Here is a 56,308-nt window from a genome sequence, read left to right on the forward strand (position 1 = left end):
ATAAGTAGTGTTGCCAACATGTCTATAGCTGATGATGGTACGGAACCCTTCGTGCGCGAGGCACTTGGCCAGTTATTATTTTTATATTTCTTTTTACGACCATGGATCAAACTGTGCAATAATAATAATAATAATAATATTGGTCTACGAGGTTGGTCGAGGTTGATTGGGCTGGTAAAAATGCTACTAAACAGACGAACTAAATTTTTTTTGAAAATGAATGCAATTCATGAGTACATTCAATTTTTACATTATGAATTATGATTGAGAATGCATTTATTTCACAAACAAATATGAATGGAAATTGAATGTAATTATGCATTTTTTTTCTAATCACATGGAAATTATATTATATTTTTAATACCAAAAAATGAAAATGTTACTATGATACATTTATATTTACAGTATAATTAACATAGACTTAAGAAAATACTTTTTATACTTACTTTATTATTTAATTTTATTATATAGATATTTATTGTAAAACAAAAGACTGTTTTACATTTTACATTTTATTAATTTTATATGTTATTGTTATTTCTTACAATGTTACTATGATACATTTATCTTATCAGTATAGTTAATGTGGACTAAAGACAAGTCTTTCTATACTTACTTTATTATATTATTTAATATTTATTCATTATTGTGAAACAAAAGATGTTTCTCATTCATCGCATTAGTAATTTGTATAACCTGTTAATATATATCGTTCTAAATTATAATTATAATTGTTATTATTTTTAATATTTTATTTATTTATTTATATATAATATTGTTAATGCAGTTAATGTTTAAAATGTTTGTTATTTCAATTTGCTGTACCTACCTCGTTTATTGATATGGTTCATGTATATATAAAATGCCTTGTTAAACACAAAAAATAAATTAATATATTATGTTTTATTCACATAAAATAAAACATATTTTTACATGAATGTGGTTAAGAATAAATTCTTTTTGAAAAATTGAATGTTGAATGCTAATACATTCAATTTTAAGCTCTATGAATGTGAATGTGAATGCATTTATTTTTAGAATTTATTTTTTGAATTTATTCCAAACCCTGTACATTCGTAATAAAAATAATAAAAAACGTTCAATGTCGTATACGACATTAGATAGTGCCGCTCAAGAATTGACCGCTTGGACGGCAAATGACAAGCCGTATTTTTAAGGCCTGACTCCCACGGCGCGTGGCGCGACTCGTGGCTCGTGGCTCGTGGCTCGTGGCTCGTGTTGGCTTATAGTAGCAGTGGACGGCGTATGCGGTACGTTAGAGACCACGGTGACGCGGCGGCAGCAGTCTCATATTATAATAATTATCAAACTGTACAATAATAAATAAAACTGGCTGGTAAAAACGCAACTGAAACAGACGAACTAAGCCGAAAAATTTGGTACTGGAGTACCGGGGACTCATGGTCTAACCGTTACTTTTCTTCAGTTTCGGCGGCTGTTGCGACGACGCGCGGCAGCAGTCGCTACTCGCTTGACGGCGATCGCGATCATAGCATACCTGTTACATTCTGTGACATGGAAAATATCGTCGCCTGCTACAATGTTTCTGCAATTATATGAGCCAACTGAGTACAAATAAGCCGTCGAGCGTCGTTTTTAGCAAGTTTATCATCCGAAAAAACTCTCATGACGATCTCAACCTTAGGTGCGATAAAAATAGAATTGTATACCAATATTAAAAATCATGGAAATTACTGATGAAATAAATTTTCCATAAAAATTAATGTAAATAGAATTCAATAGGTAGATTAATTACTAATATTGATTTATGATTATAGTATATTATAATCAATGTTACTACTAATGTGTACGTTGTACGTACAATTTTGAGTAATAACTAATGGTATATTGATATTTAGATATAATCATAATAATAAAATAAAATAAATAATGCTAACATAATGAATTGCATTTATTGATTTTTATTTTAATAGATAATACCAATATGTTACTATTTAGATACTTAAAAAGCCCTCTTTGTATTTGTTTAATTGCAATGAACATAAAATATGAATGTGCATTTAATACACTCGTATGTCATAAATCATAGAACCACATTACAAGGTTATATAAAACATATTAAAAGTTCTTTAGGTTATACCTACTTTGTATTACATTATGTTAAAAATATTTAAATATTACCTAAGTAAATAAAATAAAGACATTTTATTAATTAATTATTAAATTTTTTTTTTTTTTGATTTTTTAGAAATATAGCATATTATACCCATAATATTTTAGATTCTGAGTGGAACGATGAATGTATTGATTTTACAATGTGTGTTTTTTTTAAAAAATTTTTTTTGTGTCTGTGTACACGATAAGTATTCAAAATAATGCTTCGATTTTCAATTGCAATATCTGAATAATGTTGGTGCATTGGGGTGATCTAAATTTAAAATTCCTAGTAGTTTTCAAATCCACCGTGAAAATCAAAAGAAAAATTAAGGAAAAACGGGAATTTTGTTGTAACATTAAACTAATGACCCTAGATACATGCAATTTTCACTGGTTGTTTATATTTCCATTTTCTATACATGATAAAATTTTCAAAATATTTTTGATTTGTTTTGAACTGTTTAGGGACATTTTCAGGTTCCAATTTTATTAGTTTTTTTTCCATGAATGTCAATAAAACTGTCTTTCTTGAGAAAAAGTACTTGGAAATTTAATACAAGGCTCCTAATATATTGTTACAATGAGATTTGAAAAATATTAAAAATCCTTAGTCACAGTTTTATTTTATTAGCATTTAAAGTTCAAAAATTGACAAGATATGGAAAAATGACGAAAATTAGCAAATTATTTTGAGGTAAGAATTCGTGAAAATATTAAGTATACTATTATATATCTATGATAGTATCACGGTTTGTTGTTGATGTATAACGCGTTAAAAGTACCTAATGGATATTGTGATATGATTAATTTGGAATTTATTATTGATACCAATTATATGTCAAATTTTTTTTAATACCATAGATAACTATAAAATATGTCTTATACCTAGACTGAAATACCGTCTCCGCTCAGAATCGTTTTTCTTATACAGTGATATTATATCATTAAATTCAAATTTAATACTATCCATTATACAGTGACCCACTTGTAACCTATTGTACAGCAGAGTGACATCCACTTACCCACCTTTTTTCATCATACATTTAATGAAAATTTGACAAACTTAACTATTAGGTACTTGAAATTTAATTTAATTAATTTTGTACGTTAAACTCATTGAATATTATTACGCTCAATTACAAAATATTATTATTAATACTACACATTCATACTGCATTAATTTAGAAAATGGCGTGAATGCGTAACGATCATTAAACAATTTAGCTTTGATTATAGTCATCGGTCGGGCACTCTGACGAGTTTTAGTAGCAATAGTATAACAGTTTTCGGTATTTGTCTACAAACGCTTCGCCTAGTATTAACAGCGCATGCACATAATATGCACAATAGGTATATTGCCATATTATTGCAATTCCACACCGATCGTTTTTTAAGGAGTTCGCACAAGGACGTGTGCGTCGTGTAATATTATGTGGCAACCAGAAAGACGTTTATAACTAAAATATTTTGTAGTAAGAAGTGCATAATATATAATATATTATTAGATAGAAAAATTTAAACCACACACACACACATACACACACACACACACACACACACACACACACACATATATTAATTAAGGATTTAAGCATGTTCAAGTATATAATATGAAATTGGAATTATTTTTTATATTATGTATAAATATATTATTATGTTAACTTTAAATTATTTCCACTAAAATTATTAGTTGGGTATATATCTTAGGTACTACCTAAGTGTCAGCGCTATCGAATATTTCGTTTGAAATATAAACAATGTACAGCCTTATTATGTATATAATATGTATTTTTTATTATAAATAAAAAACCCGCGGTGACAAAGGCAATTGGGACCGTATATTTTGTTCACCGATATTTGCATAATAACAAACTTGTAACTATATTTTAGAGTCTTATGTTAAATTCCATATAATTAAAATACAAAATAAGTAGGTGCCTATGACAAGCAATACAATTTAAGTAGTCTAAGAACTAAAAAGTCAAAAACACTACTCACTACCGAACATAAAAATATAAATAACAATCTAAAGACACAGATACACCGTTTTAGTCATGTATATTAATACTATAAAAAATAACAGCAATTGAATAAAGTCATAATTCACAATATTATGTATTTAAAGTTACCATTTTATGTATCAATTGTAACTAGTTTTTTTTTTTTAATATACAAATCAATACTACCCAGTTTAATTCTATCTTATATATGTCCCAAATTAGTTATATAATGTATATATATACTTATGTCTTATATATATAATACATGCATTATTGATTATTAGGATAGAACTTATATTTAAAATATTACTTCGAATAATAATTCAATAAAAATGTAACGCTGTCTTAAATCAGTTAAATCTAAGTGAAAAAAACACCACCACCATTATAAATTAGTTATTACGTTTAATTGATATGACAAAACATTTTAGATCTATTATGTTAGATCATAAATTCATCGTTACTGCAATCGATTTTTGGTTTGCTCTGCTTCATCATATTTTTCTTTGATGTGTACTAACCAGGCACGAATTGATGCATTAATCTGCTCTTCGTCACATTTTAATGATTGCATTACGGCATCTAAAGAAATAAAAATTAATTAAAATTAAACGTTTTATTAATTATTATAATATAAGACATTAGACAATCGTCATATTAAGCTACATCCATATATTATTTTCTCGGCAAAATTCTCATCAAAATACAGGTAGTTTGGAAATTCTTTATTTCAAGTGCGTACGTTATACACGTGTATAATTGTAATATGTAACGTAAAAACTAATGTACGCCATGATGGTGAAAAACTGAAAAATTAAATATTTTTTTGGAATGAAAAGTATTTTAGTTACTCTTGGTATACATAGTTATTAATTTTGATAGGTAAGTTTTTGATAAGTTCTCATATAACTCATTAAGATCCTGATTTTTTTTAATACTTATACAACATATACCTAACTATATTAGTTATTTCCTTATTTATAATTACTCTTTAAAACTACCATATTTAACACCGTACAATACTATTTTATGCTTATTAGAATATTAGAAAGTGATGTTTAGAAAAATAGACCAACAATTTAACATGACATCATGACGTAGAATAAGTGTATAACTATTAATATTATAGACGGACTTGGGTAACTCAAAATTGGAGGAACCGGCCAAAAAGTTCAAGTTAACAAAGTTCGACTGCGCATAACAAGATCTTATCATTAAATCAATATAGTAACTAGTAAAAATATATCAAAGAATAGGTACCTATAATTAGTTTGTATATGTTTTTGTTTTTAAGATTGATATTATTAGTGACTTGCAGTGTAGGACGTTTAAAGTACGAAGTTGCAGTGAGCGATATTTTGACTGCTACGTTCCTTGTGAACAATTTTGTCATGATATTAACTATCACAGATTTTAAATCAGCACCAGAAGATGATAAAAGTTTAGTTTTCTGAAACAATATAAAATTATAATGAACCAATATACAAGTATTGAAGTATCGCATAAAAGCATATTTGTGAATTTATCGTTTCTAACATTTAAAAAATCAATGAATATTTTGTAATTTATAAGTACGGAATTTAATTGTTCACGAATGATGATTCCTTTATTACATCGCAATATCCTGTTATATATCTATAATGTATACATTGTACACTGTGTACAGTGAGTATTAAGTACACAGTCGAGGTAAAAAAAATATATTAATATTTTATTGAAATAAGTACCTAGTATAAATAGATATTCCTTATAATCAAAGTAGTGACGTATCTAGGTATGTCAAATAACTATACTATTTACGGGTAGCATGAATAACTAATTAATGTAATGTTCAATTAAATGTAATGGGCCATTAAATCATGTTTAAGGTACGATTAGCTCACAATTGATTCAATGAATGTTTAATGATTGTTCATGCCAGTGGCGTATTTAGGAATTGTTTAAGGGCGGGGGTAATATTGAATCACGAACATGGATGTGAGGGGGGGCTTTGTATCGAGATAAATAATTGAAATATATTATTATTGTATTATATTGTAATCATTAGATATGTAGATGGCAATAAATAATAATAATTATAAAATTAATAAATTGGTTAACTAGATCTTATTAATAACTACCTATATATTGTAAGTTGGTTATGTCTAAAGTAGTGCCTAAAGTAAGAATATAATAATATCATTAAATAGTAGTATTGTTATAAATATATTAACATAATATATACAGCTTTACTTACTAAAAGCTTATAGTATTGTTTTTCAATTAATAACTTTTCCAATTCAATTACATCATCCAATGTCTTTAGAGGAAAGTATAAAGTAAAATGGTTTTCAAATTCTGACGCCACCTTGCAGTCTATCAACTTTTCTGCTAAAGTTTTTCGGTTTTGTTTTTCTATTAAACTGATAATTTTGTCTTGATTAATCAATGATCTTGTAACTCTTGAATTCATACCCGTAATGACGTTTTCAATATTGATAATTTTTTGATCTATAATGAATAATAGAAATTAAATGTAGGTCGGTTATCACACAAGAAAACAACGTTATCAGCATTATAATATAGAAATAATACTTGAAATAAACACTAATATTATATTGACTTATAAGTAAATTTTAATTTGAGATATTTATCTACTAAAATGTCCAAGTATTTTTAAACAAATAATAATTTTTTTCTTCTCCTCAACATATTTAATTGTATCCAATATTTTTAATTAATCTTAGATTCTGAGCGTAGTAAGTATTGGTTTTGTATTGATATGTGTTTGTAACTTTTTGAAACAAGGACATTTCAAACATTCAATTTGGTGAATGGTAGTTCAGGAAAAAAAATTAGATTTAGTTCATATACCTAGGTACCTATTTTAAAAATACCTGTTCTTTTCAATATAGTAAGGAAAAGCAACCATAGTAGATACTTAGAATGTTCATAAAATATTTGTTATAGTACCTAATTACTTTCTATAACTGTCAAATAATTTTTAACTTTTTGAACTCTTTATAAATATTTTAGATGTTTGCCTTTTTTCGGTTCATTTCGACAAAATATTTTTCTAAATCAAAAAGCTTGAACATTTAATACGAGATCCTTCATAATTTTTTCCTCAACAACTATTTAAAAATATCAAAAAAAGACAAAAATACATTGCTATTTCTTTTTTTATAAGTTTTTGAATTACGAATGTTGACATATTTGGAAAAATCGCGAAAATTTGAAAACGATTTTCTAGTTAAAAATGTATACAATTTTAAATTTGAATATTTAAAGCAGAAGTTACTCTTACATATTATGTAAAAAAATGTCAAAAATACATGCACACAATTATTATTATATTTATTTAAAACTCAAATTTAACGATTTTTTCCTTCAACGATTTTAGTTAGGTATTTGTTTTATAATATTCAAAAAATATTAATTGTCTAAGTTAAATCTTTTTGCCATTATGTATATTTTTATTTTCTATAGATACTCAATGAAATTTTAAAAATATTTATACTAATTTATAAACTATTTATTATAAGCTATTTAATAAAATATAGTATTTATACCAGTATTTGTACAACACCATTCGACGGTTACTTTCATGTTAAAAGCTAAGCACTGTGCAATAATACCTACATGATATATTTATGCGAATTAACTGTAAGTGTACACTGATTGCTGCGCATGCTACATATTAAACCTATCACGTATAATTAATAGTAGAATAAATTTAGAATTCTAAAAAAATTAGCAAATAGAAATATACTTATTGATAATATTATATTATATTAGTCTGATAAATCGTCTCCGCTCAGAATCGTTTTCGGCATGCAATTATTTATCATTGGAAATATAATTTAAGACAATTTAAATTACCGTGACTCAATAACGAGGTACCTTTGAAACTTACTATATAGGTATGCAGAGCGTATACTTTCCCATTTTAGATTGGAGCGATGAATGTATTGATTTTGCAAAGAACTGTGTTTTTTTATTTTTTATTTATTTTTTATTTTTGTTTCTGTCATCACCGTTTGGGGCAGTAAAACTGCTTCGATTTTCATCAAAAGTATCTTACTCGATGGGAAAGTGAATCTAGTTAGTATATTTGGGAGGTCAAAATTTCCCAATAATTTTTAAAAGCGCAGAGAAATACAAAATAAAAATTAAGGAAAAACAAGAATTTTCACGCAAAATAAGTTTTTACAAAATTAATTTTGGTTTTCGTGTAACTATAAAACAAATGACTATAGATACATGCAACTTTCACAGGTTATTTATATTATTATTTTCTATACACTTTCAAAATATTTTAATTTGTTTTGAACTGTTTACAGACATTTTCAGTTTCCAATTTTTTTAGTTTTTATTTTCTATTAATGTCAATAAAATGTTATTTGTTAGGTAAAAAAGCTTGACAATTTAATTCAATGCTCCTAATATAGTCTTACAATATCAGTTGTAAAATATTGAAAATACATAGTCACAATTTTTTTTATAAGTATTTAAATTTCAAATTTTGTAAAAATACGTAAAAATCACGAAAATGTGCAAATATTTGGAGTTAGAAATTCATAAAAAATTATCTTTATAAATCTAAGATTTGAAAATTTAATATCAGATTCCTCATAAGTTTGTCTAACTTTTAAAAAAAAAAATCTCTACTGGAAAGTCAAAATTCATTTCTATGAGCGTTTGAAGTTCAAATTTTTAAAGCATAATATTTCACATGTTACGATTTTTTATTTTTTGTAAATCAAAAACCAATAACCATAGACACTTGACATTTAAACCCATATAACTAACCCTAACCTAACCATGTAATTATTTTATCTACTTGATAAAATCTATTTTACTAGTTTTGAGCTGTTTAAGAACATTTTCAATTTTAATTTTTTAGTTTTTTCCTATAAATGTTAATACAATTTTATTTGTTGTGTCAAAAAGCATGAAAACTGAATACAAGGCTAATGATTTATTTTTACAATAGCATTTGAAAAATATTAAAAATACATAGGCCAAATTTTTTTTAAAAGCATTTAAAGTTAAAATTTTAAATTGTTGTAGTTAAAAATGTATAAAATGTTCAACTTTAATTGCTATGGATTGAACATTTAAAAACAAGGCTCCATGTAAGTAGTATATTCTGTAACTAAAATATCTGAGAAATATAAGCCACATTTATTTTTTATATTTATTTCATCTTCAAATTTGGACAAAATTAGATATTTAAACGAAGAAGAACGATGTTAGTTTTGTGTTAATTTTAAAAATATTATTCGTGGGTACTTGAAACTTATAAAGTATTATAAAAGTAATTATAAAATATTATGATGATAAAAAAAAATAATAACAATAATAATTACCGTATTAATGGTAACAATAAAATTATAATATAAAATATCTTTGGGAGCCATCTCTGCTCAGAATCGTTTTTCGTATACAATAATTGTATACAAAAAACTAAACTTTTTTTATATTATTTAATTTAAATTTAACACCTTCCATTACAGTGACCCACTTGTAACCTACTGTACATTAGAGCGACACCCACTTGCCCCCTTTTTTGAAGTTCTTGACAAATAAAAGTTACTATTTACTATTTAGCTTAACACACTTTTTCCTATACATTAACGAAGTCAAAAAAATATTTTGATTTTTAATAAATAATAATGTATGCAAACATTGCAATTTTTTTTCCGCGAGGTGTATAGTGTTACTAAATACTCAGTTATTTTACACTTCAAAAGTTAAAAACCTTAATGTTAAGAATTAGTATAAACTTAAACTAATATTTTTATAAATATTTAATTTAGATACTTACAAAGAATATTATTTGGATCGAAAACATTTGATGGTGGTACAGACATACTTAGCTGTGGCATTAGATTGATCTCTATATAATTAACAGATATAAGTCATGTTTACATAATTAATTAAAATATTAAATATACTATAACTGTATACTATAATAATAAACTATTCATTTAATATAAATACAAAATAATTATACCAGTAACTGGTGTATCGTTATGATGCATAATGGTCATCATTAGCCATTCGTGTACCTATTGCTAAACATATATTTTGTGGTCGTATGCCTTTTTTTTACGTATACCTATAGGTGACATTGGTAAATAGTAAATACAAACAACATTATCGTATTAAAATACAATTTTTATCCCTTCTCTCGAAATTAATATTTTCTCTGCTGCCTAAATATATTATAAGCTACGTAAAGTACCTAACCTATAGTTTTATCATTAACCAAGGTCAGGTTTGGATATTTTTTGAAGTACCTACTTAACAAAAGGTAAAAACGATGAAAATTTATCGTTATTAAGTATGGCTTTTACAGACAACTCAAATTGGGTTAATTTAAATTATCTGATGCTAAAAATCTAATTTTATATTTCAATACATAATTTTTTGATATAGTATAATAATACAAAAGCAATAAGCATATCTTTATGATATATATGTATTAAATGTGTAAATAATAATAGTTTGTAATTATTGAGTTTATATGGATTTTCAAATTTTATTTGGTTTTTGGTTCTCAATTTTTTTTTTTTTTTAATGATCAACTTCTATCTACAGTAGATAATAAGATGCAAATAATTACAAAGTATTTTGTTTACGCCACTGAAAATACTATACCTAATATAGGTATTCGGGGCTAAACGGCCGTATATCTACACGTATCGTCTTAATTTACCTATACATTGGTACTAAAAATTTAGAGGTGTGAGTATTATACACCCCCTCCCACCAATACAGCACTGTGAAATTAACTGTCATAATTGTTACACCAAAGTACTTGCCATGAACGAAAATTCTAATGTATTCTTAAATAATGACGAAGCTGTTGAATTTAGTAAGAACTATCATTGATACGTAGTTTAAAATAATATAATGTTGTGTGCTTATCAACTTTATATGTTTATACAATGAAAAGAAATACAATTACTTTGATACGAAGTGATTTGAGTGGAAGAAGCTGGTTTATTGTCATCGACCATACCACGTGATAAGCTTTCAGAAATTACGGTGTCTTTTAGCGGAGTTTTAACGGTAATTGGTTTTAATTTCGCCGTACCTGAGGAAGGAGTAATACATTTTGAAAGCTTGGATACTGGAGCATCACTCTTTTTTTTTGAACAAGCTAAAATGTATAAATACCACATTATATATTATACTCTTGATATTGAATAAAATATATGAATAAAATATATTAATTACAGTCCATCGTTATGGTTGAACTTTGAGTGGAGGTAGTTGGTACATTTTTGTTAATGTTACTGGCCGAAAGTTCCTTAGTACCGTCGATAGTATTGCTATTAAATGTGATTGAATCGGTTGGCGATTTTTTATTCAACGAATCAAGTAGAGGCGTCGGAAATTTCAAAGGTTTGGATGCTGGCTCACTGCTACTCTTTTTTTTTTCAACATTTGGCGAGTTTAATTTTTTTGGTGAAGGATAGTTTTTTTTGGCATATCCATTGCACGGGTTCTTAGCGTCAGTTTCACTAATGGAACTGTAATATTTGAACCATTCTAATTTACCCATTGCTTTTCCAAACACATCTAGAAAATGAAAATAATTATTATCTATGAAAATTTAAATTTAATTACAACTACTAACTATGACTGTACTATCTGTAATAGATATTACAGTCGAGTCTCGATAACTTAATAGGTGAAATCTCAAAGAGAATCAAAATAAATGCGACTTATGTAGTTTTAGATTTATATACCTCAAACACAACTTAAAACCACTTCAAGGGGCAAGACAAAATTTTGAATTATACAGTTCGAGACTCGATTATATTAAGTCATACGTATAAAATATGTACTTAATATTTAACATAACTTACTTAATGTATTTTAAAACATTGTTTCAAAATAAAATACTGTTTAACTATAATAACAATAATACTTGAATACGAAAAATTATGATATGTCATTATTTCATATAATTATATCTACAGGTTATCAACTTATAATCTTACATAGTGTGTCTTAGACCCTAATGTTTTCATGAATATTTTACCGGCTATTATTGGAACCATTAACTATTTAAACTTACAGTAAGTTATGCAACAACATAACTGTTTAAATATTTAATGAAAAAATCAACTTTCAAAATATTTTCATTAGCTACATACCTATATTTACATATATTTATATACCTAAATATCGCCAATCTTGATTCTTATTTTTAGTTTAAGTCAAATTTGTATAAGTTCAAGTAGTTATAATAGATGCATGTCTATACGTGTACCTATCTTTTAGTCAAAAATAATTTTTATAAAATTAATATTAACTAAAAAAATTTTTTTTAATTCAATATCATCATCCCTATATTGTCGCAGTATAATTTGTTAATTATATAATATTATTTATTATTTATAAATTAATTTAGAAAGTTTTGAAATATTTACCTTCAGAACCATATATTTTGTTTACATAGAGAGGTAACCAATTATATTTCTCATTATGATATCCTGGGCGGACCATGGTGTTTAATAATTTTAAATAATCGTTTCTGTTTTTAACTCCCATTGGATAAAAGAAACTGTTATCATTAATTCTCCAGTTTTTACTAACTATTTCCAAGCCCTCGCGGAATTGTAAGATAACAAAGTTTCTGAAAAATTAAACTCCAGTATTATATTATGACATTTATATTACCTATATCTCGATAAAAAATAATGAATATAAATATTATTAATAAAACATTATACTTATTAATTATTATAATATTATAGATATCAATATCGTTTTGCTTTTAATACATTCATGACTTACATAATATATATTTTAGTTTAATTAATACAAAAATAATAAAGTATTTATGAGGTCGAAGTTACAATATTAGTACAAGTATTTTTGAGTTTTGGTGAAAAAGATACGTTTCTGTAACTGTTTTCATTGATATATTCTAAATACATTTTTAGTAACATGGTATAACAACTTACTGTTAAATAGTGTTAATATAAGTATATTTTAGGTAAATTAGTAGACTTTGAACTAAAGAAAAAAAATCACAAATTTGAATATAATACACTAAATAACTGCATAAGAGTCACATTAGAAACAGTTGATGTAAATATGTTGTTAATAATTTAATTACTTGAAAAGTTAAAATATAAAACTATAAAACTATAAATGACAGGTTTTATATTATTTTTTGATCATTAATTTAGTTCAGTTATTACACATATTATAGTGTAAAGACACAATACATACATACATGTGTACATCTTTAACTATATTATAATCGATGTCTTATATACGTATTACATCTGGAAATAAATAGGTGAACAGTGGTACTTATTATGCAAGTCAGGAGTGGTGTTGAGACGGTAAGCATAATGAAAATGAAGGGTGCAATTAATTTTTTTGTTATACAGTTAATTTTTATTAATTGATCGTTTGACTTAAAGTTTTAAAATATGATTCAGACAACCAGATACCAAGACACCTAACCATGTAATTATTTTATAATATCCAAAAGTAAAGTATGTAGGTACATAAAATGACAATATTGTCTTACCTCAAATTCTCCATTTCTATGAAAATAATAGATACCTAAGTGTAAAACGTCGTCTGTCGATAGCGGACAAGCTAATACTACTTATAAGCAAACGGACCGTTATAGTATTTATTGTTTTTGTTTTATGAATAAATGCATAATATCCTACTCATATAGTGATATACCATATACGGCGGCTCATCTGCCATCAAAATGCAATGTAAAATATACCTCTACGAAGTGAACTGCATACATTATTATTATAATAAATATTACAAGACTGATACAGCTATATTAATAGTCTTCTTGTCGAACCTCCAACATTATCGATATTTTATTCATTATTTTTACATAATAACAATCGTCATAATATCACATGACAATATTACCGAGTTATGAAAAAAAGGGTACCTACTTGTTTGTACCTCTACCGCACAGCATAAATTTAAATGTATCACCCCACCACCGGTTGACCATCAGTTGTACTATGGTATATTATAATTTATATCTGTTAATAATTTAATAATTTTAAATTAATTATTTCATATTATAACATTTTAAATATTAAGTTTTGTGTAGTTTTTTGTAGTTTTTATGTTCAATAAAAATATTATGGACTATAGGTACATAGATGGACTTCCCAATCAATGAGTAACTATAGTATAATATTATGATGCTTTCGCCTCAGTGTCAGTAATTATTTCATAAATTGTAAGCTACTGTTACTTTTGATTAGTTGTCATAATATATAATAAGGATTTGATTTACATTATAATATTATGTATAGTAATAATGACTAATTATTAGTATTACTATTGTATATATAATTCTTTTTTAAAAGAACGTCGATAAAAGTCGAAATTATTTTTATTGCCCTATAACTCATAAGGTGATGACAGACCACACACATCATGGTAAAATCAATACATCATTGCTCCGCTCACTACCCAGAATCTAGAACATAATATTAAATAGTAAATTGTTTGTTAAATGTAAATTATAAATATATTTGTCCTTTCTTTAGGACTTAATAATCACTGATAAATATTAACTGTAAGTGGGACAGTTTCATTCAAAAAAGTACTTTTACCTGACTTGGTGCACATTCATGTCTGCCGATAAATAATTGTATATGACGAGGCGATGCGATAACAAATAGGAAAAAAGTTCTGATGTGATTTTTAACTTTTAAGTATATAAAGAAAACGTTAAAAGTCAATATTAATTATTATTATAGTGACTCTTTTGTAAACCCACCAGAATTCATAATTCATTATAAACACAAATTACTTACCTACCAATACAAGTATAATGGAAATACATTTTAAATTAAATTTTGATTTCGTTTACTTATTATATATCTGTATTTTTTGAGAAGAAACCCGTAAAAAAGTGTAATGAGTTTCAAATGTAATAAAATAACTGCCAAAACGAAACTAAATTAAAACGCATATTGCCAGAAATGATTTCAATACAAAAAATGTAATAGTTTTTCTGTTTTTAAAAACAGTTTTTCTTATTTATTATGATTATAATTAAATATTGTAGAACTTATTTGATTCGCATTTACAATTTATTTATAAATAATCATGAATATATTATAATATAATTTTAGAATCCTAACAATTATGTAAGTATGATATTTATTTATTTGATAAATATATAGTAGGTACCTATATACACAATATTATCCATTTTAATGATATGAATGATATGGTATTCATTAATTATTACATAATTTTTAATTTTTATAATAGTAGTACCTATATTATATTTCTACGTAAATTGTTTACAATTATAAAATTAAATTTTCGACTTTTCACAATGTTATTGCAATTAAATTCTGTTTCTATATACAAACCATATAGTTCATATTATATAGGTAGTTTGTTACAGAAATAACAAAATAATTACTGTTAATTGCCATGCTCCTTTGTTTGAAAATGTATGTCATTCAAATACTATAAGGCAGAAGTCTACATAATACTTGTTTGTAGTTATCAGGGCCGACCTTAGGGGGGCATGCTATGGGGTCCTGTTCCTGTGCCTCGCTATATTTTTACTGACATTCGGAGCGTTTTAAGATGATTGGAAATGGACAGGTTTTAAGGAGTTAAAAATAGGCAATTTGCAAATTGTATTCAAGCGGGTCTTGTAAATGTGTGCGTAGTAAGTGATCATTAGTGTGCGTGTAAATTTAATTTTACTTTCAAATAGATTTTTTTTATTTGATAAATATAAACAAACTTATTAGGAATAATGTGTTAAATTTTCAAATATTATAGATTTAAAAAGAAAATTTTTTATGAATTTTTCACTCTAATTAATTTGCATATTTTCATGATTTTTACGTATTTTGTCAAATTTTAAACTTAAATGCTAATAAAAAAAATAGTGAGTATGTATTTTTAATATTTTTTTAATATTTGCAACTGTCATTGTACCAATATATAATATTTTAAGAACCTTGTATTAAATTTTAAAGCTTTTGACCCAACGAATACAATTTAAATTACATTTAAATAAAAAAAAATAATAAAATTGAAAACTGAAAATGTCCGTAAGCCGCTTAAAACGAGTCAAAATATTTTGAAAATTGTAGTGTGTATAAAAAATGCTAATATTAAAATTCAGTCAAAATTGCATGCACCTACGGTTATTTGTTTTAGAATTACACCAAAAACCAAAATCGATTTTGTTAAAAACCGATTTTGTGTAAAAATTCCCGCTTTCCTTAATTTTTATGTTGTTTTCCCTGCGGTTTTGAAAACTATTGGGAATTTTAAATTTTTTTTCTCCTTAATGCACCAACTATATTCACTGTCCCATCGAACATGAAGAAAATTGAAACAGTGTTACTGCCGAAACAGTCATGACAGACATAAAAAAAAAAAAAATAATAATAATAAAAAAGCACACATCATTGTAAAATCAATTCCATTATTCGCTCTGCTCAGAATCAAAAATAAAAATAAAACAGGCTAAATGGGAGGCTTTGCAATTATTTTCGCTTCAGAATCAGTTATTACTTATTAATATTTCATGAAATAATTCATGTTTTATGTAGTACCTATAACGGATGTGAGCTCAGTAAACTTATCAGGTTAAGGGGCCTGCGCGCGACTAGTTTTTTTGCTCAAAAACATGCCTTACAGGAAAAACTCTCACGCCTCGTAGATTGGTCCGATTTTCGTAATTTTTTTTTTTTGTTAGATAGAGGAAGACTTATTGCAGGGCGCATTGGGATTGGATTTTCAAAATTATTTTTCCAAATCTTATATTACAAGTTTGAATTTAATCCATTTTTACAACTTTTTAGTTTATGTACTATTTTTTGTTTTTTGCAACTTAATCAAAAATCGAAGTCCAATACGCCCTGTAAAAAATATTCCTCTATCTAATAAAAATAAAAATTACGGAAATAGAACCAATCTACGAGGCGTGAGAGTTTTTCCTGTAAAATGTGTTTCGATCGATATAATACACCCTATCAACCCCCCCTAAATAGGTATCGGGTAATAGATTAGTGGAAACGTTTTATAATTGAGGTGGCAACTAAAATATAAAATTTAATTTTCAAATTTTATAGAATTGCGGAAAATTTAAAAAAATTTCAACCAGGACCCTTAATTCCAACATTTTAAATTGAGAAGGTACCCTATCTGCGGTAGACTTCGGTATATTTCTAGTTTACAAGCACCCTAAATTTCGTTTTTTTTTCAACCATATGTACTTCTTAACACTGAAAATTGGCTCAAATCATTAGTTACAAAGTTAGCTTGTATGACATATCTCTGATAGGCGGCAGTACCTACTATTCTTATTAGACAATGGGTTAGGGTATCTATTATGTTAGCTCAGGTCTACACATACCCCACTTGACCGGGTTTGGCGTTTGGTTGGGTTAATCTATTATATTAATTAATATATTTTGAAGTTGAAAATGTGGTGTAGATTACATAATATTTAATATGAAATTTAATTTACTCTCCAGGCACAGATTACCAAAATTAATATTTAAACGTGGCGAATCAAATCACATATTGTTTTTATATTTTGCACAGATTACATACGCTCTTAAATGTAACTTAAAATTGGCGCAAAATAACATTCCCCTCATTTTTGCGTTGACCTCCAATACGCGTGCGTTTTTAGTTTACATTGATAATCTAGCAAAATAGTTAAGGTATTTTAATTTATTTTATGACTAAATACAAAATACATGGATTTAAAAAACTACATTATATATTCTATGTTTAATAGTGAAAACAAAAATGTAATAATCTATTTACTTTATCATTGTCCATTTAAATTGGTGTTTCTTATTTAATGAAAACTGATTACTTACAAAAATATACTAGGTAAATTATTTGTTTTTATTTAACTGCTATTCAACGTCTAAACTGTACCAATTTAATGTTTATAAGTTATATAACTCATAATATTTGTGTTGTTACTTTTTTGTGCCTCAATATTTTGAAAAGTTATTTGTTTTTTATAACTTTTGCGAGTGTATAGAGAGCGGCTTTATAAAGTTATATGTGTAATATATATTTATATATATATATATGAGTACTTACTCAATATTTAAACTTAACAAATATTGGGCTGATGAAACTTTTCCTTTTACCCTAAGAAAAACTGTTATCAACTGCTAGATAATTACCGCTGACTAACTAGTACCTAACTTTAGATAAATTATTTGAATAAATAAGTTTTGAGACCAAAGTATAGTTCTAATATATTATAAACACATATACTGCACATAGATTAAATAAAAGTATAGATAAAAGCTACCACTCACTAATCAGAGGAATGAAACACAAAATCAAAAAAAAAAACCGTTCAAAAAGTCTATTATAATATCTGCCCCTTTTATTTTCAGGTAACAATGATTGTTATGTAAATTCGCCCCAGATAAAAAAATATGTCAAGAACTTCTCACAATTTAATTATAAATAGGTAGGTAGGTACCTTATAATATTTTGGTAAACCACTTACCATTACCGAGAGGTAACTAGGAGGAGACACTTCCTATTATCCACCAAAAATGATTTTGTTATACTTAAATATTTAAAAAAATTATCAAAATTCGTATCAAAATCATAAAATTATATAAATATAAATTTGTAAATTAAATTATATTAAGTAGAAAACCAAGCATTTGAGATATTAATTTAGCGATGTCACATTTTTGTTATATTTTTTAAGCGTGTTTTTTGTTTTTCATTGTTTTCATCATGTTAATATATTTTATCGGTAAAATTTATCGGACCGAGTGTACAACAAAAAAAATAATCGCGGGCTCTGTTTATATCTGCTCTACCGATCAAATGCATTTTGGGACGCAAGTAGTATAATGTTCTAGATATACCCGCTCTCGATGTTGCTGGTGCAGAATTTGACGACCCAACCGAATGTGATTGTACAGCTGCAGTTGCAGTGCAACATAAGCCTGTCACCCTATCGGCTATCAATCTCGATGTGAAATTCACAGCTGCTCGCTATTCAAGTCGGGGGTTATAATTCAGTATCAGATATTCGCACGTGTGACAACGGTATACAGCTGCAGCCTGCAACTAATAACTACATCTGCAGCAGTGATGCACTCACGTGGCGGTTATCAGCGGAAGTGGGAACTGACCCCCTCCCCAGTGAAATAAAAACCTATTTCTTTTCACCCTTCGATGAAAAATATTACATAGGCCACTGATTATCATTAATAAATTGTCAGTCGTGCGTAGGTCTACATATTAATAATATATATATACACTATACTGCACGTTACTTATATTATAATAATTGCGGCCCTGTCACATCGCATCATTGTGGTATTCAGCGTGAATAAATATTTTATATTGGACACTGCACCGTTCTAGTCCCAACCCAGACAGCATTTTGTAACAATAATATTATAATAGTATTATAATAACGTTATACTAATATTATTCGTGATTATAATGTTATAATAATATTATTAAACAAAAAATTGCTGTCTGGGAACTTGTCATTATCAATTGTCGATCATAATAAAACCGAATTGCATGACGCATTATTGTCAATCATAATATAAATCAGTAGTTTTTAACCTTTTACAAATCGCGAACCTTTATTATATTTTCTTTGAAAGGCGACCCCCTTAAAATTGTATTAATGGAATATGAATACATGATCTAAATATTATTCAGTATATTATGTACATAATAGGTTCTCTATTTTTTAAGTTGAATATTATTTAACTCGGGGTAGACGTTATTAAACGTTTTATTTGAACGATATTATAATAGCTACAATTTATAATATTTGTTTGATAACAATTTGTGCTATAGGCTTGATAATATTATTTTTACATTAGTTGTTTAGAATATTAGATTTTATACTCATATGGGGTGAGCCTTTTAACGTAAAGGACTCATATTATTTTAGAAAATATTTGTTTTACACAATTTTAATTCATTATAAAATAACGATTTTTGAAAAAAATAATTTGTATTGTTATCGTTTTTAATTTCATATTCCGAAGCAGAATATTATTTTGAGTATATGTTGATCCATAGAATTTAAACTTTGGACAAGTAGTTAATTAGTTATAGCTTATAAGTATTTTACCTTTAAAATTTAGATGAACGGAGTAGTGGATCAACATTTAGCGGAATACCACTCTAATTTAAATACTTATAAGTTACAACTCATAAACTAAATAGCTTTTTATATCAGGAATAAGAAATTAAACAATGCATGTTGTCATTAAAAATAGTAAAAATATATATTTTTATAAAAATGTTCGTTTGTAACTGCTCAAATTTATGTAAAAACCAAAAGTATTTTTAACCGTTAACAGTTTTTGAAATAGTTTGTGTAATGTATCAACCGGTATGTATATTTTTAAGCAAGTATACATACAAATTGAACAAAAATAATACTTTTAAAGTCATTATATTATTCGAAAGGACATTTCGTTCAATCATCACTTGGGCCACATTTATAGGTTGAAAAACTATATATAAAACCTATATATGTATATCAATAATTAAGTCAGTCGTGCTACGATAGGCTCCTAACTATTATAGTACTTACATTTTATAGTTTAATTTTGTAAGCTTTAAGAGCATTAACATTTAGAAGGAGTAGCGAAGCATCGTATTTAGATTGTATTTAGTAGCCACTGGTCAGCGGAAATATTACCGGTCCTACAATCGACAATTTTTTAAAAATATCATTAAGCCAATAACTATAAGTTATTATACACATTGTTATAATAAATACCAATGATACGCGATAACATAATTACAAAACGATTTCTGTATTTTTATAATGTATCAAAAATATTTACGCCTTACAGTATTATACAATATAATAATGCACAGTAAATAGCAGAATTGTGAGAAATATACAAAATTAAATTTAAAATATAAGCTTGGTGCAATAAAACGCATTTGTATAACAATTAACAGTTACCTTTTTATGTTTGTAACTTAAATATGAAAACTCCTATAAAATACCCTAGCCCTATACACATCCACATTTATAAATATAGCATAGGGTGCATGTAACTTCCACCACTAGTACCTTTTTTTAGTGTAAACTCCTCCAGGAAAATAAAACAGGGAAAATTGAGTTCATGTAAACTCTGCCAGTGAAAAAAAGCAGGTAAAATTGAGTGCATGTAAACTCCTCCAGTGAAGAAAATCATGTAACAGTATACAATTAATAAAATATACCAATTATTACTAAACAAAAAATCATAATTTTATAATAACAATCATCCTTAACACATTGACGGACAATCATGAAAAAGAACTGCTGTAGCAGTATTTTGGTTTGGTGATTCCAGAGGAGGACACTTTTGAATTAATATGTAATAGTACTGCTATAGCAGTTCTCGAAAACCGACCAAAAAATGGACACTACTGTTACAGCAGTAGTTTTTTCAATGGTATCATATGAGAGAACAAGTCTACTGTCCATATACATCATAAAGTGACATTGGTCACTGAAAAAATAAAGCAAAATATAATATAATGTAAACAAATTAAAAAAAATTATTGATTATTTCTTTTATAAAATCATTGATTAATTTGGGCATGCTTTTGATAATTATTTATAATCTTTACTGTCCGTCATAGTTAGGTATGCATATATTATGTCAAAAATATAAAAACTTAAATAAAAATAAATATAATAATTATTGTCCGAACAAATCATACAAATTGTAATGGCCAGTACCTACCTATTATGTATTTATGTTAAAAAATTATGATTCATAATTATAATAATCAAAAAATATGTAGGTACCTACTATAGATGTGTTATATTATGACATTGTTATAACTTATAATATTTTGAACAGTGAACTAACATTATGTGATACATTTTGTAGATATTCTGACTATTAAGTGTAATATAAAACCATTATTATAACTATTTATAGATTTCTCTAACACCACAATTTTTGAGTTTACTTTTTTGAGATATAATATTTAGTTTTACATAAGCAAGGCTTTAACACTGGCAGAGTTTTCATATACCTATTCAAGTTAAAAAAATAAAACTGACTTGGTTTCCATTAAACTTTTTTTTTTTTTTATCTCCCCGGTATTCTGGTGGAGTTAACAATTACATATCATATTATAATCGTGCACTGCAATTCATTGATTGTCTAATGCAGCAATTCCTAAACTGTGTTCCGTGGAACCTCAGGGTTCCGCGGAGATCACTTCAGGGTTCCGCGAAGCTTAGGTAATTTTTTTCAAAATTTTCAAGAAAATTACTTAAAAATGTCTAACTAAAGATTTTTAATGGGAAAAAAAATGTTTGTATATTAAATAATAATGTATATGTCATATGGAATAGTCTATCTCTATACCCTAACCAGTCTAACCTATACACTAACCTCTATACTTCTATAATGTATTGTGTTCTTATAGTGCTTATACAGTTATACAGTTTGTATACAGAAATAATATTTGAACGTCGTTAATAAAAATACTAATTGGTTATTACCGTCCGCGATAGCGTGAACTTAAGAGAAACGACCGTCGATAACGAAAAGCATATGAGTAACATAGGTACTAGTACTTTTCATAAATAATATTTGTGTGTCGTTAATAAAAATACTGATTGGTCATGACCGTCCGCGATAGCGTGAATTTCTGAAAAACAGATAAACGAATAAAATAACTGCATTTTTTTGCTTTTTTACTGCACACGAAAAAATTCATGCTTTTAAGAAAAAGTTAGATTTTTGGAAAATTTGTATGAGCTCCAACGAGTTTGATTGCTTTCCTACAATTAAATGCTTTTTGGAAGAGGAAGAGGTCGAAATTAATGAAGTTTTCATTGAGGAAATTATTCAGCACCTCACTGGATTGAGTGAAGGATTCAACCAGTATTTTCCAAATGACCAACAGGTGAAATATAAAAATTAACTGTGGATTAAAAATCCATTTATTGTCAATACACGACCTCCAGCCAGCAAAAGAATATGACACTTTTATTGAATTTACATCTGATTTATCGCTGCAAGAAAAATTTAAATCAATGCCATTAGCAGAATTTTGGTGCAGTTCAAAAGATGAATATCCTCAATTGTCACAAAAGGCCGTGTTGGCACTTTTACCATTTACTTTTACCATTTGCAACCACGTATATGTGTGAAACGGGGTTCTCTACCTATGTATCGACAAAAACAAAATACCGCAACAGACTTGATGCTGAACCTAATATGTTATTACAACTTTCATCAATAAAGCCCAATATTAAAAATATTTGTAATAATAAAAAGCAATTTCACGCATCTCATTAAGTAATTATTGTTAAAGTAAAATTATATACAATTTTTATTATTTTTATTATTTTTTTTAACATATTTTTTAATTAAGTACCTTTAACACAATATAAGTATATGAAATAATTATATTTTTTTTTGCAAATAATCCTAACAAAAAGCTTAAAAGCTAGAAAACAAAGAAGGGGTTCCACGATAAAAGTGAACGTCAAAAAGGGTTTCACGGATAAAAAAGTTTAAGAAACGCTGGTCTAATGTATAGGATATTGGGTTAATGGTTTTTCGGTGTACTTACTGTATATATAATACCGAGATAGATTAGGCTACATACCTGTATGATTTTAATGCATTACTCCCGTAATATAAGCAGGATAAGCTGTATCGATAAAAAAACGAAAACAAGAAAGAAAAAAACCAGAAAGTGAATAACACTCTCGTTTTAATATTCTCGTATAATATTATACGTATTATAATTTATAAATACTGTGTACGGGAGTATTATAGCGGTACCCAGGTAGTAGGTATTGGTTCCCTTTTTTATTATTTCGAATGACATTAGTGTACCTTCTTACATTTACATGTTTCTATAAATTATGCATACCATAGCTATATATGCTGTCATGTTAAGCCCATCCGCCGTTAGTACCCAAATAATATTATTATGGTAATGGAACCATAAAGGTTATGTTCATACGATTATTCCTCATGCTGAGTGCTAACGATAACGATCTCAGTTGAGCGATTTTCGTCATTCGTTCCCAACTGTATATTAATTCGAACGCATTACTATTCAGTTATATACAGTATTTTGTAATACTCTTCAATAACCACCATTATATTTCATTTGTTGTTATTCATTTCGACGACGGCTTCATAGTGTCTATTCATGTTTTATTTTATTATAATGCTAATGCACTATATAGGTAGTAAATATTAAGTACCTACCTACTGACTGGGTATTAGTCATTATTTTACCCACAAAATATTACCACTGATGTTACATTGTTAAAGCTACATAATTTGTTATTATAACATTTTATTAGAAATTTATAAATGGATTCGTTAAAACATACAAATATAGTATCTACTTAAACTTGTTAATGAATCAAAATCCGTTTTTAAAATAAAATGTTGTCAACCGAGTCCTACAGTTTTGATAGGATCAGGTTCACATAACATTTTTTTTAAATTATTGAAATTACCCTATTTTTCCTATAGGCCTTAATTTTTATAAATTATAATGATCAGTGGTAACATTGAGATTTAAGCAAAATTTGTTTTGATGTTTAATAATATGCTATTTTTTAATACATTATTAATTATCAGAATTATATTTTATATAAAATAAAATAATATAACAGGTAGGTATTTATTTATAAATTATTATAATATCATATGCCAAACATTAAAAATATTACAAAATTGGGCTGCCTAATAAAAAAGAATAATAATTGATTTGATTTTTCAAAATGAAAAGAAATGTTCAATACACTTTTGCACTCGATTCACAAAACGGGACTCCTAAAACAATCATTGCTTGCAAAATATAATTATTTTTGTTCGTATCAGGTGTAGTAAGTTTATTTAAAATTATCAACATATCGTAGGTATCTACATAACACGAATGATCTTGAACGACTAATGGAAAGAAATGGTTGATCCTATGACCTTAACTGTCCTTAACATGATATAACTATTAATATCCAATACCTTAAATTTGATTCTTCATCCCCCAAAGAAAATATCAAAGACCAACGAGGTCATTGGGAATATTATATTATTGTTGTATATGATATTTAGGTACACTGGAAATTCGTTGGCCGTCGGGTGGTATTTTTTGTGTATAATAAGTAATAACTTATACACAAAAAATATCACATTTTTCAAAATTAACCACATTATTAAAAACGTATGATAAATTGTGTGTGTCTGTACTCTGTGGAATGGATCGCTGCATTGTGTTGGTGTTGGGAATTCGATCTTTTGGTTCACGCGAGTCATGTCGTGGCGGTGACCACTTTTTTCTCAATCGTTGAATTTCGTTGATAGTTTGTGTCATAAAATACACTGACTATCAAAAGCAATATTTTAATTAACTTAAAAGACCGGTTATCTATAGGTATCTTATTTATTTGTACTTTTGGTGGTGGCGTGTAAACTAGAAATAACAACCGACGCCATGCAAACGAGACTTGTCTGGGTTTTTGTCATTGCATTTTTATTATTTCTATTACAACAATATGTGTAAATAATAATAATAATAATAATACAATAACATGGTAAGTTCCCTTGACGGATATATGGAAATTTCCAAGTATAGTTTACAGCGGGTGGCGAACGTTTGGACACATTGATCTAAAATCCAGTACGTTTAGGTATAAATAGTTAATAGACACATACGACATTGAATAAAATGTATTTGGATACACAAACATAATTTCACCATGAGATTGTTTGGATACATAGGTTATAGGTATATTAAATATTCTTCAACACACGTTTGAGAATAATTAAATTAACTTAAAGATATAAAATACATAATGCAGGAACAGTTATCAATTAAGTTAAAAAAATAAAGTAAAAGACTAAAAAAAGATTCGTCTTAATTGTATACAACTTAGAATGATCAACATATTTTTGAATCGAAGTTGCAAAACTAGATTAAGGCCATTGAAAGCTAATCGTTTTTTTGTGCATTTAAATTTTAAACTAATAACTGGAAATTTGTTTTTTTTTTTTCAGTAACATTAAAGTAAATATAATTTTAAAAAAAACTATATATACCTATAATTAATTTGGTAAGTACTATACTAATTAAACAATACAAAAAAAACATTAATCCATTTCCTATAATATAACCTAGAAAATAGAATAATGAATTCAAATAAGTTTTCAAAATTGAAATTTATTGTATATAAAAATGTATAAATAAATTAAATTATCATCACCTTATAGGTATATCACCACCCTATCTATATAATATATAAAAATGGAGCGTAAAAAATGTACGTTACCTCGTTAATTAAGAACGGCTGGTCCGATTTGGCTCAACATTTTTTCAAGATGTTCGTAATTGCCAAGAGAAGATTTTTACGAAAGAAAATTGTACGAAAATCTACCAGAAAAGTAGGAAATCTGGATGTAAAAAATACAACAGTGGCGCAACAGTGTATTATATATTGGTTAGGTTATCGGGCATGTTCGTTGATTTGTATTATTATTTTTTGTCAATATATAATATATATAATGAATGTTTGTGTGTAGATTAGACCCCTGGGAAGAAGACAGGCTAATTTAAAAATGGTTAAATTTGTTTTTTTTTTCTTTCATCGAATTTTAGTACGGTTAGGATTTTATATTAATTAATATAAAGCATGTCCCAGAAGTCCCGTATCACCCTTAGAATCTCCGTGGAAAATGAATATATTTAAATGCAGTTTTCTTTACAGTCATAAGTATGGAAATTATGATCGAATAGCATAATATTCGATTTGTTTTTTTTTTTTTTAAATTCAAAAATCAATAACAAAAATTCTTAGACAAAAAAGTTTTTTAAATTTCCAAGATAGCCATTTTGTAGATCGTATATTTTGAAACAGTTCAAAAAAAAAAATATTAGAATTTAATGAAAATCGCCCAAGTTAGGGCTAATTCTTATTTTTAATTTTAGCTGAAAAATCAGTGTGATTCTGCTGTATGACGCATACGTTACATAACTATTATTCTTAGAAATTTAAAATAATAAATAGCTCTAACTTGAACAATTTTCATTAAATTTTAATATTTTTGTTTTAACTGTTTTAAAAAATATGATCAACAAAATGGCTATCTTGAAAATTTAATAAACGTATTTGCCTAAAAAAAATGTTAGATAATTTTTGAATTATCTGTATAACTGTATAATTAATATATATATTCAACTCCGGTTCCCTTTCCACCCACGTGTAACACTCACCTACCGTTCTAAAACTTACAGTCCCTCCCCTCTCCCAATGGCCTAAGTTGCCGCGGGATAAAAATAATAAAAAAAAAAAAAAAAAATATATATTAATAAAGATTATATTAATCCACCATAGGTGGAATACGACAAACTTTGTATAACTTTGATACTTTATAGTTCAATCATACAGTTACGTACAAACAGCCCGGGGTCCGCGATTGCCTGCCTGATAATATAGTGCTGTGTATTACAATTTTTATTCCGGGCAACGGAACAGTTCAGATAAATTTGTACACCATACGCCGAATATTAAATAACGAATTGAATAAAGTTTGAGTCATATTTAGTTGGTACATTTAACGGGCAACGAAGTGCACGGGATCAACTAATAATCTTATAAATGCTTATCCATATTATAGAACCGGTCATAGTACTACATAGTGTACTAATCTTCTTTTGTGGTCGGATTATAATCCTTGAATATACCAGGACCCCATGAGCTTCCGATTCCACGCATTACCCGGCATGCCGACAGCTGTTGGATGGAAACCGGCTTGCATGCACAATAACAACTAAAACAATAATCTTCTTTTGAGACCCGTTTATTATACTTGAGTAGTTGGGTCCTGATATACCAGGACTGCATGTAGACGATGCCGTGGTGTGACTGATCATTAGTGTGCTTGAATTTCTCGAACTCGTTATGTAATTAAAGATAAATTACAGCTATATACCCTGTACCAAATAAGAGCGCACCAAATTTACGTAAGAAAACCAGTTTTGCCCGTGGCCGCCCGGTGCACTCTTATTTGGTACATAATATAAGATTCTTGGAAATCAGTAATGTACATACACGCAGTCTCGCGTCACTGACTTATGCGATCGAAAAAGTTTCAACATGAAAGACCCAAAAAGCTGAAGAAAAATTTACCCAGTACCAGAGGCCAATGTTAATTTTTGAAAAAATATATATACATATATAAATAATTAATTTTGTACAGGTACTATACTAATTAAACATTACTGAAATTCGGGGAGCCCACGCACACTAATGATCAGTCACTATATCAGGGACTGGAACATTTTGAATTTATCGGTATCGGTTCCGGTACTGGTTCTCCAAAAATAAAATAACTGTTCCGGTTCGGTTCTGAAAAAAAAAAATAAAGGTATCAGTTCCAAATAATTTCGGTACCGGTTCCAGATAATTTAGGTACCAAAAAGTAAAATAATCTTAAATACCTATCTGGAATGTGAGTTTAATTAATAATATGAGAAATATTAAAAAACAAGTGATACATACAAGTCACACATAGCTTATATACAAAATAGTTATACCATTAAACTATAATAGATAAAATAATTTTATTTTTAAACCTAAAAGAACCTATTTAATTTTAAAACTCCGGTTCAGTCCCGGTACTTTATTTATTAAGATGAAAGTTTCGGTTCCGTTTCTGGTTCTTAATATTTTAAAGATTCCAGTTTTTTTAGGTTCAGTTCCAGTCACTGCACTACACACACAGTCACACATAATTCACGACGGATATAGAATATTGCCTAAATACTTAAAAATGGTTCGCTTTCAACAGCCTATTAATATATTATGCAAATCTTACAATAAAAACAATTTAATATTGTATGTATGATGTATACAGTATGTTCACGCTAAGAGGTACCACTAAACATTTCAGTTCGATGACCTTGTATTGAAATGGGGTTTTCGCTGAATGACAGATAATACTTAAATACACATTTAAATGTTATTGTTAAATTTCATATGCCAATTTTGTAATTAGAAAAAACTTTTTATACATAACTTAAAAAAAAAAAAAATACTCTATCTGAATATGTAGAAAACAATTAAGTTACTAGGTATTTAAAAAAAAAAAAATTGTAAAATAAAATGAACATAACAGGTTTTGTAGTTATTAGAATCACAAAATTAACATGCACGATTCCATGATATTAATTTTAAAATGTTGATTACCTACATTTTATTCGAATATTAATTACAATTCTCAAATTTAATATTAGAACTATCCCACTCACTCATTCACTCTACACTTTGTCAAAGAATGTTTACGGTTTTTTTCTGAGTGTGAGTGTGAGCTTTCTGATGGTACAGCTGGGAGTATACAGCTGGTGACATAATTTATAACATGATGTTTACATTGTACATATAATGGTATAGACGACACGTAAGACTTGAACGAAATAAAATACGACTATACCTACGTGTTTTGTAAGACGACACGAGATGCTAGTTTTAGGAGTACACACACATGTATATATATATGGGTGGTATGAGTATATGATAATAATATAATATACGAATTATGTGCGTGCGTGGCTTTCGGTGGGTGTAGGTATATTGTTCAACGATGTTTGCGGTGCTTTTAGCGCTAAGACGGCCGACGCCGAGAGATAATGTACTGCGGCATGAAACATATTATTATTATATTGTATAGGCACTAAACGAAACGAAATGACGCGTTTATTTTGTGATTCCAAATAATGTGTACTCCGGCCGGATAAAATATAGCAACATTATTGTATGTGGGTACAACCTAAGTACATATTATTATTACGACGGTAAAATAATGAAAATACAATTCAATGCAGCTAAGGGAAGAATAACAATAGGAAATATACGACGAGACAGCTGCAACCATCACCCATGCAGGCCACCTAGTAACCCACCCCCAATCGTTGTCACGTGATTTATGGGTAGTGTCCGAGCGAGTGCCTGGGAGATTTCGAATTGGACACGCACGCTGCACATAATACGGGACATTTCGTGCTCTAGGTAAAGGTTATCTATACAAATGCAGGAGGAAAGATGAAAATATTTCGTTTTGCGAGTACCTATAATATAATATTATAATTTATAGCATTAGTCAATAGTCGAGTATCATGCATTGGCGGAAATTGAGGGGGCTTAGCCCCCCTCCAAAGTCCATCAAGCCCTCTGATTTTTTTATTATTTGTAGGATTGAAGCTCCCCTTAAGCTCACATTGATGTTAATAATGTTAGCTCCCCCCCCTGAAATGTTAATAGACTTCCACCTATGGTATTATGTAACACTGTATGCTGCTTTAACACTGTCGTCCAGAGACGCCTACAGAGTATTAACTCACTACGCGCAAAATATTGTGTCAATATTGATTTAGATCCAGGAACCTCAAAAGATTTTTTGCCCTGGGCTACCAAAATTAAACTATGTCAATGATGAGGTGTTATTAGCGCAATAAAGGTTTTCTCTCTCAGACCCACGTGCAATGCCGAAACTACACAGTACAAGGCTATTAAGTGAGGATCCTTTAATAAAAATTCCCACAGCCAGAAGTGACGACTGTATAAAATACATTTTAACACACTGATTGGGGGGGGGGGGCTTATATAGGTTTGGAGCTGATATGCAATACACGCCTTGCAGTCGGTAGTTACGGCACTGCCCAAAAAATTAATTCACGTAATATCATTTATTATGACTTTTGAGTAATCTAGGAGTAAAATCACCCACAATTAAATTTAAAAATGATATAATTTTTAGGGTTATAATAATACCTATTTCATTGAATATAGGTATCAAATTATTTAGAAAAAATCGATATATCATACCCTCAAAAATATGATTATCTTTAATGTACGTAATAAGTGATTTTACTCTAATAATACTCAAAAACAAAAAAAAAAATGATTTTGTATGCGAATGCGTTTTGTATAAGTTTCTTGTGAGTCATTGAGACAGAAAACAAACAGTACATAGTCATTTTCTTAATATATGAGCTAGAGAGCCTTAATATATAATATATAATATTATAAAAGAATATTTTTTTTTTAATACTTACCTTTATTTTACATAATATTTGTGTTTTAAATTTGGTACTTTAGCCTTCTGTGATTATATTATTTATTTATTTAATTTAATTTCATATATATATGAATACTGGGCTCCAATGAGATGACTCGTGTGGAGGTCCAAGAGTTCAGAAATAAAATTACATATAAATTACAAGATTAAATAAACTTATGAAGAATCTAAGGTGTATACAATTTGAGTTAGTTTACAATAGTTAAACAAATGAAATAAGTACAATCATATTATTATAAATTTAATTCATAAGCAGAATCCAATAGCCACTGTAAAATGTTTTTTTTAAATAAATTTACTGGGAGGTTTGTTATATTAGATGAAGGAAAATTGCAAATCGTCAAGGTTTTTTATTTTATAATTAGTTGTAGGTAGGTAATACCTAAATTACGTATATAGTTTTAAATGTTATTTAACCAGTAGGCAGGTACATTAAAACAATAAATAACTTCAAAGTGTATTTAAAGATTATTAAAATTATAATATAAATAAACGACTATAGAACTGAGTTATTTTTTTTTGAAAATATGAACCTAAACGCGTGTTCCTTTATTTAAAAAAAATAATTAATTGAACGACTTTACTTGTCCACTGATTTTCGAAATCGTTTTCTACAAAAAGAAACGTAGGTAGGTACGTATTAGTTACTACGCGTCATATACTCATGTCTACACTGAAATATTTTCTCTATACAATTTGTAAACAATTTACATAGTATGTTGTATAAAAAAATATTCTCAAATACGTTATTAGATAATCATAAAAATTGTTTTATAATTACAAAATTAAAACGTACAATCCACATTCTGATAAATTTAATAAAATTAAATTGTAAAAATTTTTTTTTCCAATGCATCCCTGGTGGGGATCGAACCCACGACCTTTGGATTAGAAGTCCAACGCGCTATCCGCTGCGCTACAGGGACTGACACAGAATTTTGCGAAAAAATTGTTTTTTGTACACGAATTATTTTGTATCAATAATTTATTATTGTATCTTTTATGCCTATACGAGGCTATAAGGCTATAAATAATTTATTATTTATATAGTTATAAACTTATATAAACTAAATTATAGAACAATGTCAATAATCATCAAAAAGCCATGTTTGGTGTAGTAAGATAATAATGAAGTATACTATGTAAGGTATAACTGTATAATACATTAAGACGTGTTGTAAACTCGTAAGTATAAATGTATGAAAACGGATAAGTAATATTAAATTCTAAACAAAATGCAGTTAGTAGATTCATTAGGTTTTTAAAGAGATTTTCGTTTTAACACAAAATTATTACATAGGTCATAGGTATTTATATGTTGTAGGTATAATTTATGAGTAGGTAGTAACTTGCATTAATAACGAATGTTACGATCAAATTAAGTTATTTGTTGTGTTCGAGTTTCCAATATTATTACAACCTAATTATTTTTTATTTAGAAAATAATAAAATTTGCGTAGTAATATATGTATAAAACACATATTGTAACCGCGATTGCGGTGGTTATAATATACGCATTGTAATATAACATTTATAATATAACGCATTGATCTATAAATTTTCTAGCATTTATTATAATGAACTATTTAGGTATTTATGATATTTATGTTACATGATCGAAACGGTATTTGGTTGGTAATTGGTAGAAAATGCTACAACAAAACATTCAGACGACGAATATCGCATAGAGCGTCGATATCTATTATCGTCTCTAATAATAATGATTATACTGATTGGTTCGACGGAAGACCCAACACATAACAAATAACTTGATCCAGATTTCATCTTATACACACTATGATAGATACACCTTGTAAATATCCAATTATATAATATAGTCAAATAATAATAAAATTAATTATAATTAAATAATAAAGAAAAACACTTAGGTTTTATTATTTTTATTTTTAATGATATTTTGTAATGGTAAAAGAAATTATCTTTTTATTCGTTTGAATAGTAACAAATATGCAGTATACCTGATACATGTAATATATTAAAATAATATGTACATTTACTGACGATAGATATTCTTTGGGTACCGAATATTTATCTTTCATTTTAGTTGTCAAACAAATTAATTTCAATTAATTGTACGCGCGCATTTGAAGATGACATAATATTGTCATGACATTTTCTACGCAAGTTTCTTCCATTGCTTATTAACCATTAATTATCATATTATTATTTAAGTATCAAGGCATGTTAGTTCTGCCTTGTGCGTGCTCATTGTCTACTGTGAGCGACGCACTTTAATAAAATGATATTCACGCGAACGTATATTATTACTTTAATATTTACAAACAGGCGTCAGAAATGCAAGGTGGCGATGAAAATAGGTTATGAAACGAGGTAAATTATTATTTTCGTGTAAGCGTGCGCAAGGCCGAACGCAATGGACTCGGCGGAGGAAAACAAATTCAATTTTTGCCGTTAATTGGAAAAGTGTTCATCGCTAGGGGGTTTCAGATTTATTTTATTCGTTGGTGTACCAATTTCACTACATTAATACTTACGCACCTATGACCCCGTAGTGGGTATGACGTCAAAGCGTTTATAATATCGTCCACCCTCGTCAACGCCCAAACAACCACCGAAAATCGACACCGTTGTTTGTCATATAATTATTTTTTCGGAGGCGTGTTCGACGCGTTTTGTTTGCTTTTTTTCGTGCACTTTATCTCACGCTCTACATAATATATAAAATATTATTCAGTAGGTACACAATACGTCTTGTATGTAGGTACATAATAAATATATACAAATTCAGTGACAAATACCGTCAACCCCTGCAATCCGAAACAAATTGAAAACCGTGCGATGGTGATAAAATTATAATTATATTTCGTGCGTTCACGTTTTTGACTGCGTGTCACGGGAAAGAACCCCGACGAAACCTTACGCGATGTTGACAGATTCGATTTCGATGGCGTACATTTTAATTGGAAAAGCTCGTGAAAAGTAAATTACGTCGCAAAGCCGGGTGAACGAAAATTAAACACGAATGCCGAAAAGCTCGTCTACAATAGCGTCCCAGGACCCTCAGCCTCACGATCGGTATATAGATGGACCTCCAATTCGTCCTGTTCCGTCGAGTTATATTATATTCTGAAGTCTGTGTGAGTGGTTTTGCGACGTCTGCAATGAATAAATTACCGTTGCCGTGACGTAATTATTGTAACTATATTTTAAACACGAGCAACTCATGAATAATTATTACAGTCGATTTCACGTCAACGACAATTATAATTTTATTGGAAGCACTATCGTTTCATTATAATAAATATATTATTATAATTATATTTTGTAGCATCGACAAAAGAACGTGTTGGATGGCGTCGACTTTAATTTTACGTGTTGCGTTTATAATATTATTACCTATGGGTCAGTCTGAAGAGAAGATCGCACGAACACAACCGTGATTGAAAATGACTACCTTGTAAAATTCACACCAGTGTAATCACAATTCTATTTTTATAAAGTTCAGATATTTTGCATAAATAACAATATTATAATAGAATGAGACTTCAAGTCTCTGTGAAACGTAGCAGCGATTACTGCCTATCTCGTATATTAAGCGTTCCTCAATTTGTGGGTGTAAGCCGTATAAAGCGTGTTTCGAATTTCGATTATATTTGGAATAATGCATCATAAACGGTCTCTGTATACTTTATAGATACTCTATTATATCTTTATATATTATTATGTACCTACATCTTAAAAATATACTTTACCTAACAATTATTAACATTTTGAGACACGAATCGCATAAGGCATAAATAATAAAATAGAAAATGTAGCATGGATCGTTCCCTATGGCATTTATGGGCTATGACTTGAGGACTGAAATTGAGAGCTGAAGAAGCACACGTGGTTAACTAATATAGATCGGTTAGGTGTAATTATTTTAATATATTATATTATATAAACGTTATATGATAATAACATAAATATTCATTAGCGTTGGTGTATTATTTTCATTATTTTGTTCAAATCGATTTTTTTAATCAATTAATTGTTTTGGGGTTTAAATGGTTTTAAACATAAATTAATTTTTAATTTTGGTTAGAAGTATTTCACAGATACAATAAATTTTAAAAATCATTTGGTGCTAGGTGGCTCTTACTAAAAAAATTCCCATTAAACTTTAATTTACTCAATTTTTTTATAAAATCTTTTTTTTAAATATAATATAAAATAGGCTAAAATAGACATGGTTATTAAAGTATTTTTAGAAACGGCAATATCTAGGCGTATTTATAAATAATTTCTTTTTTCTGTCAAATTTATAAGTTAATACTATTAATATTATTAATCATTAAATATGCTCAAAAAATTTTGAAAATTAAGAAATATGCTTTTAAAACTACAAAACTACTAAATATTAAAAACTATGCGCTATAAAACATTAAATATTTTTTTCGTAGCGTCGATAAATTAATTTAAAGTTTACTTAGCAATAAATATACTAGGTATGGTATGTATGGTTTGTATTTATAGAATATGGTACCTATTATATAGAAATATAGTAAATTGAATTGAATTTATTTTGAAAAAATTGTACATACAATTCTTAAACAATTTAAACTTTAATAACGGAAGATACCAAAATCAAGCTTATTCAAAATCTTTTTAAATGATCTCCATTGATTATGCATGATGGATCTTGATGAAAAAAAATAGTTTATAATCGTGAATTAAAGATTTTAGATATTAAAAGGATATTATCGGATTATATTTTAACAACTTACAAAAAGTTAAAATATACATATACAATGTATACATATTATAATATTATGTATTGTATATGTTCAAGAGATAATAATCCTAATATCCATTGACTTTATACCAAATTAAAGTTTTACTCATGGTTTAAAAAATCAAGGATTTATATATTTTTATCAAAGTATAATAATGTTATATCAATTAATGTAATTTTGTAAAATTATTTTAAAATATTCAGTAGGATATTATTTGTTTAAATTTAAGTAATATATTATAATATTATGTACAATTTACCCAAATTAATATTGTATATAAGTTTTTTTTTATGGAGTTGATGGTATTTTTAAAAAAAGTGTGTGCAAATTGCAATACCGACCTTATAAACGACACGTCATGAGACAATAAGACATAACGCCGAGACTTACATCAATAATTATTTGTCCGTTTCGGCTGCGATCGCCGATAAATCGTGCTGCAGCATAGTATTGTAATTAACGGCTCAGGATGACAACAGGATATTTAGGTGAAACTATTATGTGGACTAATGAAATAATAATAAATCAATAACAGTAGGTAATCGGAACGCGGATAAATAATACGCGCGCATGCCTGCCCGATTGAAATCCGGACACGACGACCACAATTTCGACGCTTCTGTGGGTATAGTTTCGCATTAAGTGTATACTTAAGACCCAAAGATGGGATTTAGAATCGGTAGATTGCACCGCGCACAGTCGACGGTATAATATATAATATTAGATAATAATTGGAAACGTCTATAATTGGTAAATCTCAGTACCTATACTCGCGCTTACAAATATCGAATTCCAAGAGCCACCCCGCCGTGATCAGCGGATAGCTGATAACCTGGTACAACTCCCGTCTGTATATGATAATCAATGTGTATTCACGACCCTTATATATCATCAAAGCCCCGGTGAAATTTGTCCGTGATTATAGCTGAAAGTTTTCGATTAGAATTGGATTTTGCTGTGCAATGTAATTAATTTCGGCGGAGGTATATTATATAACTACGGATTCCAGGGGTCCGGGGATTACGGATTCGTTGATCCGTACATAAGCGAGCGATTTGGCGTACGGCGATAGTTCAATATTGAACAATTACCTACGTCCGACGAAACGTAGTAATACAATAATGGATGGGGAGGGGTGATGACAGTGTGGCCGAGATGGCTTTATATTAGATTACATCATGCCATCCGGTGAGTAATCTCCTCGCCGATTCGCTAAACATATACAAAGTACACACCAACACACACAAAATATTATACACCTATACCTATCTCTTGCGAACCAACCCCCCTCCCCCTCTGAGCGTATAAATTATACAAGTGACAGCCGCCAGGGTTGAATTCGGCCATGATTGCATCCGCGTGTCTATTGTGCAATGCTGCAGGGGTGACGCGAAAAGACCGATGAGATTTAAATCCATTCGATTGCACAGCTGACGGCGGTCTAATGATAATAGGAAAACTCGTATAAGTATAATACAATAATTATATATTGTTGACCTACAGTTATTACAAATCCGATCTGACGGGCGGCCAAAAACCAATCTTCACCCAACACATCATTTGCTTTTCACGGGAAATAGACCGATTTCACGTTGATTATGCCCAACCGCACTTTATTTGTACGCACGGGCGTAACACACGCATCCACCCACCCACCCACATTAATAACATTCTCAGCCATTTTATATAATTAAACCTCGGACGGCGGCGTCCGCTCAAAGGAGGGATTTATAATAATATATTGTACAATATGCCCGTACGATTGCACACGCTGTTGGCGACGGAACAATAATTGAAAACGCACAAGGTCCCATAAATAACGATTTTGGGGTGACATGGGGTGTAGGTACGATGGTAAATCTCTAACGTAGCCGACTGACCCTTATTGCAACGCGCAATACGGGGCCGTCCAATTTAATTTATGTGTCGTGAGTTCACCGGAGGGATATTATGTATTTGTTTAATATTACACATTATACGGCCAAATCCCGAGTTCTTGTACCTCGGTTGTATAAAAATAAAATGTACATAAAGAACATTTAAAAATTGAAAATAAACTCTAGTGTACCATAATGATTTAAATATTTAATATATAAAATACAAAAGTATTATTACGATAATATATTAAATAATAATATTATATAAGTTAAGTAAATGCTCTTTTGGTTTGTAAAAATAAATAAAAAGTACTTTTTATCAAGATTGGCGATTTAGAACGTTCATATAATATATTAAAAAAAATATCAAAAATATAAAAATCTGACTCAATATTTTGCATTCAATGTATGCAGGGTTCTGAATTTGAAATATTTCAAAATTCAAAATTTCACTCTTCTTGAAATATTTCAATAAAATTATGAAACATTTTTTTTCTTTTAAACATGTTCGGTTATAGAAGATTAGAAATAATATACTTATTGCACACTTAGAAAAAAAATAAAACATATTATTTTTGTTGATTTATTATTTCGTATTTATATATTCTATTTGTAGTTCTGAAAAATATTCCTGCATTTATTTTGAGAGTAAAAACATTTTTTTTTTTATGAGTTTTAAAATATTGTTGTATGCGGACCGTCAGCAATCCAAAAGATAACGGTTTGAAATAAAGTTTAAGTCAATTTCAACAGTGAATGAAATAATAGTGTATTTTCAATAATTACAAAGTATACAAAAGTTGCAACTTTTACATGTACATGTACTTATACATGTATATGAGTGTGTAAGTGGCTGAGTGCTGTAAAGGGGCTCTGGACTCTTTTATTTAATACTTAGATCATATTTTGTATATTTTAAAACGTCACTCACGACTATTAATAGTGATTTATGTCTATACATTGTGAATATAATATAATATAATTATAATATTGTATAATATCAGTCCTGTAAAGTATTTAAGTAAAACTATTTGAGTAAAAGTATTGAAATACTTTTTAAGTATTGAATAACTTTTTAAATACTTTCAGCATGAAGTATTTTGAATGGTATTTTAAATACTTTTTGGTATTGAATACTTTGGTTTTTTATTTCGAACATTTTATTTTTATTCGAAATAATTGGTTGAAAAAATATTATTGTCAACTACAATAATAGAATAATAGTTTTATTTAATATTCTGTATTTCTGTGTTAGCCGAAGCCCAAAGGTTTGTGAAAACCAGATTTCTAAAAAAAGTTATTGAATATCGAATAACAATATTAATTCCCTTTAAAACTATTTGATAACTATTAGATTACCTAGTACCTACTACCTATGTGCTTATATTACGATAATTAGAAACCCACTTTAAAAACCAAAAGTATTTGAGTAGTATCTTAAATACTTAAAAAAAAATGTATTTGAGTATTTACTCAAGTACTTTTTAAAAGTATTCTTTACAGGACTGTATAATATAATATCCATTCGCAGAGCCATGGCTCCCAACAATACGTTATGATGTTAAGTTGGTTTATGAGTTTGTAACTTGAGAGTCAAAAACCAATGTTAATATTTGTTATATTATAGATTTGTTTAACAACTTATAAATTAATATTTCATGAAATATTTCTAGAAAATAAATTTCATGCAATTTCAAAACCATAACTGTATGTAATAATTCTAAACAATTTTAATGCATAATATTGTAAATATTTTGTTAGTTCATGTTTGCGTGTATATGCATGTATAATGTATGCGTATGTGAATAATATATTGTATACTTATCCGAAATTATTCTTCAAAAGCAAATAGGAAACAATATTTATTTGTTGAAAATTATAAATGATAGCGAATTATGTAATATAACCAGAGTTAATTTATTTTATATGAACTATCTTAAACCTAACATTAATCAAAACATTTAAAATACAAAATTATTTTGCATTGTTTTTTTCACGGTTAGTAATAACTTATAAGTATTCATTAATATTATGATTTTGTTTTTGATTACATGTTTTCGTGTTTTAGATACATTCATGGGTTCTCCCTCATATTTGAGTGATTGGGTACGTTTTTCAAATATAAAAATTATATTACAATTTACGATTCGAAATTATCCGGACGATAAACGAAGAATTCGTAGTAGTTTACCTTTACGTATAATTGATTATACATAAGCCTACAAATAAACCGTAAATACTTCGTTTGAACGATAAGTAATACACTAATATATAACACTGAAAGCACGCGCATGTATTCACACGACGTGAAAAATGAGTGCCTCGTACAGGTGGGCCAGTAGCGTTTTGTTCATAAAAATAATGAATAGAGGTATTCCTGTAAGAATATCGATGTTGAAGACATTGACATCGATAAAAATAAGTGATTTTTTATTTACACTTTATATTTGTTTTAAAAATGTAATATTATAATCTATTTTTAATTTTTTTTTCCTATTTAAAAAATGTAATTCTTTTTGTTTAGTAACTTCTAATTTGAGAGTTCTATACAACTTCAAAATAAGTATTTATACTTTCAAAAATTAAGTAAATATTTCCAGGTCGAAACAAATTTGAGGGCCGGTTAAATAGTTTTCCTGGGCAGAATTATTTTACCATAACACGTTTTGATCATAACCATAATTTTACTTGAGGATTAGGAGAATGATTGGGTACACATCTTTTTTAGACACCGAAACCTGAATACAATGGTTTGCGTACATAATATTTTTTTTAAAAAAACTCCATGTTTAGGTAGAAGTATTTAAATATTTTATTTTTGTTTTACTTTTTAGAGCCTATTAGCAGACACCACGAGGAGGTTGGCTCTTCAAAGTTAACTGTCTCCGAAAAACTTTTCTTTTAACATTTTTGTCGCAAACGTGTCTTGTATTTGTGTAATGAAACGTTCTCTGGTATATTTACTGCATAATACATTATTTTATTCTTTGTAATTTGTATCCAAACGTTGTGTCTATTATATACAAACGCTGTGTCATAACGTTGTTCTTAATCATGTTGGATTTTGGGCCAATATGTCAAAACGATCATCGACTGAAATTTTTTATAGTCTGCCACTATGGGTGATGGACATACAGTAATATTATACAATAACGTAATATTATGTGAGTAAAATTATATTAAACATTTCGCATAACATCCAAACTCCCTGAACCCGACCTATATTATTATAACACAACGTCCCCCTCACTCTCCGGCCACCAACGCTTGGAATTTTAGCGTTCAAGCCGTAGATTAATTATAATTACCTATATGGCTATATAATATTATGGTTTTGATCTAACGCCCGTGGCATTCGCGTGGTATTTGTAGAGGGTTGGGGATGGCGGGAGAAACACCGCCGTATAGATAACTTCTTTGAATTAATAAATATGATTTAAATCCCTGGAGCCAAGCCAATCTTCGCGTATGCGTTGGTATTTACTTTATAGTTATGCTTTTACTTATGTATATAATATGTAGGTAATCTGAAATCATCAAAGTGTGCCCTCCGGCTTTGGGCTGGGTATGCTTCAATCGACGTCGGAACGCCCACGCCCCGAACCCTTCTTTGATCCGCAGGCTTCTTTGATGCCGTTATACAACGTACTTATATGTTCAGTTTTGGGAAGAAAAACATTATTTACAGAATGTCTACATACGTCAAGCTTTCCGCCTTCTGAGAGCGCAGATTTAGCGAGAACGTATGCCGATGGTGTTTACTGTTTTTGGCACTGTGACATGTAGCCATCTTTCAACCCCCGCGGCCACAAACCCTTTAGATCGCTGAGCTCGTCTTTATATCAACAATAATAATATTATATACACTCACGAATTCACAATATTTCTGTACGCCCGCGGGTAGGCAACAAACCACGTCGGAATATTTGAAATACCGATTCAATTTCCACGAAAATTCTCAGCGTGCACATAACAATATAATATTATATGACTTCATAATTCAATACCAGAGAGACGTTTTACCATAAAATATAATGCATATACGCGTGTCTACACACCCACAAGCCTTTGTTTTAATATTATAATCAAAACATGCCAACGCATATCAATCACTGACATACCACTAAAAGTATAATGTGCAGACGTTTTATAGTTTATAATAACTTTATGAGGAATTTCACTAATCTGAGTATTGTGGTGGCTATGACGTCAACGAGCAAAAACATTCATTCGCATAAAATAGTATTACTGCTGCTGGTACATATTATAGGTATACGATAAAACTTTGGAAAGAAGTAATAAACAATTTTTAAAAAAAATGCAATATAATTGATTAGTTTGCTATTCAATAAAAAACACTTAGAGCTGTATTCATTGTCGATGCTTAAAAATAACTATTGTTTAAGCTGATTTTGATAATGTAAATAATAACTAAAAGCAATACTTTTACTTTACATAAGCTAAAATCTCGTTTATGAATCTCATTTGAGTCATAAGTATAGCTTAAACAATACTTATTCTTAAGCATTGACTATGAATACGGCCCTTAGTCACTAAAAAAAATAATTTTAAAAATACTGTAAAGTGTATTTATAAAAATTCAATTTTGCTTTCGAAATTTTTTTTAACAATTCGTTGGGCTTATTTTATAATTTATAATGTATTCAATATATTTGATATATATTATATAATATATAAAATATGTATTAGAATATACATAACATAAATATCAGCTGTGATAGTAGGAAGTACTTCCTAATTTCTATAGTAAGTATATCACGACTCACGAGGTGTATCCCACAAATGGCAAATACAAAATCACACAAATTAAATAAAACAACATAACTCAAATGTTGACACTTTTGTGTTAGATATACTATCAAAACATCAACATTTTTCTCTACAAATTGATAGACCGCTAAAAACGTTATCATGATTAAATTCAGCGCAATAGATATTTTCGGCATCATTTTTAGGGTTCCGTACGTTAAACGGGACCCCATTACTAAGGCTCCGCTGTCCGTCCGTCCGTCTATCACCAGGCCGTATTTCATGAACCATGAAAGTTAAAAAGCAGGTAAGTGGATGTCGTTCTGCTGTACAGTAGATTACAAGTGGGTCATTGTGTAATGGTTGTATTAAATTTGAATTCAATGATATAATATCATTGTATAAGAAAAACGATTTTGAGCGGAGACAGTTTGTCAGTCTGGATATTTTATATTGTTATTATTTATTTTATCATGTAGGTAATCAAGTTGGACTAATATTAAAATATTACAATTTTTATTCGTTTCTATGGTGATAAACAAAGCGTTAGAAATTAAAATCCCATTTTTAGCGTTTTTTCGTAATTTTTCGGTGGTTTTTACAGTGGCATTAAATATCAATTGAGAAAATCGAAAAATGACCTCTCTAAAGTACCATCTTAATCCAATTTGCTAAAAGATAAGGTACTATATGTTGAAATCGAAACACTCGTTCTGGAAGGAATTTTGTATACAGGATATAAAAAAAAAAAAAAAAAATAATAAACACCATTGTAAAAACTCGCTCCGCTCAGAATCTAAAAGTTGAAATTTTCACAGATTATATATTTATATTTTGCCACTATAACAAAAAATACTAAAAATCCTAGAATATATAATAAAGCAGTGTTGCCAACATATTTATAGCTGATGATGGTACGGAATCCTTCGTGCGTGAGTCCGACTCGCACTTGGCCGATTTTTTTGTTTTTATCAATGATGAAGTACATATTTACTGTACTTAATAATTTTTTTCTGTAAGTTAATGTTTTATATTTTATAACCAGGTTCGTGGCCATTCAGATTTTCTACTATATTTATTTTAATTACTTTAAATCAAATCATGAAAGTATAGTATTATAATATATTTTTTATTTTTAAAATCAAAATCAAACTGTGCAGTAATGTATGATAAAATGTAATCAAAAAACGGCATAAAGCTAAATTTATTCTGTTTATTACAAAATATATTAATATTATAATTTTCTCAAAATTACAAATTAAAGAAAATGTGGTCTTAATCTATATTTTTTTGATGGCTCAAATGCCATTTATTTTAAGTTTTTTTTATCTGTACTCTGTATTATTGGTATAATAATTATAAAAAGGCCAAGATAACAATATCAAAGAAATTAATTGATGTTAATACTCAATAAGAAAACAATTATGGTCCAATTATATTCTGTATATTTGTTTTTGACAGGGTGTCATTTAAATATTGCAATTAGTTCGGGCTTTGGACAACAAAAGCAAGGACAAGTCTTTTAATTTTTTAAAGAATTCTCAATTTATCTCGACAGCTGCTAATGGTTTACTATAGTATTTTATTGTACACTTGAAGCGATGGTGAAAATGGTTACTATGAACTTTTTAACACTTATTTTTTATTTTCGAAAATAATATTTTGTAATGTATTGAATTTTAAAATTAATTGATTTATACTTATAAGTCTCATATTCAAATTGAATTTACTAAATTGAAACATACTAAAATCAGTTATAATAAATATCTACAAATGGTACTGAAAACGAGCAATATACTTTTAATAACGACTGCGTCGTAAAACTGAAAGGATTCACTATAAATTAAATTTAAAAGTTTCATTTAAAAAAGCTTTATAAAAATACAATTGAAAATGAAATAAAAATAATATGGTCTGAAGTCATATAGTATCGCTTTGTATTGGAAATAATAGAATAGAATGTATATTATAATAATAGCCAAACGGAACAAGTACCACTTTAACGATATTATGAAATCGAAATTAAAACCGAAACCTTTTTTGAACAACTACTTATTTTGCATTTAATTTATTTTATTTTGTATTTTTTATGCAATCATTTAACTCGTCAAGTTACTTATTTAGATTTTATTATAAATTTAATAAACAGTATATCAATTGACTACTCGGTATAAGAGGTATATAATACAATATTGTTATAATTATAGCCGTGATAAAATATGAAATATATCAGGCTTCATGTTATTAGCCATTTTGTGACTTATTTTTCGAAAGAGTCCCAAGGACTCTTATATAGCCAATGCCATATATATATATATAAAAAAAACTTCAATAATCAACGAAAGTTTATTTTTATTTTCTACGACCCTCGAATTGAATTTCAAATCAACGAGGTTTCGATGATATAAACTACATAATATAATATTGCATGGACGCTATAGGTACCCATATAAAAATTGTATAATAATAAAAAGCGGCGGCGAGGATGACGTCAATAAGTGCTCGGAGCTGGGGACGGCCGATCTCCCACTCACCGCCGCGTGTTCAAAGACTTCGAAGTGTTCAAATGTTTTCGCCACGTACGATAAAATGTAACGACATCAAAAGATCAACACGAACGGTCGTTGAATTATTTATGGCGTGACAAATTTTTATTTTATAATATAATAATGTATATGCAGTGTACACATACACACACAGATATAATATAATATTATTATATTATTATTTTATATACACTTGACGGCGAATTTCGTTTGAACTTTTCCGTCTCCAGAAGTAAGCTGGAAACTCATTATAGATACGCAGTAATCGAAAGTTCCAAAAAACTTCAATCGTATCACGCGTGTTTGTCGAGATACTTTCAAACTCCCAGGAGAGAGCAATCCCCTTAAAAGAAAGTTCAAAAGCGTACACTTGTGTATGACATATGTTTGTATACCAGCATTATCAAAATATGTTGTTGTCGATGAATTATTTATATATTATTTTTATAATTTTATTCCCTCGGTGGTGTACTGTTGGTATCATGGGTTTGATATTTTCGGCAAAGGTTTCGAAGATGTACTTTGGCGAGGGAGGAGGGCTATAATTGTGTTCAGACGTACTCTCATTTCATTGCTTATACACTATAAATTATTGTTTGAACACTTTGAACAGAAAATATGATTGAAAAGTGGCAAACGTGGATTGTACTTTATGTAAACGTCGTTTTTTTGTTGAACGATTGCCAAAAAATAGACAAAATAAATAAAACGATGAAAAGTATGTTCTGAAGTAGCTATAGTTTGACAATACAAAATCACCCATAAAGCTGCCACCTTCCACGGACCACCTTGCAACCCTATACGAATTTTTCAAATATATTATTTATTAGTATTCCATAATCATCATAGTTTACTTAAATTTTGATTTTGATTTTGATTTTTAGTGATGCTATCTACGGTTTTCGATGTCTTTGATACATGTGCCAACGGCTTCCACTGCAGGTCATATACGGGTTATATTTATTTTGTATAATTTTAACATTTAAGTCATTATACAAAATCAAATTGTTACAATTACCTAGTTATAATTGTTTAAGTCGTTTATACTCTTTTGAATGAAAACATATATTTTGGATTTCGTAATCCTATATGCATAATATTATTCGTAGTATTTTGATCTATAAAAATAACATTCCAGACAAGTTGTTAGTTATAATAGTATACGTTATAAGACAAGCGGAGTAGTGAATCAAATTTCGGGGTACTGCTATACAACTCCAATCTTCTAACTTTAAATTGGTACTTATAAATTATAACTCATAATCTGGTAGTCCAAAATAACATTTTTTTATATGCAAGTACTTCAAGTACGAGTCTATAACCCTACCAATCCATCAGAATTGTTTTTTAAATTTATATATTTACGGGTTTAATACTCGATACAAGGTGAGTGGTTATAGCTTTCGGGGATGTTTGACAGCTCCAAAAGACTGTTTTCCCTGGTGATTGATGATGAGGGTAGACTATTGTAACGATATAATATAAATTATGTACATAATCGAACGTTGGATTGTTTGTACAAAATAAATATAATGACGAACGTGCGCTAGCCAATACGGTTGTCAAACAACAGATCTCCCGACCTTTAAATTACATTAATGCGTATGGTCGTGTGAACTTTGCTCTGTCCTTTGTCCTTTGTCGGACATGTGGAGTACTAGCACGTGCCACCAGAAACGTAATCGGAAATTAAAAATTTGACGCACTCCATCAACACGTAATACATCAACGTTTTTAAAAAACACGTTAGCTGGGTGCAATCCCAATAATAATAGTGTTTAATATGATCGATCGGTGAATAGTGCTGTGTATGTAAACTAAACTGCCAAATATATACAATTACATAACGTATTATATTATAATATTATATGTGAAGAGTGAGTCATCACCATTGTGAACCGCCACTGATCGACGCTCATATACTTTGTCGCAGTCGAGATCATTCACCTCCATCCTTTTCATCGTTGAAAATACGATGTACAATCTATACTATTTGCATATAGTTATAGTTCGGGACGTACAAAATATTTTTTTCATGAATACCCGAGGATTTTCTTACTATATATAATATATAATTTTCCAATGAACAATTAATAGTAGATAGAAAGTATTCAGTACCTACTTTAATTGTTCACTCAAAAATTTAAAAAATACATATAATAAAATATTATACGAACAAACAAATCAAATGTTACAGCTGATCGCTGATTTAGATCTAATAAAGTAATAAAATAAATAACTAATGAAGTATATTACGGTATATACTGTATGTATATGTTTAAGCGTTGCCTATAAAATGAGACAATATTTTAGTAGATAATTCTTTATATTCTTCGACAATATTTTTAATCACCTTTTACTATCACAGTTCTAATATATCACAATATAAATTATATTTTATGAAATATTGAAAAAAGCCATTTCAAAATAAGATCTTAAAGGACTAAGACCCGTGGAGAATACTATCGTTACCTAAATAATACAGCGGCAGGTGTGTCGTACATACGAGTGTGGTATATTATGTAATCAGAACTTGAAATTAAAAAAAAAATCATCATAATCCTACATGTCTACAGTATAATAATATATATTATTAACATATGTGTTATCATAATATACAATAAAATACTCGTATATTGTGTACGAAGTTTGTTAGAACTCTTTAACGAATCCCGGACGAGTAACACGTAATTGTATGATGTACCCCGGTACGTATTATCTATATGACGTAATATATTATATTATTGTTAATATAAATATAAAAGCACGTATGCGTGGTTGTAAAGTTCTTACTCTGCACCGTCAATGTGAACTATTTAACACGAAGACTGGTCGTGGCGTGGTACAGTGGCAAATAGAGTGAGAGAGAGAGAGAGAGAGAGAGAGAGAGAGAGAGAGAGAGAGAATGAGAGAGAAACAAACAAAAATAGGGGAAAAGTAAAAGCCTGTAGGTGATAAACGGAAAAGTGCGTTGAATAAACGCTGGGAGATTCGATTAATAAATAATTTGGATAATAATTATAGGCGAACTACACACACTCCTGCGTCTCCTCATTCTATCGTCTGCCCACGAGACGGTCTCGTTGTTATTAATAATTAATAATTTGCCTGCTTTTGAGAGGCTCACGCAGTCACGCGAGCTTAGAATTTGAGTAAATAACATAATATATTGTAATATAATTTATATTGTAAACCACAGCGATAACGTATTCCAATTATGGCGTCACAAATTAAATGTTTAACAGCAATATCTCGATTGCCGGAAACCCTTCAGGCGTCGGTAGTGGTATACTGCAGGTATTATACAATTTATACTATAATAGCGGTGATGGCTCAGCGTGGGTGATTTTGACACACCGGTCGCCGATCTGTTGTTTGAATGCCTCGTTTGGGGTTTCTGCATAATCCCATTAAACTTGATAAATAAATTAAGTAGTTGTGTTACCGACAGTACTTGAACCTATGTATATACGAGTATAAGCGTAATCATAAATTTATAGAAACTATACAGAAATGTATTGAATCATTTGGCCGACATGATATGTTTCCAGTGTACATGATATCTATAAATTTAAGTCACGTTATACATTTATCAATTTAGCTGATCGTCTAATACCTCAAATCATTGCTCACCATTTTTGATTGTGAATATTTATTCGATTTCCACTTATAATACAATTTAAAATTATAACATATTTTAATAATATAATTACAATTAATCAACCATAAGATTTTTAATTTATTTTATGATTATCGGATAAAAATTAAGTAAAAGTCTTAACGATGAGCCAATGAGGTATAATCAATCTGATTTTTTTGTTTCTATAGAAATCGATTTAAATTACGATTTACCTTCCCCGAAGTTTATCCGCGAGACGTCATTACAAAAGTCCAACACGTAGTTTTTATTAAATAACAATTCTGATTTATTCTATTTACATAAAAAATTAAAAAATACATTATTATTGTAAGTAAGTTGTAACTATTAAAATGAATCAAAATTATGTTTTATTTTTTGGACTCAATTCGAATACACCGGGGAATGTATATATCATCTATTATAAATTATAATATAATTTAAACATTTGACTAGAATAAGAACAAGGTGTACGATCATATTAAATGTTTTTTTTTATTATATAAAATATATGAAGCTCCAACGTTGTATTATTAAGTATACTCTGTCACCCGATTACTAGTTTTGTGGATCCAATCCCCCTGCATAGATTCTGACAGACGCCAGGGGTGTAATTTTCGGGTTTCAATGGTGTGCATTTTCGTCATACAGATATTATATAGGTAGCCTATAAACTACATTTAAAATAGTAATATAAGTAAACTACCTATTTAAAATATAATTTCATATAGATGCTGACATACAGAATACAGCTTAGGTTTGCTCAATACGAGGTACACTTGAAACCTACAGGGAAACATCCCCGGGTTATTTAATTGCTTATAATATATTAGACTACCTATTTTTCTTAATTATTATTTAGTATACTTTTTAGATTATTTGTTGTAGTTTTCCAAATAATGTATGAAAGAGAAAAATATTGTTTATCACTATTATTTATTATTTAAGACATATTATATTTACATTTTTTTTATAGTGTTAATACACATTTGATTCCAGTCAGATATTCAAATACGTACCTATAATTTTTAAATAATAATTTAGTAGAATTTTTAAAATGTTGATATACATTATGGGTTAGTACAGTGGCGTAGACAAGGGATGACGTGGGGGTCAGATCCCCCATTGGCTTTTTATTACCTTTGTTATCTAAGTTTTGAGATAGTGAGGATTTTCCAATTTTCCCCTCCCATTAAGCTATGTCGTTTTCTTTTTTTGATCCTCCCCCTTTCAGAAATACCACTATATACCACTGTATTATAATGAAGTGTAAAGCATTTTGTACAGAAACAATTTTCATTTATTATGGTTATGTCGAGAATAATAAAATGTTGAATGTAAAACAATCACGATTGTACTTAAGTGGAATTGCAAATCATCTCAGCCCTCAGGCATCAAACCACACCAGACACCGTGACGCAAAAATAAATATAGTACTTGTCATTGTTTCATATTTGACACGGCGGTAATAATATTATTTTACGTTTGCCGGGGCTTTTGACATATGCTCCTAAGTGCTTTTAAGTGCTGCACCACTCCGAGTATAGAGCAATCAATTCTACTGACGAGGGATTAATAAACTGGAAACACGAAGACGGCGACGAAACGATGTCAATGATAATAATATAATAACGATAAAAACAATATTTGTCGACAAACTCTGCGGCAATTTAATTGTTGTGTTTCCCCATTTAGATGCTTTTAGTTCATTCGTATGCTTTTATCGTGTGTCTACTTTCTGGAATATTAGTTTTATCTGAGTACTCTTGAATGCGTAGCGCTCACGTCACACTCATTAACACATAAACCACCCACACAGCACTATATCATCAACACTTATTCCATCCACATGGTACCCCCTCAATTGTACGATGTATAATTTATGTATATTTATACAGACCGACGATGACAAAAACATGATGATAAAAAGTATAAATGCTGCAAACCCGTTGATTCGACATTAAAATATAATTTATGATTATTGTTTTATGAATTAAGCATACATAACAATTATATAAGATATTATAAATAGATATTAAAAATGTTTACTAAATATAAATGGTATTTAATTGTTATCTATAACTTGTTTTGATAACTATTTATGTGTGTATATCATGAATTGACATCAAATTGTACAAGTATATTTTGTATCATATTTTCTCAGTATAGTTATTAATATGATTATTTTTCGGACGTTTTTTGTGAAATTATACATATAGTTACGTATCAGAAATAATAAAGTTAATTAATTTTATTATGTTTATTAAATTTAAGCAATAATGATATTATAATTCTTTGAACATGTTTTATATGTTTAAACATTAAAATAAGTGCGCAGCTTGGTTAAAAAAAGTATATTGGGACGCAAATTTCACTTATAACCTAATTTGAACCCTTTTTATTCGGACGCACGTAGTATAGGTACCTACCTATAAACAACAATACATAGGTACCTAATATGCAATGTACCTCCGTATAGTTAGTGCCCCCTTTCAACAGTGACCTTTGGGAAACACCCATCTAATATTCAATACACACTCAGCTCAAACTTTATTCTGACTGACATACACGAGGTGGAGTGTTTGTACCATTGGTTCATATACTTAATATAATAATTTAGTAGGTAAATAAGACAAAAAGTAATAATCATAACATTCGCCGACAGAGTTACCACTGTCGTCCAAAGGTCGTTTGAAAGGTTTCGCGACGCCAAACATGCAACAGCCCACCATCTCACATATTCGCTACCCCCGACGTTGTTTGGGCTCTCGGCGGAATTTGGTGTATTTAGAATATAAACGGCTGCAGGTGTAACAAAGAGATTTTTTTAGTAAATAATGGGTGGAAATTAATATTCGATGAAAAAAAAAAATAAATGTAAAAATAGGTATTGAATATAATATGCAATCGGCATTGGTAAGGGACGGTGACAGTAATTAAAATAAGTATTGTTGTTTGAAATCGGGCGAAAAAGCAGTACTCTTGAGCATGAAGCCGTTTGATGACAAAAGCTCCCCGCCGCCCACCAACCCTAAGTAGAATATTACTATCGTGGTAGCAGGACTTTTTTATGGTGTTTTCGGCGATGAAGAGGCAGTGGGACCACAAAGGATTCTAAGAATAAAATATAAATGGAAACTGCGTCGAACACAAAAGAATATAATACAATAACGTTATAAAAAACACAATATTTTTCTCTATAAAGGTAACAATTTTCACCAGCTAAAAAGTATCTACCCCCCCCCCCTCCCCTCGCAACAAAAATTTGATTGTTTGCACGATAACATTGTTTGTGCTTTCAACCCATCTGTGTAACGTGTAGAGTACTTTTGAGACAATAGCGAAAAATATGTTTATTGAACCGTTTCTCTGAAAACAAATAACCCTGTATTTCTTATTCCAAAAATTAAAATGAATTCTTACGTCTTTCAATTCTAACATTTCAAGAACTGCTTTTTTACAGAGTACAATATGTCAGTCACTGTCGTGTTCAATTTACAAGATATTATTATTTATAAATGTTTTTTTCGGTAAAAGTACAATATACTATAATATATTATAAGTTTAAAAAGTTTAGCATGTAACTGATTGACATTTTTTTTTAAAAAGGTCTTATTTATCACGACTTGTAATTCTCATAAAATCTTCATGTTTGGCGTAGTACATAATATTTTACATCATTAAAAGTTACATTTTTTAGATAGCAGTTTGCTGTTACCAAAGTATAAATTATAATAATTTTAGACAGTTTATTCTGTATATAACTAAAGTTGGTTTTCTAAGCTTTATGTATAAATTTAAATAATACATAGGTACAGGGTGATTTACCAAACATGCTTTCCCAATTTTTTTTTTTATATAAATAAATTATTCAAATTTTGATTTTTTGCTATTTTTAAATTTACTCAATAATTTACCATTATCTAAAATTCTTGAAATTGTTCGTACTACAGTCTTGTGGTGATACAAATTCATAATACTCTAAATTATTTAGTAAGTTCATTTTTATTTTTTTCTTACATTTTCCGTTTCTTTGTTATTAAAATTTTTATTCTAAGGAGAATAGATCTTATAAGAATGGTTTTATAAAAATTTAAAATTGATGTGATATTGGATCTAGTGTTTATTATAGGTACATGGACCTATTTACAAATTATTAATGTGCATAGATTAATATTTACACCAAAATGTTTGATCACCATAGCCTCCATATCTTCCAAACCCATTATCGTGGACCTATTATCCTTAATACATAAAATTAGAGTATTTACTCAAAAACTTCTCGTTCAAATATTGATTTTGATAGTAATCATTTTCAGAAAAATTAACCAGTGAATAATTTACAGTCGAAAGGGGGTTCTCATTAAAAAAAAACAGAATTTGTGTCTAAGCCACAGAAGTAGTACAAAAAATTCTAGAATTAAAAAACTTCTCATTGAGTATATACAGTAAAAATAAGTTACAAGTTTCAAGGACCACCATATTTTTCTTGTTGTAACCGGTAGTTCATAATATACGGTTAGACCGAACGTTCGTTATAACCGGTTAATCATCACAGTAACCGACGCGGAGGGATGGCCAAATTTTAGCAAGCTGATCAGAACACAATGCAGTATTAACTTCTAATAACTTACCTGAGATTTTCCAAAACTTACCTATGTTTTGCCTTAAAATTAAAGATAAAATGTACATATCAATGAAAAAAAAATATATATAATGATCAGGTTGACTCAATATGTGGATAATAGGAAAAAGATAACAACCATACCGATCATTTGTACTATATTATTGTGATGTAGGTATTTTACTCGTTGTACCCGATAGCTCGTTATAACCATACTTGTTGTAAACATATATTTTAACATACAATCATTTAGGTGCCGGGACCTAGCGTTTTGCTTGTTGTAAGCTATATCTTGTTCTAAACGATGCTCGTTAGGTATTATATAGTGATTGCTACTTATTTAAAAATTCCAAAAATCAGAATTTGAATAATTTCATTATTAAAGAAAAATGCGGTGGTAAATATACTTCGTATTACCCTAGGGTAATATACAGCTGCATATTGTGCAAAACTTGAATGTAATTACCTAAAGATTGTATAATATTTAAAATAAAACAAAACAAAATATTGTAACGTACCTATGGTAGGTATATATTATATTTTTTATTTTTAAAACGTATTTCTATTTTCAATTCAGAGTGGAACTATGAAGACTGGAAGCTATTATTGGTGCCTACCTACCTAGTTGATCGACTGAATATGTAATATTATTATGCGTAGCTAATATCACAATTACGCGTTACAGCGGAAAGCATTATTCGTTCCAATAAAAAAAGGTTTGAAAAATACACGTTGTGCCATTACATAGATTGGAAATTCAACATGTGCGGCCAATTGCGTCGTTTCCACCAGAGTGAATTATTATATTTATTTCACATTTTCACATATTTTATTCATACAGAAATCCTAAGGGAAATCTAAAATGCATTAAATACATTATTCACGAACGCTGAAGGATGTTTTTTGATCGTATCTCACAAATGATAATCAACGGTATATCATTATTATATTTGAACATAATATTATATTGATATGTTAGTTTCTCTTCGTTCGTGTATATTATATTATAGTACCTACGTATGTCGCATTTAAATATATTTTTGACTATTTGAGATTCAGAGCCGAAATAGGAGCATGGTTAGATAGAGGAGTAAGCACTATTTCTTTATTTCTTACTTTTTTTTTTTTTAACGAAACGATGTGCAGTGCTGCAGTGTGTGTTTTTTTATGTTAATATTTTTTCAGATGTTAAACAAACACATTCAGTTGTACGTATGAAAATTGAATTTAGTTGTATACAATAAAAGAAGGGTTTAAAGCAACAACATAATATCGTGTGAACGAATGCACATAATATGCAGTTTAACGTTGTTCTAACTAAATGTTTAGGTAGGTACTATTTCCGGATTTTGCGGGGTGAATCAAATACCTAGATAAAATATAAAATATTTTATTCTGTTATGAAATTTCTACCCGTGCTGCATAGATATAACAAGCAAGGTATATACTTGATTAGTTATACTAGTGTATAATGAGACGAAAACAAAATGGCTGGCACGACACTAGAACGATTTTAAAACGTATAACTATTAAATAAAGAAAAATATTTGACAAAACAATTAAAAACTGTAGAAGATTTTACTAGCAACTAAAATACAGAAGAATTGTTTTAATGTATAAATGTTATACTATTAATGTTTTTATAAATATTTTATTTAAGTAACGAAATATTTTAAATATTATTATTAAAAATATTGTGAATAAAGTAGTTTGTATAATTAGTATAATTTTAGTAGGTACCATCAAAATTTAAGGTCTAGTTGAGCATAAAAATAAATTAACTATAGATTAGGATGAGTATTAGGCTAAAATGCAAAGCCATCAAACAATTACTAATGTAAATAATAATACTATATTAGGCATATATGGGTACATACATAAATACATATATACTCGATAGTGGATACACAAAAATTTAAATTTAGATCACATCACATAATCTTCATTTAAGCGAACATTAAAAAAGTTATAAAATTTTTAAAAAATCTCAAAGTTCAATAACTCGACACCCACTACAATTATTGTTAAATACATATTCCCGAATCAAATCAAAGTCTGATCGTATAACGAAAACAAGTCCATATCATTGATTTAATTATATAACATTTTTTTTTCCAAATGTTTAAGCTAAAAAAAGGTGGGTAAGTGGATGTCGCTCTGCTGTACAGTAGGTTACAAGTGGGTCACTGTATAATGGATAGTATTAAATTTGGTTTCAATGATATAATATCACTGTATAAGAAAAACGATTCTGAGCGGAGACAGTTTGTCAGTCTAGATATTAGACATACCTATTATAGGTATACTTATCTATAGTATTAAAAAAAAATTGATCTATAATAGGTATCAATAATAAATTCCAAATTAATCATATCATAATATCCATTAGGTAACGCGTTATACATCAACAACAAACCGTGGTACTATCATAGATATATAATAGTATACTTTAGAAGTTTCAAGTACCCACAAATAATATTATACAATTACAACAAAATATCTAAAATAGTTATTCCAGGTTTTTTAATATGTAATTTCGTCTAAATTTGAACTTAAAATTACTATAAAAATAAACTGTGCTTATGTAATTCTTAGAATTTTTGGTAACAGAATTAAATATTTACGTGGAATCTTGTTTTAAATTTTCAATTCTTAGATACAAAAATTGAACATTTTATAAATTTTTAACTACAAAATAATTTTTCAAATTAAAATTTGATAAATTTTGTCAAAATTTGATCTTTAAATGCTTTTAAAAAAAAATTGTGCCTATGTTTTTTTAATATATTTTCAACTGATATTGTAACAATATATCAGGAGCTTTGTA

The 56,308-nt window shown here is 28.5% G+C and overlaps 2 protein-coding genes and 1 non-coding gene across 3 annotated transcripts; all 3 read right to left on the reverse strand.

Annotated features, from left to right (window-relative positions):
• Positions 1 to 4,394: 4,394 nt before the first annotated feature.
• Positions 4,395 to 5,735, reverse strand: LOC115033279. Its single transcript, XM_029485575.1, has 2 exons — positions 5,400 to 5,735; positions 4,395 to 4,721 (listed from the first exon to the last, which is right to left on the reverse strand). Exons 1-2 carry the CDS (start codon positions 5,641 to 5,643, stop codon positions 4,600 to 4,602), a joined length of 366 nt encoding a protein of 121 aa, XP_029341435.1. The 5' UTR covers positions 5,644 to 5,735; the 3' UTR covers positions 4,395 to 4,599.
• Positions 5,736 to 5,946: 211 nt separating this feature from the next.
• LOC107884012 lies at positions 5,947 to 13,853 on the reverse strand. The gene is made up of 5 exons (XM_029485576.1): positions 13,684 to 13,853; positions 11,367 to 11,711; positions 11,095 to 11,289; positions 9,949 to 10,020; positions 5,947 to 6,629 (listed from the first exon to the last, which is right to left on the reverse strand). The coding sequence occupies exons 2-5, from the start codon at positions 11,692 to 11,694 to the stop codon at positions 6,337 to 6,339; spliced, it is 888 nt and encodes a 295-aa protein (XP_029341436.1). The 5' UTR covers positions 11,695 to 11,711; positions 13,684 to 13,853; the 3' UTR covers positions 5,947 to 6,336.
• An 18,267-nt stretch (positions 13,854 to 32,120) lies between these two features.
• Positions 32,121 to 32,193, reverse strand: TRNAR-UCU. Its single transcript has one exon. It is a non-coding gene; the product is annotated as a tRNA-Arg (tRNA).
• Positions 32,194 to 56,308: the final 24,115 nt, after the last annotated feature.

This window comes from Acyrthosiphon pisum, chromosome X (genome assembly GCF_005508785.2).
Source record: "Acyrthosiphon pisum isolate AL4f chromosome X, pea_aphid_22Mar2018_4r6ur, whole genome shotgun sequence".
Lineage (NCBI taxonomy): Eukaryota > Metazoa > Arthropoda > Insecta > Hemiptera > Aphididae > Acyrthosiphon > Acyrthosiphon pisum.

Excerpts from the sequence above, each read along its gene's own strand:
- LOC115033279 (XM_029485575.1), bottom strand. The coding sequence starts at position 5,643 with ATGCGATACTTCAATACTTGTATATTGGTTCATTATAATTTTATATTG. Across the intron at positions 4,722-5,399 it reads CATATACAAACTAATTATAG|ATGCCGTAATGCAATCATTA; the intron begins GTACCTATTCTT and ends TTATTTCTTTAG.
- LOC107884012 (XM_029485576.1), bottom strand. The coding sequence starts at position 11,694 with ATGGGTAAATTAGAATGGTTCAAATATTACAGTTCCATTAGTGAAACT. Across the intron at positions 11,290-11,366 it reads TTCAACCATAACGATGGACT|CTTGTTCAAAAAAAAAGAGT; the intron begins GTAATTAATATA and ends TATACATTTTAG. Across the intron at positions 10,021-11,094 it reads TCAAATCACTTCGTATCAAA|AGATCAATCTAATGCCACAG; the intron begins GTAATTGTATTT and ends TTAATTATATAG.